Here is a 72,089-nt window from a genome sequence, read left to right as displayed (position 1 = left end):
CGCCGTGATTCTGAAATAAAACGAGAAATTGCGGCATTGCAGGAGAAACTAAAAGAGGCGGAAGAAGAAAAAAATAGGCTGGAAGAGAAATTAAAGTGGTTGGAGCAGAGAATACTAGGCGGTGGGGACTAAACAATGACATGTATGTGTTAAGTGTAGTATCCCCGCAGGAGAACCCACCTCCTAGCTAGAGGGAGAAACGGAGGTGGTACACCCGGAGCTAATGGTGGTAGAGGTAGCTGCAACTGCATAAACCGCTCCCAGGCCCAAACCTAACATACAAATTGGACGTAAAATTTAAGATATATTTTTACTGGGTATGTTATAATGAATAGAGTATTCGAATATGTTTTCACCTGTAGCAGCGGCAAAAATCCAGCAACGTCACGTTGGGTGCCCATGGTCGCCCGGCACATCTGCTTGTATAAGTAGGCGAGAACAGCAGCACCCCAGCTGTACTGGGGTAAATCATCTAACAGCTCAAGATGATGAAGAAATCTCAAGCTGACTAGGTTCCCCGAAGTGTTCGGGAACAAGACCCCTCCAAACATAAGGAGCAGCAGCAATCTCGTGTACCGGTGAATATGCAGCTCCGGTGTATCGCCTGTGATGGAAGGGTGCAATACCTCCAAATGGTCTCGGATAGTCGTCAGTTGCAGACGACTGGCCCCAGCCAGTGCAGTCTCCTCCTGTGGCCGGAAACCAGTGAGCTGCTGCAGCATGTCCAGGTACTGCCCACCTGTCAGCTCTCTCATGGCATGCGGCAGAGCAACGGGGTGTCCATCAACGGACAGTCCATATATAACCTCCATGTCCTCCAATGTGATGGTAGCCTCGCCAATGGGCAAGTGGAATGTGTGCGTCTCCGGTCGCCACTGCTCTATCAGCGCCGTGTTCAAAGACCAATCGAGCTGCAGCTGCCCAATCTCCAAAATCATATAGAAGCTCGTATCTTGCATGCATCTGACTACACGGGGATGGAGAATTTTGCCCTTCAGAAAGTCCCACATGTCGTCCACTCTCCTGACGCGGAGAGTCTGGGCCAGTAACTCTCCCTTCCATATCCGGGATGCATATGCGGAACCTCCATGTCGTCTACCGTAAATTAAACAACATTAATTATATGTTAGTTTTATAATTTTATATGTTTGTTTGTAAATTAAATAATTAAGTTTTATAATTATACAAGATTTAATTATTAGCTATTCACATATGGGTTCCAGGCTCGATATTTGAGGCCCGGTAGCACCAAGATATCCTGAATTCTTGTATGTGTTAGTTTTATTATTTTACATGTTAGTTTTATAATTTTATGTTTGTTTGTAAATTAAATAATTAATTTTATAATTATACAAGATTTAATTATTAAGTATTCACATATGGGTTCCGGGCTCGATATTTGAGGTCCAATAGCACCAAGATATCATAAATTCTTGTATGTGTTTGTTTTATTATTTTACCTGTTAGTTTTATAATTTTATATGTTTGTTTGTAAATTAAATAATTAATTTTTATAATTATACAAGATTTAGTTATTAAGTTTTCACATATGGGTTCCAGGCTCGATATTTGAAGCCCAGTAACACCAAGATATCCTGAATTCTTGTATGTGTTAGTTTTATTATTTCACATGTTAGTTTTATAATTTTATATGTTTGTTTGTAAATTAAATAATTAATTTTTATAATTATACAATATTTAATTATTAAGTATTCACATATTGGTTGCATGCTCGATATTTGAGGCCCAGTAGCACCAAGATATCCGAAAAATATTGTTGTTTTCTCATGTTATTTTCTTACGATCGTTGACTAGAATTGGACAGAGTTTGTGTTTGATCTATCAGCTATTTTGACGTAGTTTTTGGTATAAGAGATACTTAAATGATTAATTTCAATAACTACAGGGATACTACGCTAAAAGGCACTACATTTTACTACGCTAAAAGGGCACTATATTACTAGTCTTTAAGCAAATAAATAATCTAAACCAGGTAAAAACAACAAATACATTTAATCACAAAACATTCACGAAAATACATATACAACAGTAAAAAGTAACTTATTAACATTTTTTTAAACAAATAATATTCAATTTTATACGAGTTTCGACAAAAACTAAATTTGAATACCTCAATTTATCTTTTTTTCGACAAAAACTAAATTTAAATACCTCGATTTATCTTTTTTGGAAAGTTGAAGATTTGAATCCGAAACAAGCAACCCACAACGAGAGAAGGCTTAGCTAGGATGTGGGAACAATAATCTTTACTTTTTGTGGGACAGGTGAAGTCCACTCGAATTTTTTTGGATCGTTAATGGGGGGACCAATGGTTTTGGGAGGGGGGGGGAGGGAAATTGTTATTTATAGCGCCTTACGCCTTAATAAACTGCATTATACTTACCAACCTAATCAACTTCATATATAGCATCCTTTTAAAGGGCGCTATATATACTTTGGTCACAATATTTTTTTTCACTCATTTCTATCATTTGTCTAAAAAGACCACATTTAGGTTCCGGACTCCTCGAATATGCTATCAAATGTTGTGGCCTTTTTTGGGGGGTGGGTGGGTGTGTGTGTGGGGGGGAGGGGGGGGTGTTGTTCATACCGGTCGACAGACAATCTGCATTGTGTAACAAAACAAAAGGTGAACATATGCTTCCATCTCCTTAAAACGTGAATATCGTTACAAACAAAATTGGAAACTAGGTCCTCAGAAAATGAAAGCTAATACACTAACAAAAGACTAGCAAGCTGACAATTCTCTTTTACACTCTTTGCAGAGCTAACAAATATCATCATCATCATCAGCTCATCAAAACTAAAACCTCTTACTACCTACGAACTAACTTGGAAACCCCGCGCTTGGGGAAATTTGGGTAAAAGGGTGTCGAGGAAAGAAAAACCAGAGGTATGTGAATGCCTCCCAACAAGCTCCTTAAAAAATCTTGAAAAGCAGACCACCATGAGTGGCAAAGAATGGAGCAAACACGAGAGATTCAACTGCCATCAGCTTGATCAGAATGTTAAGCGATGGGCCTGAAGTGTCCTTCAGAGGGTCGCCAATGGTGTCACCAATAACAGCAGCCTTGTGTGGGTCTGAACCCTTTGGACCAAGGGTCCTTGCATGCTCCGACGCACCAGCCTGACGGAAAATTAAAATGAACAAACTGTGTGCAATGGAACACCAAAAAGTTACACCAGAGATGTTTCTTTCATTACCTCAATATACTTCTTGGCATTGTCCCATGCACCACCTGTGTTCGATGCAGATATTGCTATCTGTAAAATGAGAGATGAAGGGCAGAATTTAGACACAATTCTACCAAAAGAATATATATATTTTAGTAAGTCATTACAACTTGAACAAAAGACTTTTTAACTCCAAAATGTTAAAATAAAGAATCAACCCATACCTGTACACCCGAAACCAAAGCACCAGCAAGAACACCGGAGAGAGTCTCCACTCCGAAGAAAATCCCAACTATGAGGGGTGTAAGCATGACTAGAGCACCTGGGGGGATCATTTCCTTGATAGATGCATCAGTTGAAATCTTAACACAAGTCGCATAATCAGGCTTGGCAGTGCCCTCCATGAGACCAGGAATAGTGTTAAATTGTCTGCGAACTTCTTCAACCATCTTCAAAGCTGCACTACCCACACTCTTCATGGTCATGGCAGAGAACCAGTAGGGAAGCATGGCGCCAACAATCAAACCAATGAAAACCTGGGGAGTCAAGACATCAACTGTAGTAATTGCAGCCCGACTCACAAAAGCACCAAACAGTGCCAAGGACACGAGTGCAGCGGATCCAATAGCAAATCCCTAGAAAGAAATGAGTCTCAATGTTAGCAAAAAGGAGATGAAACATGTCTGAACGAAGTTCCATTGCGAAAATAAGAAAGAAGATTCCAATCAAGATTAGAACTAAAAGATAATAGAAGACAAGCACACATTGATAATACTCCAATTACCATAAATATTTATGTCATATATCTCCTTAACCATGCACTAGAAAGGCTCACAAGAATGTAAGCAAAACAAATTTGGAAAGCAACAAACCTTTCCAATAGCAGCAGTGGTGTTTCCAGCGGCATCAAGGGCATCTGTCCTTTCACGGATCCGATGGCTCATACCAGCCATCTCAGCTATGCCTCCAGCATTGTCACTGATAGGTCCATATGCATCAATGGCCAATCCAGTTGCAATGGTGCTCAACATCCCAAGCGCAGCAACTGCAATACCATACATGGCAGCGAAACTAAAACTGACAAAGATAGCTATTGCAATGGCAAAAATTGGAATGATGACAGATTTGTATCCAAGCGCGAGGCCGAAAATAACATTGGTGGCAGCTCCAGTCCTGCAGGAGTCAGCTACATCTTGGACAGGGCTGCAACATAAACAACAGGGGAAAAGAATGTCAAAGGGATCAGAGATTATATCAACCACCAATAACACAACATCACAGGATGAAATTGAACTATGATATCCACCTGTAAGCATTGCTAGTGTAGTACTCAGTGACAAACCCAATGATAAGTCCAGCCCAAAGACCAACAGCCACACATAAAAATAGTTCCCTGCATTACCAACCAAATAATAATTTAGTACCAATTTTATACAGACACAGGAGGACAATACTGCTTGAAATTGAATCCAAACAAATGAAGTTCAACGTATAAAGATGAAAAAATGGCAATTGTTAGGCATATTCAATTAACAATTTATATTACCATGTCTCAGCTTGCTACTAAACGTCACATCTGGAAACACTCATCTAATAAAATAGCTAAAATTCAACAGAACAATCTGACACGTACCAATTCTTCACAACCTTCTGAGCTCCAAAATTAAAGATGGTAAAGGAAGATGGAAGGCAAGTCCATGTAACAATTGCAATTCCAACAGTCATAAGAGCAGTTGAGATAATAAGCTGGTTCTTCAGTGCTGGTTCAATTTCCTTGACAGCCTTAATTTCAAAGAAGTCAGTAGCAAAAAGGGTAGTGATCAAACAAATGAGGATACCCATAGAACTAATGAGCAGGGGATACAACATTGCAGTGAATTCATGATTAATTCCAAAAGACGAGATGGAAGCCACAACTAAAGCGGCACATGATGCTTCAGCATATGAGCCAAAAAGATCAGACCCCATTCCAGCAATGTCCCCAACATTATCGCCAACATTGTCGGCAATCACCTGCAAAGACATTAAGAATAGATTATTGATATACTCATTACAAGAGGTCATATATTACACCTAAAGCAAAACATGTAGCTTACAGCAGGATTTCTGGGATCATCTTCTGGAATGTTCCTCTCAACCTTACCAACAAGATCAGCACCAACATCAGCAGCCTTGGTATAAATACCACCACCAACTCTGCCAAAAAGAGCCATGGAGGAGCCACCTAGACCATATCCAGTAATTGCCTCAAAAAGGCCCTCCCAATCATCACCATAGTATAGCTTGAAGAGATTAATCGCAATGTAAAGTACCAAGAGACCATTGGCTGCAAGGAGAAAACCCATCACAGCACCAGATCTGAATGCTACTATGAAAGCCTTTCCAACACCTTTTCTTGCTTCCAGGGTTGTCCTTGCGTTTGCATAAGTTGCTATTTTCATCCCAAGGAAACCAGAAACAACAGAAGTGACAGCACCTAGCAAGAATGATACAGTGCTAAAGATGGCAGTTGCAAGGGCTGGCTTGCAAAGTTTCTCCTTGTTGTAGGTGCATGGTTGGCTCTTAGTGCTGAAGCCCTCAACAGAGCCGAGGAAAAGGAATATCAGAATTGCAAAAGCAATCATGAAGATACCCACATACTGATATTCAGTGAACAGGAAGGATGTCGCCCCTGCCATGGTCAGCAATCACATCAGATATTTGGTATTGGTAAATACAAAAAGAAAAAAAAAACTGGATTAGAAACGCACACCCTATAGGAATAATATAATTAATTTATAACAGAATTTCTGTGACTAAAGTATTGAGTAAAACGGGATGGGCAAATGTTGAAAATAGTACCCCGTGAAAAAGGAAATGCAGAAAAATAAACAGAATAATTGCTAGACTACTTAATATATAGCTCTAGCACCAAAAAAAGAGTTCCACCAACATGCATCTCCTTAGAAGAAAAGTGATCTAAACAACGCAAGAAAGACTTAAGCTGGCTTTTAACAATCCAAGACTTCGTCACTTGGCCTTCTTTTAACTTTATAAAGCAGCTGGCGACACACTCACTCAGGCCAGCAAATCATTAAAGGAAAAGGCAGCAACCATTCAATATTGCATCACAATTTTCGCCTATAGAAGGGATACACAGATTGAGCCAACAACGAAGCAAATAGGGTAACAGCCAAAAAATAATAAAAAGAAGCATAAGTTCAAAACAACAGCACCAACACTGCACTAAATTAAACAACAATAGCATGTGTAGAATGTAGCAATATTACATCAATAATTGAACAAATTTTGATAAGGACATAAAATTGAACAAGCATCAGCAGGAAACCACATAGCACAGTTAGATTAGCATAAAAAAGGAAGCGGGGAGATATATTACTACACCTACAGTGCCCTTCACTTAATTTACAGACCAAATATGAGTATTTCCTTGTGCAATAATACTCATGTGAACTAAAAACAAGAACAGACAGCCTAGTGGAAAGGCCCTTCACCTCGAAACCAAGAGGTTGAAGTTCAAGTCACCAATGAGCTCAAAACTGCAACCTCAAGAGGGTAATATCTATCACGACAAACCCTACACCAATATGTGACCTTCTCAACAATTGCATATAATGTCTAACTATCACATAACCAGTCAAAAGATTACTCTTTTTAGCTTTTCCAGAAACAAATATTCATGACACATTAAAAAAACGATATTGAACTCAACTAAAGATAAGCATATGAGCTTGAATCATTATATAAACAAACGATGCGGTAAAAAGGGTTTCTTCTTCTTTAGGAGAAATCTACTGCTTCTAGCTCAGAAAATAAAGATGGCTCTCTTCACTTAACTACCAGAGGTAAAATCCTGGAGGCATAATAAAAAGGGTTGTCTTTAACCAGCGAAAACTCAAATTCACTTGAGAAAGATTAAAAAAAAGTAAAACTTTGGACTTTCTTCACCATTTCCTCCACGGTTACCAGCAAATAAGACTCTTTCCGTTTTAGTCTGTCCAAAAAGGATAAATAAAGGAAACAATTTAAATTTAAACTTCTCAGTTTATCCTTACCGAGATATTTATAGCTACACAAATGTCTATGATTTGTTTTAACCCACAAGTTTCAACCATCTTTTTTTTTTACTACATACCAGCTCAAACAACATCACATAATTGGGACGATGGGAGTATTATACACCAAAATGAGAAGAAAGAGCACCGATAGACAAGTAAACATCAATCAGATCTGGAAAGAATCTAAAGAGATCTGAAATGAAAGTGTTTTTTTAGCTCACCTTCAGAGATAGCATTCTGTATCTCGGCGCACTTAACGACGACGTTTTGGTCATTAATGCCTTCCTCTTCTTCAATCAAGTAATCTCCGTACCCATTCTTACCGTTGTTGCTCGGAGAAGATGATTCCGGCGTCAACTTCACGTTCGAAACAATGTACCATTGAACTAACGAGAACACGATTCCAATGACGGCGCATACCGGAATCACAATCTCCGCCCCTAGATCTGGTAACAACGCCGCCCCCATACTTCACCGTAACCCTAAGAAAACTAGCCGGAAAGTACAGAAGCTGAAGGTGAAGAATGAATAGATAGAGAGTAGAGAGTGGCAGTGGGAGGGTCATATATATTGTGAAATACAGAAGATCCGAGGATTTGAGTGATATGTTAACATGTGTGTAGTGTTATCGTAGTTAAAATGGACCTTCGTGTTTGACCGTTGGATGATTTGATTGTTGAGATGAGGGATGATATAATTGATGGAAAGGCGGTGATAGTTGGAGGAGGGGGCAATGGGACCCACGAAGAAGGAATTCAAACACGAGAAAAAGGAAAGTAAAAGAGCGTACTTTCAACGCATCTGGGAATGACTTATCTTCACTTTCACCTTTTCTTGCACTTTTTCTTGGATAAGGAATCCTTTTTTAAATTTTTTTGGTAAGTGTGGTAATAAAGGAAAATGGATTAAGGATGTTATTTTAAATATAATTAACTGTAAGGTATTATTATAATTTTAAGATAGTAAGTATATCTGCACTAATTATGGTAACTGTTATGCACAGAAGTGAAATAAAGTAAATTAGAGAGGGAAAGTAATAGTGGAATTAAAATATTTGATTATTTAAGTATAAAGTAGATTTAAACTCACGGACTGTAGGTTAAATCTCATAATTCGATTCCATACATGTTGGGAGCATCAAATCTTAACATGTGCAAACAGTGGACACACACACTTTCCCCCCATAACACAACATCGTATTTTAATTCTAAATCTTCTTTATGTATATAAAAAGCATCATCTCCGCTAAATAAGAAAAGCAAAAGCAGTTTAGCTGTTTGGGTAAAGAAAACTTCAAATTAAGAGAAACTGGTCACTAATTTGTACTTTTTTCTTCTCTCAAAAGAGCTACTGACGAAACAATAAAACTAACATGTGGTTGTGGAGTAAATAAATTAGAACGAAAAGAAATTATTGTCCAACTTGAAATAAATTTACCAGTGAAATCTTTTGGAAGGAAAGTCAAATTTGACTATATAGTATATTTAGACAAATTATTAATTTTTTCAATCATCTTACTGATATGTTTATTTAAATATATTTTTTTAAACAATTTTAAATTTGAAGATAAAAACTCATGACTACTATAAGTGTCGTATCCTAAATGTTATGTTAGTTTTTACCAGTTATTTTTTCAAAACGTATGTCATTTTAAGATTTGTCTAAGCGTTTTTTTTCTTTTTATCAGTAGGCTGAATTTTTAGAAACTTAAGTGTTAGCTGAACTTGAACTTTGTAGATTTAGAAGAATTCTACCCTGAAAACTACACTTAATTACCTTGAAAATGGATGTCCTTATTTTTAGATCGTCATTTTCCCTGTAAAAAATAACGATGCGTAGATCTTTTCAGGATCATTGTTTTAAATTTTGACCCTAAGAAACTTTGACAAAAAACGTCCATATGGAAGTTTGGAAAGCACTAAAATATTCTCATATAAAAAATTATAGCGGTTGCCATATTTTGTGACAAATTCAATAATCAGCATATGAAAAATTATGACAATTATTGTATTTTATAACAAATCCTAATAATCACCATATAAAAAATTACTAATGATTGATAGGAACACTTCCTAAATTTCTTACGAAAAGCTATTTTTCCAAGACTTTATTTATCAGGGTCAAAATTTAAAAGTTGGAACCAAATAATCCTATTTGTGCAAATTATCCATCCATGTACAAGTTTCTTCAAGACACTGAATACGACACTACCCAAATTCATATGTTTTCTGATTCCGTATGCTTTTCCAGCGTATACGTATTGTATGGTTGCTGCAAAACGCAAATTTTTATATTCCCTAAAGAGACAATTTGAAAATGGCATATTCCTTTGTGGTCCGAGAGGAAGTATGGTTGTTTCTCCCGGAGTCTTATTTGCTTGTTTGGCCGTGTTTTAAAATTCCTTATTTTGAAAAATATTCTTTTGATTGGTGAAGTAATTTATGCTTTGTTAATTAAATTAAAATTATTTTTGAACAACAATTAGTATTTGATCAAACTTTTAAAAAATATTTTTAAGTTTATTTTTCTCAAAAATACTTTTTTTAAAAAATGCTTTGCAAAAAAAAAAAGGTACTTTTTTTATTTCTCAAAAATTATTATTACTTCTATTCAAAAATACTTTTTTCATTCTAAAAGTTTCGACAAACACCTTAACTTAAGAAAAAAAATACTTTTGGCCCCCCAAAAAAAATACGGTCAAACAGGCTATTAATTTTGTTGGGATGAAATATTTATACTAAATAATATTAACTTATTATGGTTAAATGAATTAGTGAAAAAAAATATATGCACAAAGACATATTATACATTTATTTATTTCCGATATAAATATTTGGTACATGTAAATTTTTACCAATTCGTTGGTGGTGGAGTTGCATGGCGTGTGATAGAGTGGCATGGAGCAAAGCAAATCCAGCATGTGGTATTTATGGGTGAATTATATAGGAGAGGGTTGGTTTTTGGAACGGCTCGATTGAACTCTGACGTCTGCTTGTATTGAATGGCGTGCATGCCTCATATCGGATAATCCCATCTTTATTCTTTTTTCCTAAAATACTTCCCTTCCTCCTTTCTGAAAAGAGGAAAAAAAAAAAGGGACAAGAGATAGACTAATTTGTAAGAATTATGGAAAATATTGATTGTAATTATGTCAAATAAAGATGTTCAAACGAGAAAGCTATAAGCTTATTTACCGGATTGATAAATAAGTATAAGTTTATATGATCTTGAAAACATTCTGATATCATTAAAATATTAAATTTTAGTACGGTCTTAGTTGTAATTTATGTAAATTTATTTGATTAGACACGAATTTAAAAGAAAAATAAAGACTTTTAATGTTTTAATATGAGAGGGTAATGATTTTATAATGATTATAATATGAGAGGATAATGATTTTATAATTTTAATGTTTATGTTACTCCTTTTTTTATGAAGAAAACAAGAAAAATGGAGAAAAAGATGCACCTTTCGGTTTTGCCGTTTAAATATCCACACGTTAATATTGGAATTATTGGTTGTAACTTCATTTTGCATCATACCATTTAGGGATCGTTTGGTATGATGTATTGGATCAAATAATGTATGTATTAACTTTGTGTATTCATAATATTTCGTTTGGTACATTTTTTAAACATATGCATTAATTATGCAAATATTAGTTATACACCATATATGGTATTATCTTATGCATAACTAATAAATAAGAAATTATGGTATTAACAATTCAAAGGGTTATAATACATGCATTAACTTAGTTAAAAATAAAATTGTCCTTTAAAATTTGCTTGATTAAAATATGCTATTATATTAATGCAAGAAAGTGGGAAATAAAATTATATTCCTAGTAAATAAATAAATATGTAGCATATTTTCTTTTTTATAAATAAATATTTAGTTCTATACTACTACAATATAGGTAGAATGACCAAATAATTTTTTTAAAACCTTGTTCATATAAAAGCATTCCTCAACATATGTTTCTTTTTAAAAAAATAAAGTGATGGACTAGTTATGAGGATATTTTTGTAAATAAATAATTCTTTTAAAAATTGTTCAATGCTTTAATACATCAAACCAAATAATGGATAAGAAATATGTCAACATAACTAATGCTAGCATAATTAATGCAAGCACGACTAAATTCAACATTATTAATATACAATATTAAGCATTATTCTTATACACCCTAATATTTATAAATTATAATAATATCACAAACTGTCTTGCACTCTTTTATTTGTTTTCTTTTCTTATTCACTGACCCTTTCCAAACGAAACTTAAGGGAGAAATGACCATCAACATATTACTGCATCTTTTTTGGTTAAGTATGGCATTCAATTTCTGTTGGTATAAATTTCAATTTCCGTTGAAAATATTATGGGTGTAAAGTAATTCTAGGAAGAAAGAACGTTATTTCTAGAATTAGAACTCAAGACTCTAATTAACAAAACACCTTTTTTCAATTTCATCCTTCATGATTTTGGTGTTTTACTTCTGAAAGGTAGTAGAATCTAGTTCTCACACTCATAAATAATGAAACAGACAAAGGTACTGATATATGCCTCCACTGTTAAAAATTATTTAAAATTATCCCCCTTATATTATTAGATCAAAAGAATCCCTAATTCAAATACATATATATCCCTAACTTGAGGGACTGGACACTTGGCACGCATCCAAGGTCGTTAGTCATTTGGTCTTAAATTAGACCCGACTCACCTCATTATCCGGTAACCGATCCATTAAATTTGACCCGCTAAATACATATTACTCTTTTCATTCAAGAAATCAAAGTGAGCCATTTTGTTTTCTTCAAATTTCTTATAATGGTGTTTTCTAATTTCTTTAGCAAATCAATATTTCAGTGTTGTACTCACAATTATAGACTCAAATCAGTAATAATAAATGAATTTTATCAATATTTTCCGATTTTTTTTTAGATCTAGATTCAATCCCAAAGCTTCAACATGTCTTAAATGGTGAGTTTCGACTTTTACCATCAACATCTTCCAACAAACAACAATATAATTTAGATCTAAGCACAACAAACAATATAAAATCAGATTTCAATAATGTAAACCTCAAATCAGTCATTGAACCAAAGGACCCATTCGAAACTAGACTTGAAAATGAGCTACGAAACCCGTCAATGGAGGTGCAGCTTTCCAATTCTTCAAATCAAGACACTGAAGTACTATTTCAAAAAGGTTTAAGCTCTATTCCATTAGCTTCATTCGATTTCAACAATAAATGCATTAGATTTCTTTTCTAATAAATGCGAGATAGAGAAAGAGCAACAAATTGGAATGCTTATCTGAGATTGAGTTCAAGAACTTGATCTCTGTTAGGTACCGGCATAGGTCGGGTCGGGTCTAATTTAAGATCAAGTGAACCAATAGCTTTAAATGCGGGCCAGTTGTCCGGTGTATTTGTTTAAACGGAAAAGGGCCAAAAATGCCGTTGAATTATCTGAAATAGCTTAAAAATGCCCTTCGTTTATTTTTTGTATTAAAGATATCTCTGTCGTCTATACTTTGGATCACAAATGTCCTTAAATTGTTAGTCTTGTCATTGAAGGTTACATGGCAGTCTAACTGGGTTAGATTTGCTTACATGGCCATCCACCTAAGCAATCCAACATGGCAAAATTATTTTTTCGAAAAAATTATTTTTTCTGAAAATTCTTTTAAAATACAAAATCAACACTTATTCCGAAAAAAGTAAAAAAAAATCGGAAAAATAATTTTGTCATGTTGGATTGCTTAGGTGGATGGTTATGTAAGCAAATCTAACCCAGTTGGATTGTCATGTCACCTTCAATGACAAGACTAACAGTTTAAGCGTATTTGTGGTCCAAAATATAGACGACATGGATATTTTTTGTACAAAAAACAAATAGAGAGCATTTTTGAGTTATTTCAGATAGTTCAAGGGCATTTTTGGCCCTTTTCCGTTGTTTAAATAGTTTGACGGAAGGGGTTATTATGATATAATAGTATAACGGATTGTAATTTAAAACAATTTCTAATAGTAGAGAGAGATATCATGACCTTATCTGATAATGAAATGATTTAGATCACAACCTATGAATTTACTAGAATTCAGTAATTTTTGCATAGTGTATAAACCAAATTATTATTATAAATTAACCTAAATCGTTTTAGGAATTCATAAATTACAAATCATTTGTGAAAATGCTTTGTGTCCGGCTTTTGAATGGCACCCCACCATATTTATGAACTTCTTTGGTTTCAGTTCTTTTCAATTCCAACAGACCTAACACTCGAATAGCTAATATTCCTCAACCAATTTCTAACTACCTTAACTCTATCTCATTATCTTTAGTTTCCCTTTCCAGCCCAATGATTTATTTCAATGATTACTCGAACGACGTTACTATATGTCAATGGAAAATGAAGAAATTAAAGAATGTAATACGTACCCTATTTTGTTACTTTGCTTTGACCCGAAGGAGGATAATAGTGAGTTGTTCTAGTGGTAAGTATCCCCACTTTCAATCAAGAGGTTGTGAGTTTGAGTCATCCCAAGAGCAAGGTAGGAAGTTTTTGGAGGGAGAAATCGAGGGTCTATCGAAAATAGTCTCTCTACCGTAAGGTAGAAGTAAGATCTGCGTACACATTATCCTCCTCAGACCCTACTAGTAACATTATACTGGATTGTTATTGTTGCTGGTCCTTTGACTAGAAGGAGACGTGAAGAGTAATGAGCCAAACTTAAAGGTGAGGGAGAGGGTCCAATCACTTTTCGGCAACAGGCAAGGCAGACAACTCAAGGCTAGCTGGCTCTGTTCCTTGTGGACCCACCTTCGAACTTTATTTTTTTAAAAATTAAGGTCCGGAACTAAAATATTATAAATTTTGATTCAATAGACAAAAATAGGTGTAAAAAAGTGTTGAGAATCATATTATATATATCACATCTAAAATATGTATTATATATTAACGGTCAGTTACCCCGTTATATGGCCATCACACTTTTATAGTCGATTTGGCCAAGCTTCTTTTTGGTCATAGTATTTTTCTTTGTCAAAAATATTTATTTTCAAAGTTTTTGTTCAAACTTTTAGAAGGAGAAAAAGTAAGCACTTTTGAAAAATATAGTTGCAATGTGCAAGTACTTTTAAAAGTTTGATTAAGCATTAATTGCTCCTCATAAATATCTTTCAAATTAATTAACTAATCACAAATTAATTCTCATTAAAAGTATGAATGAAAAAATACTTTTCAAAATAAGCTAAGTTTGACCTTAGTCTTTCGATGATCACGTTGGGTAAGTTAAACAATCCTACATTTCTCTACTAACACGTTTCCAAATAATAAGTTCTATTTATTTGTCTTAAGAGAATAATTAAATACTCACAATTCAAAATACGATGTAAGAAATAAAATCGACAAAGAGGCTTAAAAGGTTCCAACTCCTCAAAATTGGCATCAAGCAATCTTCAATCGTTCTCTCTAAGCTTTAACTACCACAAACACTAAAAACTCTCATAATTTTTAGTTCTTCTCTTAATAATTGGCTACCTTTGTTTTAGCAAAGAGACTGTCCCGTGTCCCTTTGGTAGCCGTTGAAGTGTATAAAATTTATATTTTTTTTTTGTATATAACCTACAGAAATATATATATACACAAAAAAAACTATAAAAAAATATATATATTTTAGCTATTATTTTAAGAGTAACTATAACAGTATCATTTTCTCGTAGACTTTTTCACATTTTCAGAAAGGGAAAAAAATATTGTATACCCACCTATAGATTCTCTTTTTTCTATATGCCTAAGTTTGGAAATTACATAGAAAATCCTTAATTAATTACTTCGTATATCCCATTTATTGATATACAGAATCGTAACTAGCAATATTTTAGGTGATAATATCCCTTAAATGGAGCCATGACTACTGAAACGTTTATGTAGAGAATATTAAGATTCACCTCTCTCCTAATCAAAACCTATTCCGCTTCTCCACCATATTTCTTTTTTTTTAACGTACAAGTTTTATGCAATTCAATAAAACTTCATCACTTACAATAAAAGATATACCAATCATGATTCAACATGGCAGAGTATGGGATAGCGACAATTATGTGAATTATTCTATTAACGGAGCTGTTATCCATTTTTGTTGCAAAAACGATGAATTGGTGCAGGTAATTGCAAAGCATATAGGGATTCACAATGGTACAAATTTGATTGATATTAAGTACAAGGTTAAGGAAGGGTATACACCAATCGAAGTGGTTAACGACATGAGCGTTCGACTTTACCTTGAATTGAAAAGGAGGAACTGAGAGTTCACAGAGATTCCGCTATGCATAGCAGTGAAAGAGAAGAATACTGATTTGAGTTGCTCAGATGCAAAACCTAAAGTAACTTCGTATGATGATTATCTAGGATTAGATATATCCGAAATGGTATGCGACGAGACTATGTTGATGATCAGATATGGAAATTATCAGAATGATATTGGTGTACTTTCTAAAGGTATAATAAGCGACTCTTTACATCAAGAAATTGAAGGACAATTATACCAAGACAAAGAAACACTTTATGTTGCGATGAATCACTATGCAATACGCAAGAAATTCCAATTTATGGTTAAAAAGTCTTGTTCCAAGAAGTATGTGGAAGTCTTTTTGTTCTTCACTCACAAATGTAGTACTCTTCTGTTGGATATTTATTCCATGTTCAATGTGAATATTCGTCAATATATATGATATGAATATTATTGTGTTTTGTTTGAATATTGCTAGACGATAGAATATTGTTTTACATCGGAAGAATATTATTAGTCATTAAATAATATTTATGTTGAATATATAATTTGGATACAAATGAAATATTGCTGGTTTAGACATGAATAGTGTTGTACATTTTGTATGATATATTATGAATACTCATATATAATGGAATATTGCTAGTTATGAATACATCCAAATCATAAAGTGAATATTATGCTTGGAACAGAACTTTACTCCAAAGGTAAGAGTTAAACTCCCCTCTATCCACAATTTTAAGGGAATCATTGTCAACATATTTTTGTGGAAGCATTGAAAATAAAAATGTATTCAAAAAATACAAAATGGAAATCTCCACAGCGTCCTCATCAGTCATCCACTTATTCTCCTTAAAACAAACGCTAATAGACGCCTTATTCATCAATAGTTCTCCACTAAAGTATGTATCTATTAACTTGTTCTTATATTCAGCATTGTAAGGTTTTTTTTCATCGCCAGTGCATTTCAAACCTGAAATCAAGGCAAACTCCTGCAAACCAAACCTTAACTTGACACCGTTCACCACAATCCAAAACTCACCATGATTTGATTGATACACTTCCCTCAAGAGCATGACATGTATAAGTTGATTACGCACAAGCATTTTGGCAAACCAAGAAAATGCCCAAAACATGTTTTCTGAAACATGTCAAGGTGTCTTGGAGTGAGGTTCTCCTTCAATTCATCTACAATGTTAATAATTGTATTGTGGGTTAGCTTTGTTTTGTAAGATTCACTTGCCGGCAAGTAAAAAATCCAATACTACAGAATAAAAAAGTTATAAATGGTTCAAAAAATAGTCATAAGTATATCGGTATTCCGTTTGAATATTGTGTATTCCTTTATATGGTCAAGTATTCCAAATCAGCTGAATTGCACACACTAGAAGTATTTAAAAAAAAGACATATAATAATGCAAATAAATATAACAAAAGTATTAGACAATATTCTAATCAATTTCTAGCAGTATTCTATTATTCAAATAAAATTTAAAACTCATCAGTATTCCAACTAGATGAAAAAGGTATACAAATGTGAGAAATTTATAAAATACCTCCAAATCCCCATCTGAAAGTTTCTTTCCGCCATTGTTGTCACCAACCGTTCGTCTTTTCGGACCCGGAATCCTAGTTTTTACCAAGTCATATTTTTTTCTACTAACATTAATGCCATCGTCCTTTTTGGATGCTCGAACTTTAGAATTTTAAGATCGTATTTTCGCTAATCTAACATAATCATCCATTTTGGAAGCCCGTTCATAGATTGCATGTGGAGTTTTTTCTAATAATTTCACTTCTCCTGATTGAATTTCAATGGGAAAAGAAACATTATCGACTTTTTCGAGTATTTTTTCAGTGCTGTGGAAAGCCAATTTTCTTTTCATCCTTTCCTCCACTTTCTGATTGCTAATTGCTTGAGAGAAAAATCTTGAAAGAAGAGATTGTGTGATTAGTGAAAAACTCAGTAAGAAGGAATACAGTGCTTTGAGAGAAAAACCTTGAAAGAAGAGATTGTGTGGGTATACGGCCTTTCCCCCCCTTTTTTGGGTATAAGATGCTTAATAGAATATTGAGAAAGATACGGTGTTTTATCCCAATTAAATGTTGATTGAAGATATCCTAAAAGAATCTTGGGGAGAAAATCTAATCCCTTAAATGGTGGGATATATTTAATGGCATATAATGATATTAAAAATTTAAGAAGTAAATAAAGTTTTATAAAGTAGGTATAGAATATAAAATAAATATTTTAAAAGTATATGGAGTTAACTGGTGTTTTTAATGGGTAGATCACGTAGATTATCCTTTCAGAAATGAGGATGATGGGCCGGCCAACAAGATGCTGGGCTGTAGAAAGCTCCCAAAGGTCAATGACCCAATAGAATTTGACAGCCCAAACTGCTTTGCCTAGAAAATTGATAACCATAATAGAGATAATCAAACTTGGTGCATCTTATCACAGTTTCACTGCTGCAAACATAGAGTCATCATTTTCTTCTCAATGATCCGTTTTCGCAATGAGAAACATGTAAGTCTCCTTAGCTAGTATTTTACAGTTAAGTACTAAAATAATGTAAAACCATCATTGGATAATGCTACTTTAATTTTTCCTTCCTCAAGAAACCAATTTTGTCTTCTGCTCAATTAATTAGAGTTCCAAACAAACTTATGTGTCTAGTTAAAACTATGCTTTAAATTTGTTAAGTTCTAAATTATTAATTTGTACATATTCAATAAATTTTTAAGACAAATATAAGGTTTGAACTAAAACTACTGGGTTCGACCAAACCCGTAACCGAAGAGCTGACTCCGCCCCTATTCATAATAAGTGTGATTAATAATCTAAAAAATAAAATAAATTATTTATTAAAACAGGTTAAAAATACACCGATATATTGAATCCCATGCACTTAATTTATCCAATTTAACTAATTAAATCAACGCCACATAAACTTGATCAACAACTAGAATCTTCTAAAACACTTATTTTGGTCAAGTTGAAGTGTGTGTAGGGGGCGAAAACAGAATTCTGTGCAAGTACGAAAATGTTTGTTCTGAAAGAAAAAGTCATTCATAGTCGAGAACATGAATACTGGGTGATTCAATAACATTTTTGGTAATTAACCTATCTGTTTAGTTACTTATCACGTTATTAATTAAATTGTGTTTTCTTTTTCCACTATGCTGTTTTGGTTAGTTAATATTCCTCCCAACAGTGAAAAATCTACTGTGCTATAATTTTGTCGTCCACAAAAGATTCTCAAGATTGAGTGTTCCCTTGGCATCTCTCACGAACTCTAATTTCATATGGATGACAATTGATATCTTATAATTAAATCAACTTTTAACCATTACGATATTGCATTCTCATCAAAGTTATTATATTATACCCTCAAATTCGTTACGTTAGGTGCTATACTTTTTAATAGTTTTAGATCACGTTTTTCAACTAATAAATTACTTACGGGTCGTTTGGTAGGGTATATAAGTATAGTACTGAATAGAGTGTATTAATAATGTTGAGATTAATTATGTTAGGATTATTTGTTATCGATTGTTTCGTTTGGTGTATTGAAAATAATAACACATATTGCATAATCTTTTTAAAAAAAATATTTGTTTACAAAAATACCCATGTAAAAACATTGGAAAGGATTTTGAGAAGGTTTTGAAAAAGCAATTTTGTCTTTATACATATTTGCTAATGCCATGATTTGCTATGTATAATAGTATTGAATAGGGTACATAACTAATACAAATATTAGTTATACACAGGTTGAGAAACACTATTAAACAAGGAATTAGTAATCATAACTAATACAAATATTAGTTATACATAGATTGAGAAACACTGTCAAACAAGGAATTAGTAATACCAAGAGTTGTTACATGTATTATTCTTCCTAATAAGTCCTACTAAACAACCGTGTTGTAGTGTAGTTGTCTTGATATATACAAAGTTTAATCATCAGTTTTGTCATCAAGAAAAAGGAAGCACCCGCGAGCAAAGAAGGTCTCTAATGAGAAAGAAAGGCAAGCCCGCAAAGAAAGAGAAAGCAACAAAGGAAGAAATTATCAAAGTATAAAGCAAAGAAAATGCAGATACATCTCCATACCATAACCGATAATGTAATATGTACTGTTTAAAATTATCAAATCATTTTTATAAAAAATATAAATTGGTAATTTGCAAAAAAATAACCTGATACAACCACCAAAACATGTTAGTGATAATAATATTATTTGTGTATATAACTTAAATCATAATATAAGCACGGTTTTGACATTTAATACTCTACTCTACTACTTTTTGAAGTAAAGTTCTGGTACCATTACAGTAAAGAAACTAATAACCAAAAGGACAAAGCAAGCAAACTCAAACTGAAAGTAAGACTGCTATGTCCAGTTCTTTTACAATATGTCAAAGTTCTTTTCCTTCACGCAATCTATGGCAGAAGTGGAATTCAGAGAAAGATTCCGCGTTTACATGTCTACTATGCCGTCTAATTTAATTTATCTTATTTTTTGTTTATTCATAGAAATAGTTTAGTACTAATCATATTTTTTATAGTACTGAACATTTGATTAAAAGAGGAATCAGGATTTAAACTCAATGTGTTCAATATTTAAGGTTTTTAACATTAAACTCAATATATTTATAAAGTTATGGATTTATATATATTATTTGTTGCAATTTTAGTGGTTTTTTACATATAAAATTTGTGTTCCGCGTCGAAAGTGATAGGTTTAATTGAACTCGTGGGTACAATGCTACATCCGCCCTTGCATATGATTACACTTCAAATCAATGTAGTAGTATCGATGCCGAATCTTTGTGATCAAGAAATATCAAATTTAACATTTGCTACCTTCTAATAACTACTACTCCTATATGATAAAAGAAAAATAAAACAAGAAAAACTAAGAATTATTATTCCAGCACCAGTGGCAGTGACACCCTTTGTAGATTCGTCATCCGACTTGATTATTCGTAAAAAAGAATCCTGTAAATATTTGTTTTGAACAATAATATCTATGAATACAACAGATCGATCAAACTCATTTGCAAGGCAAATGGTGGTATCACTTGAGCAACAAATAGTAACACCACTTGTGCAAAATTCTACATTCGGTCCCGACTGATACTATTATGCTTCAGTGAGCTGAAGATCATATTGGAAACAACCTCTCTATCTCTATGAGATAAGGGTAAAGTTGATAAGTTATGTGTGCTGTTATGTTTTGATGATCTAACAAACTTAATGTTAAGAACCAGATGGGAACCTGCTTCACATCCTCAAAGTGCTCAAGATCAACAAGTCTCAAATTTGGGACATGTTCCAACACTCATAGTCAAAGAAACAACAGAGGGAACAAATAGACATCAGTTCCCTTGCTGACTGTACCAGTCAACTCTCCACAACTGTAAAGTGGCTGCAACTGTGCCTCAGCACACATGCAACAGTGCACGGGTCACTTTATGGGGAATGCCCTTGTATCAAACATGCTTACATCATTCGAGTGATGTCACTTATGTAATATTAACATGAAGCAAAGGCAAAACATCACACTTGCACATTCCAGAATTCATCAAGCTCCCTCTCAAGTGCGTTGCCAATCTGCAAGTGACATTCAAGGCGTCAAGAACAAAGAAGGACCTGTTTCCTGCATTTAGTCATTATATGCCCTTAGTTGTGTTGTATCTTTGTTAAAGTGATTTACTTGTAATTCCTACTTAGCTTAGTTAGAAGCATTGTGTAGGAAACCTTTTGTAAAACCATAAACTTTGTGTTTGTGTCTTGGCTAGAGTTAATCGAGTTGTAAGCTTTGTAATAGAGTTATTACAAAGGAGCTTGTAATAAAATTATTACAAGTTAGTGAGGGATTAAGAGGTTAATTCCTAGGTTACAATAGTTTGTAATCTGAAGTTTGCTCAGTAATGAAGTTAAAATCCTACGAGTGTAGGTCGTGATTTTTAATCCCGTGAGCTAGGAGTTTTTCCACGTAAAACTCTATTGTGTTAATTATTAACTGTTTTGTGTGTGTATTGTGGGAACTAATAGAGAACCTGGTTCTCTATATAGTTTGGTGGACCCTTAGTTTCTATAAAAATATTTGCATATATACTACTCTCTCGAGATCCCACTATATGGGATTACACTGAGTTTGTTGTTGTTGTTGTTGATGGTCCCGACTAGTACTATTTAATTTGGTAAAGAAAAATTCACCTGCTTGTGTTTTCAAAGTCTTCGTCATTTCCAGTTTCAATGCCTGTTGACCCATGCATGGCTCATCATTATTCATTCATATATCCAGCTCATTCCCATTTATTGACTCTTTCTCTGTTTCTTTTCCCCCACTACTACGTCCACTTCAAATTTCAAACTTTTTAACTCTGTAACAATTTATTTAACTGGCTACCACACCATATGGTACCCCTTGTGGGTAGGAAAATATTCTACTGATTTGCCTTTTCCATTCATTTCAAGTTTTCAACCCAAGCTTACTTCTTCTTTACACTACTACCATCTAATATTCTAATTGCACTTGAGTAATTCTTCTTTGACAAATTTTCGCTTCTGATTTATGAACATAAAGCTTATTATGTGAAACCAATCTCATTCATATGCTATTTTCTCATGCCAAATTTCTACTTATACAATACTTCTGTTAATTAATATCTATATATTGGCACGTTATAACTAAAAGAGGTTAACTGTCCATATATCATCACTATAACATAAAGTTCTCTATTAGGTTGACAACAAACATGGTCGATCCTCCAGAATAATCAACTTTTCACCGCATTAATTGCTTATTTCTTAATATCGGCAGCAATTATGTTTCAATCTCACATTAATTGGGTTGACTCTCTGTTCCATTTAGACGGACTTGATATATACTTTTTGAAAGTTAAAAATGTTAAACACATAAGCTAAACCGAGTAGCTACTGATATGACTCTTTCATAACGAACGCAGAAATAGTCTACTCGACAAAGAGATAACGTGTGGAGTGAAAATGGCAAATTATGGATTTGTCATAATTAAAAGCATATAATTCTGTTCCATTTAGACTGACTTGATATATATTATATACTTTATGAAAGTTAGAAATGTTAAAACACATTAGCTAAATCGAGTAGCTACTGATTTGACTCTTTTGCAACAAACACAAAAATAGTCCACTCGACAAAGACATAACGTGTGGAGTTAAAGTAGACCTATTAAATGGGTCGATCCAATCCGAACCCGAACCCATTGATTCTTGGCCCGTGGATTCTTAACCGGGCCAGGCCGGTTCACTTTCTTAAAAGGACCCGTCCGGATTTGACCCATTAATCAAAACCTCTAATTTAAGTAAAAAAAACTAATACATAATAAAAATTTCAAACTTGTATACATATATACAAACTTGAAATTACTACATGTTCTTGAAACCAATTACAATAAAAATGAAAGAAAAATCATACTTTATTAACATTAAAACTTGAGAAACTTATGGAATTCAACTATTTTTATAACTAATAGTCTGATACATAAGAAAAATGATATTCTAATATACTCTAATTCTATACTTTTAAAACTCTAATATACTCTATATTTTTTAAAAATAATTCTTACAAAGCTGGTCCGAGCGGGTTGACCCGTGGGTCAGCTACTGGTTCATGTCTGGTCCGGTTTAGTGGGTTAAAATATTATAGCCCGGCCCAGGCCCCTTAAATTAATGGATTGGCCAGGTTAGGATTTCGTGGGTCATGGGCCGGTTAAAGGGTCAATTTTAATGGGTTATATGGTCCGGTTCGTAGGTCGACCCGGCCCATTGACAGGTCTAAGTTAAATTATATATATATACGCGCTTTGCCCAAAGCCTTAAAGTCTTCCTGGAATAGTACCTGACCATTTTAACCCTGTTACACTAACATACGTGTTCAACTTCTAAATATTTACGGTATAAATGTCTTTTACATTATCAAATGATCACTAAAAGATTATTATATGTAATTTTCTATGATAATGAAACTAGTAACATATAAAATAAGGTAGCCAATTTGCTATAACATATTAAATTATATTGAGATATTAATATTTTTTATTCTATCAGTTCATATATATATATATATTCACCCTTTGTCCGAGTTATTTTTTAATTTGTCAAAAAAAAAATGACACATTTTTTTGAAAACTATTTAATTTTGGATCCTCAAAATAATATTTTTATTTTGAATATATTTGGTTTATAGTTTAATTTTTTTTTTAAATTGCTAAACTCTGTGCGGTCAAACACGAGAAAGGAAAAACATATGTAGTAACTAGTTAACAATAAAGCACAATCCTATGGGAGTTCAACTATAAAAGCACCAACATAAAGAACCTCAATTTCTCTCTTTCATTTTCCCTTCTAAAATCACCAACTTTCTTCTCTCTTCCTTCTTTTTCATCCATTTCTCTTTCTCCTGCTTTATAGATCTTTAATTATTCACTTCCTCTTTCTCATAAATCATGGCATCTTCTTGCCATATACCACCACATGATCAAAACAACAACCAGTTACACAATGTGAATAACATCTCATCTTGTTCTTCTCCATCTAATAATATTAGTAGTAATTTAGACTCCAATTTTACCACTTTTGTCCAAGCTGACCCCTCCAACTTCCGTTCTGTAGTCCAAAAACTCACCGGTGCAGCATCAGCTTCCCGTCATCCCGTCGTCGGAAAATCCAACTCTGGCGAGAAAGGTCCTCGGCGTTCGACTTTCAAGTTACACGAAAGAAGGCATAGTGAAAGAAAGCTTGAAAATATTCTCACTGGTAAAATTTTGTCACCTCCTTTTAATAGGCAAATGGTACTTATGGCTTCTCCAGTGTCACCTCTGGAAATGCTGACACATGGAAGTCCGAAATCACCAATGGAGGAATTAGAAGAAAGAGCTATTGCTGAGAAAGGATTTTATTTACATCCAAGTCCACTTAGTACCCCTAGAGGCATTGAGCCACCTGAACTCTTGCCTTTGTTTCCACTTCAGTCTCCTACAGCTAAACATCATTCTTCTTCTTAATTACGTAATTAAATTGATGCCTGTCTTAGCTTGACTCTTGTTTCAACATTAGATATAGCCAAATTAATATTTAATCTTGTTGTTTATTTTGATGTTGTAGTGCTTGTTATGTCTCCAAAAATATTTAAAGATATGCTTAGATGATACCGTACGCTTGTACTTTTTTTCCTTCCTCTTTTTTGTTTTTCCATTAGTCTTGCACTCTTTTTTAACGAGGTAGTTAATGTGTGCCTAAAGTTTTATCCTTGCGCCTAAAAAGTAGTAATTTTTCCCTTGTCATAATATTTCTTATTTAAATTTTAGGGTTAAGGTGTGGGTATTGACATTGGCAGAGGCGGATCTATATGGCTAGGGTGTATTCAATTGCCTCTATCGTCTTCGACATATACCTTCTGTTAGTATTCTGCATTCAAAAAATAAATTTTGTGATCTGTAAACAAACTAGAAATGAAAATGCAGAAGAAACATAAATATAAATCCAGCTAGGTTAATTCGTTCTATCCTTGGAAAATAGTAATATAGTAAATTTTGAATTTTGAAATTAACTATATTTTTAAAGATTTCAAAATTCTGAACTTATTAAGTTTAAATCTTGAATCTAGACTCCGAAGATCGGGAAGTGGATGTTTGGAGGTTGGTATCCATTCATTTCTTCTAACGTGCTAGCTATTCTTTATTGTATTATTGGCTAAACATTTGAAGAAAGTTCACTGGAGCAATGATTAGTTCTTTAATTTGCTTGTAACGTTTGTAGAACTTTAGGATTAGGAAAAACATTAATGAAACTAGTACTACACTTATTGAATGTTTCATCAAGCTGCAATTATAGTATTTAGGTAATTGGAGTTGTCGATCTTTCAATTCTCTTAATGTGCTAGCTATTCTTTTATAGTATGTATTATTGGCTAGATATTGAGCTGCAAATATATCGAAAACGACATCTTTATCTTCTTAAGGTAATGGTATGGTCGGCATATACACTTTCTTTCTCAGACTTCACCTGTAGGATTAAATTAGGATTATTGTTATTATTATTATTATTATTTTATATGTATTATTATTGTTGTTGTTATTGTTATTATTATTGTTATTGTTGTATTAGACTGGTACATTTGAAGAAAGTTCACTAACCAATGATTAGTTTTGTTTGTTGTAATAATATTTGTGGAGCTTTAGGGTTAGTAAAACAAGAAACTTTTCAAACTAGTGCTACGTACCGTAATTGACTGTTTGACCAAACTACATATTTTGGTATATAATTAGAGCCAGTTTTGCTCATAATTCAAATTAACCAAATAGAAAAAAATAAAAAAGACTCAAGCCGAAGTAATGTAAGTTTAGATCTCTTAGAGGAATATCAGGACAATTGGAAGTTAATTCCTGTATAAGCTTTCTTGTCCTTTTTAACGTATAGTTTTCTTTCTTTGAACAAGTCTTTGCACCTCTTTAAGCAATTTCAATTATGGTTCGTTCAAACTTACTTAGTATATCTTTGCTTAAGAAGTCAAGTCAAACTAAGGTATAAATCAAGATCATTGTTTGAACTGTTAAAACATGATTTAATGTTGCATTTGGATAGTATTTGTTGGGGAACGGTTAATTAGTCATTGAAAACGAATGCTTTTGGACAATTAGTCCTCATATCACACTAGCATCTCCATTTTTTTCCTTCCTTTTTATAGGAGAGGTAATAAAATAAACAAATTGAACGACCGTTGCAGGCCAGTCCTACGTATTTAGAAGTTGGAAATGAATGTATAACAATTTATGCAACACTAGAGCAAGGGCAAATTTAAGCCAATGTCTGTCAAATTAATTCTCGGGCCAACGGATATAATATGTCTATGGTGTATTCAATGAACTGCTCCATAAAACTTCATGAATTTATTGCAAAATCTCTTCCATAAATTTGGGTCAAAGTTTTCATTAGAATTTCAAATTCAAAATCGAGGAATGGATAGAGTGGTCCAAATCCAGTATGTTGCTTACCGATTCAAATTACGTACTTGTCAAAGTTGTTCAATAAATAGCCTCCCTATCTGCGAGAAATTTAAATTTGGTACACCATAGCATTAGATTAGTCAATAGTTCCTACAGTAGTACAAGTATAGAAATGATATTACTTTCAGCTATACTATACTATTGATCGATGTTTGTTAAACTAATACATTTTGTAGTCTTTAAGTCACTTAGGAAGAAGGAGAAGCAAAAAGATTGAAGATTTTTTATGAGATTTGAATTCTGATGAATGGAATGAATCTTACATCGGACCAGGATGAGATCCTGGTCTCCTTATAAGGCTTGCGCAATTCTTCTCCCTTCGAACTAGCTTTTGGGATGTGAGTTAGGCTCAAGGTTTAATTTGACAAACTCCACATATATCAAGTTGTAAGGAGAAATTGTAACTTTAATACCCCTAGGTTCCGATCCCTAACCTAAAAGGTTCTATTATCACAATTGCTCTCTGTAACCTAGTGATATCGGTGATGTCTCACATACAATAAAAAGTAAATTCAATTCTTATTATCGCTTTTTCCTTACTCGAGATCATCATATGATGCAGCTTCCGTTATACCAACGAAAGCTACATAAAAACGGTTAATATTCAAGAAAAGTCTAAAGATAAACATAATTCACAACATAACTTGCCTTGAATGGTCATTTTCTTTACTTAGCTAGTTTGTGAACATATGAGTATGAAGTGGAGAAATGTAGTAGTTTTTCAAAACGTGTCTTGCAAAATAGCGACGTTGCTGACTTTAGAAGGACGTTAAAAAGTAAGAATTTTTACCTCAGGGGAAGATTCTAAAAAGTCCAATTCACACATTACCATCTAAGTTAGATGACAAACTTAGTCTTACAAGAAAAGGACAATATGGTTCTTAAATTCCACATAGATTGTGACCGATATTTTTGTCATCCATTCAAAACCTTATCTGTGGCCTTTTGGTCCCTCACTTCTGCAACGCACATCTCACCATCTCCTCGACAAGGGTGGGGTAGGGGTTGAAAAAGAGAAGAAAATAACACTAGGAAAAAGAGTCAATTGAAAAGTGTATAGACTTGTTGAGAATTTGCATTGATTCTTGACAGTTCAAAATCAATCTTTACAACAATATCAAGTATATTGTATGATTTCAAGATCGTTATTCAATTTTCAGTTTATTGCTACAAAGAAAATGTATAATTAAGTAAGCTGGTAAATGTATAAAATTGTCATGCATGTATAACCAAGTGACAATTCACTTTACATATTCCACGTGCAGGACACTACTTATAATTTGACCTAGTTCCAAATTACTAATGATGAAAGACATCTAGTGTTAGGTTGGGTCTGAAAAATATGAGTTTTTATCTTGATAGTGTTACCCCATAGATTGTAATGTGAATTGCGAAGTGGCAGCCTGTTTATGTTTATAAATTTGGTCCTATAAACAATAAGTTGTAAGTTGTATGATCATGCGTAAAATTAACCTATTATTTGTGATTAGACGTTGGTGAAAAGAATATTTATCGAGTAAAAGAAAGGTCACAAGTCATGAGTTGAGAGTATGGTTGGAAGACCAACAAGCTTCTTGACAAGTTGCAGCAGAATAAAAGGAATTTTTTGGCACAAATATAGGTAGCTTTACGTGATGTCTACAACTTTGTCAAATCATATTGCTTTTCCGCGTCATTTTATGCAAGCATCATATCTCTTTGATTCTTTTTTCTTATACTAGTGTTAGCCCCTTTGATTAGAAGATAGTGACTGGCCCATGTTTAATTTTAAATAAGGGTCAGTGGAATTCTGATGCTTAATCCAGCCTGAGGAATAATTCTACACGATAAAGCGACTGTTTATCAATACTTTCACATTACCTATTTGGGAGTTCGTTAAAATAAACATCTGGTTTGTGTGCCATTTCTTAGGTATTCCTGAAAATGTGACTTAAGTTTAGAAGGATATATTTAGGTGGTCTAGGTTTGTTATCATTCATAATCATACCATGAAATCTGCCAATTAACTTTTCATTGTATTAAAAAAGGAGTTTAACTATGGATGGTGTAAAAAATATTACCTCTTGATGTTAGACTAAAAATTCATGTTTTTGCATGTAATTTGCCTTGTATTATACCTAAATCTTGTTAACTTTGGTGTAAATATTTGTGACTCGAGCTTAATAATGGTGTTTATATGTGTAGGAGTCAATTTGAAGTGATTTGAAAAGCTTGCATGCAAAGTGAAGTAAAAATACAAAAGAATTTGGAGGGAGTATGATTTTGGTGCCCAGGTTGGCGCCAGGCACCAACCAAAACGCCAATGGCAGAATAGCACAGAAGTGAAAAATTTTGGTGTCCAGGTTGGCGCCAGGCGCCAAGCGAGACGGCTAAGGGCGTATTTCGTCCTAATTCGGCTAGGACTTAGTAGTTTCGACCCTACACGCCCCTAACATGTATAAAAGGGGTTCTAAATCTATTTCTCAAGAAGGAGACATTATTGGAGAGGAGATTCAACCCAAGGAGCCAAGAACACGCTAGGAGCAACACATACAATTCTTCTACGAGTTTTTCACTTCCGTCTTCCTATTTCCATTAATGGTTATGAATTCTAGTATTGTACTTTTGCATACTATTAAGAATAGCTAATTTGTTATCTAGGGTTTGGATGGAACCTTTTGTAGGATGAATTCTTGTTATGTTTTTATATAATTGAGCCGTTAGATTTCGCTACTTTTTCAACTACGTGTTTGTTGCTGTTGATTGAATGACCATCAATTGATTGTGCCTATTTAGTGTATACTGCTAGAGAGAGAGTACACATTTAGGTAGTTGTTGAACAACATCACTCCTAACGTATGTGAGAGATCAATACGAAGGGTTTGAATGCGGGATTAGAGATAACGAAACCTTGGTGCGATCATAGTGAGCGGTGAATTAGTGCCAGCTAGCGTAGTTCGAGAGAATACGTTTAGTAAATTGTAGTAGAATAAGGGGTGGCGCCATTGCCGGGGAACTAACAGTGTAGCTGTAGTTGTACATATTGCTAGGTTTCAATTTTAAACTTTTATTTTGTTTTTTTTAGTATTTGATTTTTTATTTTATTTTAGTTTTACTTATTGATTTGAGAAACATAACATCTTGGAATTATAGGAGTTTTGATATTGGTAATTCTACTTTTGATCTTCCTTATGCATATTGTGGAGGAAACCACTCATGCCAAAATTATCAATATATTCCCGAGAGTGAGTTATGTGCACTAATTCAATCTCATGTATGGAATGTGTGTGATATGTGTGGTGGTCAAGATGATCACTTTTATGGTTGTGCTTATATTTCTTATCATCCCCCACCCCTTATTATGATGGTTCTACTTTTACTTGTGAAGTTACTAGGAACAAAGAACTTAGGGATGCTGACCTAAAGGAGATCAAGGATATGTTAATGTGCCTTGTGGAACAAAATAATAATATACAATTACAGATACAAAGGCAAGAGGCAACTATTCACAACTTGAAGGCTCAAGTGAGTCAAGTGATCGAAGCTTTGAATGTTCGGCAAGTCAATATGGTAGATAGTAGCCAAAAACAATATGACTTAAAGTCAGCAGTCGACACTCTGATAAATGAGGTCAGAGTAGAACACCAACAACCTAGCCAACTAGAATTTGAGGATGCCGATGTTGAAGGCGAGATACTAAAGTTAACCGAGGACATTGAGGATAAGTATTCAGTTGACTCTACTGTCACTGGTGCAGAGGATGTTGAACATCTTGAAGTTCATGTATTTGAGCACGTTGGACCTCATTCCAAACACTTCTCTACCTTGTGTTCTGATGGTGAAATAGGAATGGATCCTTACGAACATACAAAGGAGTCAACGGAAGAGGTAGATGAGCCTTATATTCTGAAATTTTCGAAGCCGTCTAGGCAAGATGACACTCCTCAGCTCGAAGCCAAAAAGTGCATAAAGAATCATTTAGGTTTTGGCTTACAAGAATTTGTACCACCCCAAGAGCATGATCATAGAGCAGAATCAAAACTTGGGTTCAATTCATAAGTTCGAGGTGGAGGCAAAAAATGATTCGCATCGTGCCGCAACGATAAATTAGGCGTTTGTTTGGAGGCAACCTAACTTTACTGCTTTTTTATTTTTTAATTTGCTTACTTTTTTTTAATTTTGTTATTTTTGTAGTATAGTTTTTATATTTTGTAGGAGCATAGAAAGGAAAGTCATTGGAAGGAAGCAAAAGCAAACCAGATAATTGGAACTAAGTGTGAGGTACCCCTATGAAGGACCATGCTTGGGAGAAGTTTGAGTATCCCATGAGTTGCTAATACTTCGGCCTTTGGCCTACCAGAGAGTTTCTTTTACCCTCTTGTTATTTATGATGTGCATTAGGGACAATGCACAATTTTAAGTGTGGGGTGAGGAGATTATCTAGGTGATTTTCTATGATATTTTAGTTGTGTTAGCTTAACTAAAAATATTTTTGGAATTTTTCTAATGATGGATCTCTTGGACATCTTTCTTGAGGGATTAAGGTCCAATAAAAAATAATTCAAAAATATTTTTTTATTTAGTCGTAGGTATATAATAATCCCCCTTAGTTTTTCTTTTGGCATCAGTTCTTTTTCAGGGGATGTAACTTGAACCGAGTAATTTTTATTTTTAAAAAATTGAGGAAAGAAAACTTGAGCGTCCTATAGGCCTTTTGATCTGTTTGATGCTAGCATAATTAGGCCTTAGCATGCAAATTACCTTCCTAACATGTTTTGATGAATATTGATGCCGTGAAATATTGAATAGCCTGTCTGTGACGCTTTCTCTCAGTTACTTGACTGATTGTTCATGCAGTGCTTTAATGCTTAATATTTCTTGACTTTGTGATTACTTGCTTAAACTTGAGAGTTGGAATGAAACCGTCTCGACTGGGGTCATGTGCATTGTGTGATATGAGGTTTTGATCACATTTTGTGCTATCTTGTGTTTGTCTAGAACTTGCCCTGTGTGTTAGTCGAAGCGAAATAAGTATATTTTGTGAGTCTAGGAGATGATGTAGGCGTTTCTTTGATTGTCCATTGAGCTATTATGCTGCCATATATAAAATTATCTGTAGATAGCCCATTTGAGCCTATAAGCCTTTTCTTTGGCACCCACATTACAAGCCGATTCCTATTTTGTTCTTAATTAAATCTTTTCGAACCTTTGCCTCTGAAAGTGTAGCAACTCCTTTGGGAGGGTGCTACTTATGAAACAAATCTAATTTACTAATAACAACATTAAGAAGATATTAATTAAAAAAATATTCAGAATAATTTAGTAGCGAAAATAGGCCCTTGCGATGAGGTCCAAAGTGCAATAGTTTTATTTTTGAAAATACTCTTTATAATTTGTTTTTTAAAAAATGAAATACAATGTCCAAATATCAACATAAGGTGATATAACCCTTTTTTTTGAATAATCAACACGTTAAAGCAACTTCCTAACAAAATTATACTTTCATTCAACATCACTGCAAGTTTGTATTGTACATAAATTTTAAACTATCGGGTATAAAAAGAAAAATTAGTTTTCTCCTTTGTACATATTTATAAGACAAAGTGTAAATTCAACATATTACAAGACTTGAGTTATTAACACACCCTAAAACAGTAAAATAAGTTACCAAATTCAAGTTACAAGATTTTGGTCTTAAGATCCAACAAGCCTCCAAATAACATACATAAGCGTGATATATATATCATGTACATGTCCCAAAACTATACAAAACCATGGTGCATATGCAAATGTGATCTCCATAAGTGCTCCCAAAATGACTACTTCATAAGGCCGTCATCAAATTTTATCCCGTACATTACCTACGATAGAAAATAACTATCGCTAAGCATAAAGCTTAGTGGCGTATAAACTTTAGGCTTGGAGCCATTAACTTCTCCAATTCCCATTTTCAGTCATAAGTAGCTCAAATAAAATATAATTTAAAATAAGTGAATAAATATATCAAAAGTATCAAATATCAACCCTTGAAGTGTTTTCAAATATCAATAACAATGTTCAAGATTCAAGAGTTGAGAAAGCATATACTATCAATCCAAGAGAGTTTGTCAAATATCTATTTTTCGCCCAATGTTTACGCCATGCCATCACACTAAGAAAAATCAGATATCAAGATGGACCGAAGCCCCAAATCAAGTAAGGTCAAAACCCAATAGGCAAGAGAATCAAGAACCATGTTAAAAATGGCTTCCTAGTTCGTACTTAACACGGACAAGTTTCATAAATTAAGACGAACTACAAATCCAAAGTCAAGATGGCAAAAGATCTAAATCAAGAGTCATGCCAATATGAGTGATAAAGTGACTGCCGCAAGAAGGACAAAGTCCCAACAAGAATGTAAAATAATCAAACAATTCGTACGAGTGGACAATTTAGCAAATATCTTGCAATACTTGATACAACATGAATACAATGCTATTAATTGAGGACAAGAAAAATAAATATCAAGTTATATCAAAATATTCCAGCAAGTAAAAAGAGTACAAAGTTTATACACAAACCTTGGTGTTTTACCACAAAACAATTCAACCACAAATTGAGGACGTTCGAATCGTCTACGCCATAGACAAAACAAATCCGTCTATTTCCTCAAATAACTCCCCTTAGATTTTACAAGGATATATATACCTTAAATACATAATCAAATATCTATATAAGTTCAGTGATTTAACATGTCAAACTAAATATGATATTGGTGAAAATTACCCAAAATGTTTGAAACAGAAATTCTAGACAGTATCACTGTCTCATGTTGTGACTCAGATTTGAAGATGAAAGAGGACAAACTAGACTGTGTGGTCTTCTTTACATTTGTAGATATGTGTCTTAGAATTTCAAAACATCTTGAATCACCCCCATATAAATTTTGTACAAAAGGTTATGCTAATATTACTAACAGTAGTACAGGGAGGGTTTGTAAAACAGAAAATCTGGGTAGCACCTGCCATGTACTTCATCACCTAGTTTTGTGTAAATAAAAGACAAACAGAGTTTTTGTTCCTTCATAAGAGTTATAAATCTATGAAATATATTTTCATAAAGTATTTGATCACTTAAAACGGATCTCTATATAAAAAGATATGAAGAAAACACTAATAGTTGTCTAGTATAAAAACGAGTTTAGTAACTTACCACAAAAGAGAGGAGCAACTTGAGCTTCACCAAGAATAAATTTTGCTGGTTTGTTTTGGAAATTTATGATGGTTTTCATGGAGTTTTTTAGGTTATAATAAGGAGAGAGAGAGAGAGATGGGGTTTTCTTTGGCATTAAGGACTGAAAATGAGACGAGGTTATGAAAATAACATGTCACAAAAGTAATATAAAAACTTTGGATAAATATGAAAAATGTGGCTGCCCAACTTACTAAATATCTTTAGATAAATACAAAAGGGTGGCAGTCCAAAACCTTAATTATAATGTATTTAACAATAATTCATCAAAATAATATTAAGTGTTACACATAGCAACACCATGAAACTTCTTTGTCAATATTAACACAACCTAAAGTAAGAAATTTTCATGTATTGTCAATTTCACGTTTAGGAAGTGCGGAGTAAAAAATATCTCCTCATTATAAAGATGCTCAATCGAAAATGCAAATATTTGTAAAAATTTGGGGTGTTACAACTCTCTCCCGCTTAAATAAATTTCATCTCGAAATTTACCTTGTACTAGTCCCTAAATAAATGTGGATACTGAACTTGCATATCCTATTCTCTCTCCCAGGTAGCTTCTTCGCCAGAATGATTTTTCCAAAGAACTTTCACTAGGGGGATGCTCTTGTTTCTAAGCTCCTTTAACTCACGCGGTAAGATTTAGATTGGTTCTTCTCCATATGTCAAATCAGGATTAACCTCAATAGATTCAATAGGAAGAACATGAGATGGATCTGAGCAGTATCTTCTAAGCATAGAAACATGGAAGATGTTGTGGATCTTGTCTAACTCTGGTGGAAGAGCTAGTTTATAAGCAACTGGGCCAACTCTCTCAAGCACTTCATAAGGTCCAATAAATCATGGACTAGGTTTACCTTTTTGGCCAAATCTCATAATCTTCTTCCATGGAGAAACCTTTAAAAATACCTTATCACCCGCTTTATACTCAATTTCATGCCTCTTAAGATTAGCATAAGACTTTTGTCTGTCTGAGGCAATTTTTAAGCGATCCTTGATGATTTTTACCTTATCTTTAGTTAGTTGAACAATCTCAGGACCCACCAATTTTCTTTCACCAACTTCGTTCCAACAAAGAGGCGTTCTGCATTTTCTCCTATATAAAGCTTCATAAGGAGGCATGTCTATACTTGATTAGTAGCTATTATTGTAAGCAAATTCTATCAGGGCTAAGTGTTTGTCCCAACTACCCTCAAACTCAATAATGCAGGCTCGAAGCATATCCTCCAAGATTTGTATTACCCTCTCAGACTGGCCGTCTGGTTGTGGATGGAAAACGGTACTAAAATTCAACCTGGAACCCAAAGCTTCTTGCAAGCTAGACCAAAATCTGGATGTAAACCTTGGATCTCTATCAGACACAATAGAAACAGGGATTCCATGCAGCCTCACAATCTCATTAATATATAATTCTGCCAAATATTCCAGTGAGTAGTCCATTCTGATTGCCAAGAAATGAGCACTCTTATTTAGTCTATCAACAATGACCCAACTTGCATCATGATTCCTTTGAGTGCGTGGAAGTCCAGAAACAAAGTCTGTCATTATCCTTTTCCATTTTTACTCAGGTATTGACAAGGGTTGCAGTAGACCGGCTGGGACTTGATGTTCAAATTTTATTTGTTGACATACCAAGAACTTAGAAATGAACTTTGCAATGTCTTTATTCATACCATTCCACCAGTAGTGGTCCTTAATGGTCCGGTACATTTTAGTACCTCCAGGATGCATTGCATAAGGTGAACTATGTGCTTCAATCAAGATATGCTTCCTCAATTCATCATCATTAGAAACACACAACCTATTTTTATAAAATAAGGTACCATCTTTCTTCAATGTAAAATCTGATTCTCTTCCATTTTGGACTTCTTCAATCCATTTCACAAGATTCTCATCTAACTTCTGTGCTTCTTGGACCTGCTCAAGTAAGACTAGCTTGACTTGAAAATTAGCAATGATAGAACCATTAGAATTAAATGAAAGACAAGCATTCATGGCTCTTAATTCAAGAAGCAAAGGCAAAGGACTTAGAGTTAAACTTGCAAGGGAATTGCGACTCAACGCATCTGCAACCACATTTGCTTTACCAGGATGATAATCAATCGTGAAATCATAATCTTTGATAAGTTCAAGCCATATACGCTGTATCAAGTTTAACTCTTTTTGTGTACCCAAATACTTTAAACTTTTATGATCAATAAATATGTGACACTTTTCCCCATACAAGTAATGCCTCCAATTTTTTAAGGCAAAAACAATGGCAGCAAGTTCAAGATCGTGAGTGGGATAATTCAACTCATGCGATTTCAACTTTCGAGAGGCATAAGCAATTACTTTCCCTTCTTGCATCAAAACACAACCCAATCCACGGTGAGATGCATCAGTGTATACCACATAATATTTCCCTTCAGATGGCAAAGAAAGTATGGACCTTATATCACCAAGGATTTGAGCTTTTCAAAGCTCTCTTGACACTTGTCATCCCACACAAATTTGGCGTCTTTCCCCAAAAGTTTGGTCAAAGGAGAAGCTATAATAGAGAAGCCCTTCACGAACCTCTTATAGTATCCTGCAAAACCCAAGAAACTTCTGATCTCAGTTGGAGTTTTAGGAGATTTCCAATCAACAATAGCTTGAATCTTACTAGGATTAACCTTCACACCTTCAGCTGATACAATATGCCCCAAAAATGCCACTTCACTCAGCCAAACTTCACATTTGGAAAGCTTCGCGTAGAGTTACCTCTCTTTCAAAATTTGCATGATAATTTGGAGATGCTTATCATGATCTTCTCTATTCTTGGAATAGACTAAAATGTCATCAATAAACACCACCACAAATTGATCAAGATAAGGCTTGAATACACGGTTCATTAGATCCATAAATGCAGCAGGAGCATTTGTCAAACCAAATGGCATTACCAAAAATTCATAATGGCCATACCTGGTCCTAAAAGCAGTTTTAGGAACATCTTTATCCCTCACGCACAACTGATAATATCCAGACCTCAAGTCAATTTTTGAGAACAAGCATGCACCCTTCAGTTGGTCAAACAAGCCATCGATTCTAGGAAGTGGGTATTTGTTCTTGATTGTTGCCTTGTTCAGCTGTTGGTAATCAATGCAAAGCCTAAGACTGTCATCTTTCTTTTTCACAAATAAAACAAGAGCTCCCCAAGGCGAAATACTGGACGGATAAAACCTTTCTAAAGAAGTTCTTGCAATTGAGCCTTCAACTCTTTTAATTTAGCTGGAGCCATTCTATAAGGAGTGATAGAAATAGGAGTAGTTCCAGGGACAAGCTCTATAGGAAATTCAATCTCCCTTTCTGGAGGCAACCCAGGAAGATCATCAGGAAATACATCAGGAAAGTCGCACACGGTGGGTATGTCCTTAAGACTTGGACTCCCCAATCGTGTATCGACTATATGAGCAAGATAGGCATCGCAACCTTGACAAATCATCTTCCTTGCCAAGACCGCAGAAATAATATTAGATGTCAATAATTTTTCTCATTGAACTACTGTGTGTGAATATGCAGGATTTTCAAAAGTCACTTGCTTCAACCTACAATCAACCAATGCATGGTACCTATAGAGCCAATCCATACCAACAATAACATCATAGTCTTGGAAGGGCATTTCAAGCAAGTCTGCAGGTAAGACCAGATTTTGAATCATGAATGGACAATCTCGGTAAATCCTGTTAACAACATCCTGATGATCTAATGGACTCGTGACCAGCATATCAAAGTCAAGTCTCACAGATTTACTAGTATCAGGAAATGCAAGTGATGAGCAAACATAAGAGTGCGAAATCCAGGATCAAATAATGTAACAACAGATATGCCAAATAAGTGAAATTTACCAACAACCACGTCCGGGCCATCTTGGTCATTCCTCTGTCTCATAGCATAGACTCGTGTAGTAGATCTCGACCCACTAACCTGATTAGCTCCACCCGAACCCGCTGCTTGCATATTTCTAGGTCTTGTACAACTATTAGCTTGATAATAAGTAGTGACAAGCTTTTGAACTGAGCCCTCTGTATGTGTATAAGAAAGAGGATTAGGATTAGGACAATCCTGCACTTTATGATCTAGACTTCCACAATTAAAACAAGCACCAAAAGCTCTTTTGCAGGTACCATAGTGATTCTTCCCGCACTGTGCACAAATAGGTGTATAAGTTTTGCCTTGGACATAATTTGGAGTACTAGCAGTAGAGAAATTTGGCTTATTCTGCTTATGATATGATGATCTATGTGCACTTTCAGTCTTGAAATAGTCAAACTTTCCCTTCTTGGATGGACCGCCATAATCTAAATTACCCTTGCTAAACATGTTTTCTCTCCTAGTAGCTTCTTCCTTGTCAATTCTTTCCCAAGTAAGAGAAACTGAAATTATCTTGGAAAAATCCTCAAGTTGCAAGATTGCCGCAGACTTTCGAATGTAACCATTCAAACCTTCTTCAAATCTTCTGCACTCTTCTCTTTCACCATCAATAATACCTCTAGCATAGCGAGAAAGCCTGAGAAATTTTTGTTGATACTCTGCAATAGACATACTCCCTTTTCTTAAATTCAGAAACTCTTTTTTCTTAGCATCACAATAGACAAGGGGACATATTTCGCACGAAATGCTTTCACAAAGTAATCCCAAGTCAGCACCGAAGGTTTTTCTTTTGCATTTGGCACACTTACCCACCAATCATAGGCATATTTTTGTAAAAGAGAGATAACATACTTAAATTTGGCAGCATTAGTACACTCTTGTTATTCAAAGACCCTCTCCACGCGCTCGAGCCATTGTTCATCTACCGTGGGATCGGTGGTGCCTTCAAATTCAACTCCACCCATTTTCCTCATCTTCTCAAAATTTATTTCACTAGGTTCTGACATTGTCCCAGCCAAGTGACGAAAAAACTCAGCCATCTGCTAAAATGGAGGAGTCATAATAGGAGTACTATGACCCATTGCTCTTGGATTATTGCCCAGTTTATTTTCACTAACATGATGATGATTTAGGTTAGGCAAGGGTACCTCATCTCCTTCTTGGAGGTGAGGTGGAGCATTATAATAGGCATGACTTTCATCAATGGATTCAATAGCTCTATTCGAAGAAGAGGCCATATTAAAATTCCTATAAAAGATAAGATCACATTGTATTAGGGACATGTACATGATGCATATGCACAAGGAATACATCAAATTACACTAAAAAGTATGCAAAAATTTATAATCTCCAAGTCAATTTCAAGAAAGAAAATAACAAAAATATTAAGTACGATCACAACAAAAATCCTAGAATCACAAACTTAGGCTCTGATACCAAAACCTGTAGCAATCCTTTTGGGAGGGTGCTACTTACGAAACAAATCTTATTTACTACTTACAACATTAAAAATATATTAGTTAAAAAAATATTCAGAATAGTTTAGTAGCGAAAATAGGCCCATTCGATGAGGTCCAAAGTGCAATATTTTTATTTTTGAAAATACTCTTTATAATTTTTTTAAAAAAATGAAATACAATGTCAAAATATCAATATAAGGTGATATAACCCTTCTTTTTTTGAATAATCAACACATTAAAGCAACTTCCTAACAAAATTATACTTTCATTCAACATCACTGCAAGTTTGTATTGTACATAAATTTCAAACTATCGGGTATAAAAAGGAAAACTAGTTTTCTCCTTTGTACATATTTATAAGACAAAGTGTAAATTCATCATATTACAAGACTTGAGTTATTAACACACCCAAAAATAGCAAAATAAGTTACCAAATTCAAGTTACAAGATTTTGGTCTTAAGATCCAACAAGCCTCCAAATAACATACATAACTGTGACATATATATCATGTACATGTCCCAAAACTATACAAAACCATGGTGCATATGCAAATGTGATCTCCATAAGTGCTCCCAAAAAGACTATTTCATAAGGTCGTCTTCAAATTTCATCCCGTACATTACCTACGATAGAAAACAACTATCGCTAAGCATAAAGCTTAGTGGCGTATAAACTTTAGGCTTGGAGCCATTAACTTCTCCAATTCTCATTTTCAGTCATAAGTATCTCAAATGAAATATAATTTAAAACAAGTGAATAAATATATCAAAAGTATCAAATATCAACCCTTAATATCAATAACAATGTTCAAGATTCAAGAGTTGAGAAAGCATATACTATCAATCCAAGAGAATTTGTCAAATATCTATTTTTCGTCCAATATGTACGTCATGCCATCACACTAAGCAAAATCAAATATCAAGATGGACCGAAGCCCCAAATCAAGTAGGGTTAAAACCCAATAGCCAAGAGAATCAAGAACCATATTAAAAATGGCTTCCTAGTTCGTACTTAACACGGACAAGTTTCATAATTTAAGCCGAACTACAAATCCAAAGCCAAGATGGAAAAAGATCCAAACCAAAAGGCATGCCAAGATGAGTGATAAAGTCACTGCCACAAAAAGGACAAAGTCCCAACAAGAATGCAAAATAATTAAACGATCCGTACGAGTGGGCGATTTAGCAAATATCTTGCAATACTTGATATAACACGAATACAATGCTATTAATTGAAGACAACAAAAATAAAATATCAGGTTATTTCAAAATATTCCAGCAAGTAAAAAGAGTACAAAGTTTATACACAAACCTTGGTGTTTTACCACAAAACAGTTCAACCACAACTTGAGGATGTTCGAATTGTCTACGCCATAGACAAACCAAATCTGTCTACTTCCTCAAATACTTCCCCTTAGATTTTACAAGGGTATATATACCTTAAATACATAATCAAATATCTATATAAGTTCAGTGATATAACATGTCAAACTAAACATGATATTGGTGAAAATTACCCAAAATATTTGAAACAGAAATTCTGGATAGTATCACTATCTCGTGTTGTGACTCAGATTTGAAGATAAAAAAGGACAAACTAGACTGTGTGGTCTTCTTTAAAATTGTAGATATGTATCTTAGCATTTCATAACATCTTGAATCACCCCCATATAAATTTTATACAAAAAGTTATGCTAACATTACTAACAGTAGTACAGGAAGGGTTTGTAAAACAGAAAATCTGGACAGCACCTGCCCTGTACTTCATCACCTATTTTTGGGTTAATAAAAGACAAAACAGGTTTTTGTTCTTTCATAAGAGTTATATATCTGTAAAACATATTTCCAGAAAGTATTTGATCACTTAAAACGGATCTCTATATAAAAAGATATGAAGAAAACACTAATAGCTGTCTAGTGTAAAAACGAGTTTAGTAACTTACCACAAAAGAGAGGAGCAACTTGAGCTTCACCAAGAACGAATTTTTCTGGTTGGTTTAGTGAAAATTTATGATGGTTTTCATGGAGTTTTTCAGGTGATAATAAGGAGAGAGAGAGAGAGAGAGAGAGAGAGAGAGAGAGAGAGAGAGAGAGAGAGATGGGGTTTTCTTTGGCATTAAGGACTGAAAATAAGACGAGGTTATAAAAAAGTATGTCACAAAAGTAATATAAAATTTTTGGATGAATATGAAAATGTGGCTGGCCAACCTACTAAATATATTTATATAAATACAAAAGGGTGGCAGCCCAAAACTATAATTATAATGTATTTAACAACAATTTATCAAAATAATATTAAGTGTTACACATAGCAATACCATAGAACTTCTTTGTCAATATTAACACAACCTAAAGTAATGAATTTTTATGTATTGTCAATTTTACGTTTAGGAAGTGCGAAGTAAAAAATATCTCCTCATTATAAAGATGCTCAATCGAAAATGTAAATTTTAGTAAAAATTTGGGGTGTTACAGAAAGCACTTAAGTCGCTAGAAGAGTAAGGTGAGAGTTGGGGTAGCTTTTGAGTGGAATCATAGAAAACCAAAAAGGTGCATGTATGTTTTGGAAGATCATTATTCGAGCAACCTAAATTTATGGAGAGTGTTGAAGGAAAAAAAAAGAGAAAAAAAAAGATCAAAGAAAATACAAAAAAGAGAAAAATAAGTATATAGATGTGCTTAAAGAAGAAGTGCCAAGTTGTATATGGTTTCGTGGCATTTCTTGAATTGGTCATAAAGAGTGTGTACTTGATAGTTAAGTGTAGTGTACTAAAGTGCTTAGGAAGGTTAGTCACTATACCCAAAATATATCCTACCCGTCCCTTAGCCTACGTTATAACCAGTAAAGACCTAATTGATCTTAGACTGTGAGAGCTTAGAATTGTGGAGATATACACTACGGGTAAGCCTATGGCACAACCACGGAGTGCACATGAATTTATTTGTGAGAGTGAGTGGTTCTTTTTTCATATATGTGATATCCTTAAATTATATTTAAATGCCTGTGTGAATGTGTGGACGAAATACCCTCTTATTCTTTGGTGATGCACATGATTTCATGACGGATATGTGATATTATTAAACATCTCTTGTTGGGTGAGTGCACGAGTTAAGAGTGCTTATTGGCGACGAGTCGGTCTTTGAGGTTGGGTGGTTATGGGCTGGTTGTTTGAGTGTTTTAAATTGGTCACTAATATTTAGGCATGTGAAAGTTGGGAAAGTTATGAATGTGTATGCAAGGGCTTAATTGTTGGTATCAACCATGGTCATAGTATAACGACCCGGCCGGTCGTTTTGAGAATTTAAGTCTCGTTCGATGACATAAGACCCTGAGCAGCTTCGTATTATGTGTATTGACTTACGTACGTGGTTCGACGACACTTAGTCCCTAAAAAGGAAGCTTAAGCCTTAGGATTTTGATCATAGTCAGAATTGTGTGAAGACGACCCTGGAATGGAGTTTTGTCGGTCCTGCTAGCTCCGTTGGGTGATTTTAGACTTAGGGGCGTGTTCGAATTGTATTTTGGAGGTTTGTAGCTCATTTAGGCTTGAAATGGCAAAAGTCAATTTTTTGGAGATTTTGACCGGTAGTGGACTTTTTGATATCGGAGTTAGAATCCTATTTAGAAAGTTGGAGTAGGTCCGTAATGTTGAATATTACTTGTGTGCAAAATTTGGGATCAATCGGATGCGGTTTGATAGGTTTCGACATCGGTTGTAGAAATTTTTAAGTTTCAAGTTCATTAAATTTGAATCGGAGGGTGTTTCATGTTTTTAGCATTGTTTGATGTGATTTGAGGGCTCGACTAAGTTTTTATGGTGTTTTAGGACTTGTTGGTATATTTGGTTGAGGTCTCGGGGGCCTCGGGTGAGTTTCGAATGCTTAACGGGTCGAAATTTGGACTTGTGTAGTTGCTGAAGCTTTCAAGCTTCTGGTGTAATAGCACCTGCGGTGGGGTGGCCGCAAGTGCGGACTCGCACGTGTGGAAGGGAGCTCGCAGATGCGGCCCTGGTCTGGGTAACCAGTGGTCGCAGGTGCGACCAAAGGGGTGCAGAAGCGGAGCCGCTCCTGCAGAGAAGAGATCGCAGAAGCGGAAGGCGAGCTGAGTGAGGATTCCGCAAAAGCGGACAAGAATCTGTAGGCGCACACTCGCAGGTGCGGCCTTATGCTCACATAAGCGGACCAGAGGAATTAAGTCATTTCCGCACCTGCGATGGAATTTCCGCAGGTACGGCGTCGCAGGTGCGACTGGAAGCCCGCAGAAGTGGAAATCGTTGGGCAGAAAAGGGCTAAGTGCGAGGGTTGATTTCATTCTCCAATTTTGGACCCAGAGAGCTCGGATTGAGGCGAAATTTCGAGGGATTTTCAGAGGAAGCTTGTGGGTAACGATTCTTAACTTTTTTATGGTTATATCTCATTAATCTATAGTTGAATTCATCATTTAATTAAGGAATTTGGTTGAGAAATTGGGAAAAGGGTTGGTACGAGTGAACTCGTGGTTGATTGGGTGTTCGTATTTTATGACTCTTACCTGATTCCGAAACGTGGGCCCGGGTCGACTTTTTGGGCCGAATTTTCGATTCTTTTCTAGTGTCATAAATTTATTATTTAAATTAGTTTCTCGTAATTTTATTTATGATACGTAATTGTGTTTGGTTAGATTTGGGTCATTCAAAGTCGGATAATCAAGGGAAAAGGGCATTCTTACTTATTGATTGAGCTTGGTTCGAGGCAAGTATCTTGCCTAACTTCATGTGGGGGAACTACCCCTTAGGATTTGAGTCTTCTATGCTAATTTTAGTCCGTGTACGTGAGGTGACGAGTACGTGCTCGGACTTATTTGTGGAAAGTTGGCCTTTTAGGGTTCTTAGGTCCTTGTATTCACTGATTATGCAGTTGTTATGTTATGAATACATCTCTTAATTACTAGTTTCACCTCTACCTGCTTTAATTAGAATTAATTGCTTCATTATCCGCCCTTGATGCTTATTTGAGTCATCTACGCCTTAACTGAAATTGTTATCTCTTTTATTGCCATGTTATCTTTCCCCTAACTGATTATCTTTATTTGAAGTTATAATTATCTTTTTTGAAATTGTTCATCCTTAATTGAGGCTATGATTATCTTTCTGCTGCTTATCTCTAATTGAATTTGTTGTATCTCTTTCTTAATTACCAACCTTAAAAGAATGTTAGATATCCTATATGTTCCTTATTTGGAATTATTCACCTTGTGTTAGCTTCCTCGTTGTCGAACTGTACATCGTGGACCGTCGTTACATAATATTTCCTTTCTTGTTGAGATGTTCTTATTATGACTAGCATTCTCTATTGTGGCCAGTCCTCGTGAATTAATTCCTCCGTTCCTTTGAGTTCTAGAATTTCTGAGTTGATTTATTTGTCGTATCCTTGTATTAGTGTTATTGTTGTTGTTGTACTTATTGTTCTTGTATATTTACTTTGGGACTACGAGGCGGTACCTCGGGAGATCCCCCTGTCTTGCATATTAACTTTGGGACTACGTGGCGGTACCTCGGGAGATCCCCCTGTCTTGCATATTTACTTTGGGACTACGAGGTGGTACCTCGGGAGATCCCCTGTTGAGCATTTACTTTTGGGACTATGAGACAGTATCTCGGGAGTGCCCTTTGTTGACATCTCTTTGTTATGGGGTTGCACGAGGTTTCTGTCGTGCCATTGTTACTATTGATATTTGCACATGCGACGTGACAAGGCGGAAAATATATATGTGGATTGCGCATGTGGAGAAACAAGGTGGAAACATTATTATGCACGTGTGGCGAAGACAAGGCGGACATTTGCTTTACTATTGCACACGTGACGAGACAAGGTGGGCTATGTTAGGGATTGATTTGTGATGATTCGTGATGGCCTAGGGGCATTCTTATTGTTGATATTTGTGTAGTGGTACACTTATCTGTATGAGCTTTATCTTGAAAAAGTTGTGAGAAAATATTCTACGTGTTGTCCGTTCTTTTCCTTATGCTCACTAGCCGGTATGAACTATATTAGGACACTTGCACAAGCATACACATAGTTAAGCACTCTTATCGGATAAAAGATTTTCTTGATATTGTTGAGTATAGATGCACACCCTTGTTTACTTGCCTTCTATGTGAGAATGGCTCTATTTGGCACGTGAGTCGTCAATGCGGTTATGAAGTGTAATGAGGGCACAAGATGTCAAGTGTTAAGGTTCAGTTATTGAGACCCGTGAATTGTGATTAGCCCGAGGTTCGATACCTCGTGGAGTTTATTGACTAAAATCTGATGCGAAAGCGGTCGTTGTTGCTGAGTTATTAATTGTCCTTTTGTATCTGTGATTTCGGATTTAGGTTATGTTTACGTTCACCCTTCTGTGTCATTATTATGGTATTTCGCTGATACTTGTTGTTGTCCTTTCTTATTGCAATTACCGTATTAATTTCCACTTCGCATAGTCTTTATGTAGATATCATACTCTGTTGTTTCTATACTTATACTTGTTCAAGTTATTTAGTCCAATAGGTATCTTGACTGTACTTCGTCACTACTCTACTGAGGTTAGTCTTGATACTTGTTGGGTACCACCGTGGTGTACTCATACTACACTTCTGCATATTTTTGTGCAGATCCAGGTATTTTGAAATCAGTTGATCATTAGCTAGTTGTGCAGACTGTTGCTGTGGAGCCTCAAGGTAAACCTACTGCTGCGTTCGCCGGCTTTAGAGTCACCTTCCTATTTTGTATTCACACTGTTTTACCTATTTCCAAACAGTTGTATTTAGAAATTTGTAGCAATCTCTGTAGAGCTTATGACTTGTACTACCGGTTTTGGGAATTGTAAACTTTTATTAAAAAAATCTATTTCAAGTTATTAGATGTTATTTATTATGGTTGTTATTCAGTAAATGTTACGCTTACCTAGTCCCTAAGACTAGGTGCCATCAGGATACCCAACGGAAGGGAAATTGGGACGTGACACATATGTGTAGTGTTTTGAATTGCCAGATGTTCCTCCATTGTATAATGTCTTGCGTGCATCGTTTGGTTTGCAAAGTTTTAGGTTGCTCGAGGACGAGCAAGAGTTTAAGTGTGGGGTGGTGATGTTAGGCTACAAATTCATGTTTTTGCATGTAATTTGCCTTGCATTATACCTCAATCTTGTTAACTTTGGTGTAAGTATTTATGACTCGAGCTTAATAATGGTGTTTATATGTGTAGGAGTCAATTTAAAGTGATTTGGCAAGCTTGCATGCAAAGTGAAGTAAAAATACAAGAATTTGGAGGGAGTATGATTTTGGTGCCCAGGTTAGCACCAGGCACCAATCAAAACGCTAATGGAAGAAAAGCACAGAAGTGGAAAAATTTCGGTGTCCAGGTTGGCACGAGGCGCCAAGCGAGACGCCTTAGGGAGGATTTCGTCCTAATTCGGCTAGGACTTGGTAGTTTCGTCCCTACACGCTCCCAACATGTATAAAAGGGGTTCTAAACCTATATCTTAAGAGGGAGACATTATTGGGGAGGAGATTCGACTTAAAGAGGCAAGAACACGCTAGGAGCAAGGCGGAGAATTCTTCTACGAGTTTTTCACTTCCGTCTTCCTATTTTCATTATTGGTTATGAAATCTAGTATTGTACTTTTGCATACTATTATGAATAGTTAATTTGTTATCTAGTGTTTTGATGGAACCTTTTGTAGGATGAATTCTTGTTATGTTTTTATATAATTTAGCAGTTAGATTTCGCTACTTGTTCAACTACGTGTTTGTTGTTGTTGATTTAATGGCCATCAATTGAATGTGCCTATTTAGTGTGTACTGCTCGAGAAAGAGTACGCATTTAGGTAGTTGTTGAACAACATCACTCATAACTTATGTGTTTAAAGGTAGGATTAGAGATAACGAAACCTTGGTGCGATCGTAGTGAGCGGTGAATTAGTATCAGCTAGCGTAGTTCGAGAGAATACGTCTAGTAAATTGTAGTAGTTGCTCGAGAAAGATACAACACCCAAAGTACTTACGATCGGTAGAGAATACTTAGGCGAAATTATAGAAGACGTAGCGAGAAGGATTCCAACAATTGGGAAAAATCATAACTCTTTACCTCCTTATTCTTGTCTCCAACCCTGAGTATCTCTAGTTGTTTATTTACTTTTTTTAATTTGTTAGTTAATTAGTTAGACATAAGAATATTGATATTTACAGCTTATAAATTGTTCAAACTTGTTTTATGAGTGATAGTAAACAGTTGTAGCTAAACCTTAGTTCTCTGTGGGATTCGACTCCGGATTCTTAGACCGGATATTATATTTTCAACGACCGCTTAGTCCTTTTTATAAGGCATAGTTGAGCGTGATCACCTCTACACCTGAGACTATTTGGAGAGTCGAGAAACACTATAGTAAAAGCCTACTGAGAGAAAAGATTGACATCTATAGTAAAACAAAGCAGCTTGAGCACTAAGCTTCCGCTATGCGCGGGGTTCGGGAAAGAGTCGGACCACAATGGTCTATTGTATGTAGCCTTACCCTGTATTTCTACAAGAGACTATTTTCACGACTAGAACCCGTGACCTCCTAGTCACATAGGTGCAACTTTACCGTTACACCAAGGCTCCCCTTCATTGACATCTATAGTGTTATACTCAAACAATCTGTACTCTTGACACATCCCATCCACCTATCCGCGAACACCTGAGATATCTTCCTCAAACGGGAGGAGGGGTATGACCATTCTCTAATCTAAGAAAATGGATATTGAGATAAAATGGATATTGAGATACCTACTGACAACATAAATACAGCAAGAAAATCAAGAAGCAGCAAACTCATAAGAAATTCCTTCTATTGACATGATCTGCTTCCTATAATTCCAAAATTCCAAAATCTATGGCCAATAATACAAAGGGCAAGAGGAAGCTCCGGGGTTAAGATGCTTTTCCAGTAAAAATGTGCTTTGATGAAAATTGTGCTTTGATGTAATCATATATTACTTGTCTCCACCACCAAACATACCCATCATGTCCTTAGCGGAGGAACCCATTCCACCCATTCCGCCCATTTGCTTCATCAAGTTTTGCAAACCACCCATGCCACCTATTTGCTTCAACATCTGAGGGGGCAGGACTTTGCTCATGTGTTGCGCATTCATGTTTCGAGACAAGGCACTCATCTCTCCCTTCTTTGGAATCTTAAGCCCCTTCATCTTACTCCATATCTTCGCCAGTCGTTTGTATTCCTCCATCATTTCCATGACCTCATGCACTTGGCGACCGGAGCCCCTAGCTATCCGCATAATTCGGGATTCTGTCATAAGCTTTGGGTTGGAACTATCCAATTCTGCAATCGAATTAGAATTTTAAATCAAAACATCGAACTAAACTCTAAAACCAACTAATGCGTAAAGCTCTTAGAATTAGATCACTTGCCTTCATTAGTCATTGAATCCATCATTGTCATGTATCGTTTAATTTTTGCCTGGCTTTCCTTTTCACGGCCTTTTGGCATCAACTCTGCACTGAATCCTGGAAGCATTGAGAAGACCTATACCACAAAGAAACATAAAAAACGTGTAAGATGATATCAAGTCAACTGAGAGAGAGAGAGAGGACGGGGTTGGGGGAGCAAAAGAGGTAGGGTTGACAAAATCCCTTTCAGTTGTATTCAAGGAACTAGAAAATGATCTTGAGCTTGCAGTAAGTTATTCTGTAAATATTTGTGGTTTATCAGAAAGAAAAGAAGGAAAAAAAATAGTAAACGGACTCAAGAAAATTTATACTGCAGGAACTATAAACTTAAGATAACAGCAAAAGCGCCTGCTGATGGACTATAGTTACTTATTTCCAAATGAATTGGATAGTGATGAAGCTTTTCCAACCAAAATGATGAGGAAGTTGATGGTTGACACCCAAAACGATGGAAAAAGAGAATGTTTTTTCAGAAAAATCAGAAAGTTTAAAGCAAGCAAGTAACAAACCTGGCCAATGGGACCCATTTTAAGTATGTTTTGAAATTGCTCATACATTATCCTCAAGGTAAAGTGTCCTTCCGATAACTTCTGAAGAAGCTCAGGCTGTTGATCCATCGGGACAACTTCATGTATCTTGTCCATGAACCCAGACCAGTCACCCATGCCTGGTAGAGATCGACACAATAGGACAACAGATATCAGCAATATAAAGTACCACAAATAAGCAGGAGCTGGTTCAGGAAGAAAATCAAATTACAGTGGAGATGAAAATGCGTCCAAGCAAAGGTGAGGAATTGACAAAAGAGATGCAAACCTAAAAGACGGCTGACAAATGGCTTAACATCGAAAATTTCAAACTCGTCCATGTGTTCACCAGTTCCAATAAATATGACGGGACTTTTTGTTGCAGCAACTCTGCATACAAGAGAGAGAGATAAATATATCTTGTTCACTCCCAAAATCAGGTTATAAATTTCATTGCATTAAAATAACTGATGAAACTCATCTAATTTAGGAATTGAAAATATGAAAAAGAAGTGCTTGTAAGCAAAAGAACGGACATATCAGGACAGGGCAGTAGAATTCATAGTTTAATCAACACTTCAGGAAATATGTGTATATCCTAGACAAGAAACAGCAGAAGTTATGGCTTAGTGTTGTACCAATTAGAAACCTTCAAATTTCAAGCCCTGAACAGCATCTCATTTTGTTTCCATATAAATTGAACTTGTCAGATAAAGAATAATAATTTTCTAAGGAACATGTTCAATAGCTTAGAGTACTTAACTGAAAGAGGTTATAAGAATATGTGTTACCCAACCAAAAAATTACATTAACAGAAAGCTAGCCTGTTTGGCCAATTGTCTGGGAAGCCAAAAGCGGAGATTTGAGGTGTACCAAAAACAAAAAGTGCTTTTGAGCAGCAGCATAAGCAGTTTTCTGCTGTTTGGGGAAAACGACAAATTTCCGCTTCTTCCAAGAAGCAAAAGCAGAAACTGATTCTTTCAAGACAAAAATATCCTTATTGAAAATTTATATTTACCAAACTGTCTCACATTAATTTAAACCATACATCCCTCAAATATAATTACAACCCTCTTCTCCTCTTCCTTTTATTTTGTTTAACTATTACTTGTAGTCGTACCCGCGCAATGCACGGTCAATATTAAAAAAATATTAATTAAACTAAATTGTCATCGGGCTTGTTTGAACATATTAGAACGTATTGCTTTAATGAATTTCAATTGTCATCTTATTTGTCAATATGATATACCCAATAATAAAATTAAAGGGACTTATATAGTCATTGAATAACTTTTTTGTTCTATATTTTTCTTTATTCTATTATCCAATGTTTAGTATTTTTAATTTTTATTAGCATATTAATTTGTTTAATATTTTTGTCTGCTCGATTTCTTTTTGTAATATAAGAGAAGATATATATTTTATTAATCTTGAAATATTTTTTATTTTAAATTTTATAGATATTTATATTTTTTTAAAATTTTCGTTTTTTATTATAAAATATTTTATTTTATTATTTTATAGATATTTAAATTAAAAAACAATAACCAATAACTAATTATTAACTAAATAACTAATTATGAACTACTTTATGCCATGTGGCTTTTTTATACGCCGCCACTTGGCTTAAGGAGAGGGTTTTTTCCTCTCCTTATAATAATATATAGAAGATTATTTTATAGATACTAAATTCAAAAATAATAATCAATAACTAATTATTAACTATTTATGCCATGTGGCTTTTTTCTAGGCTGCCACTTGGCTTAAGCAGAAGGCTTTTTCCTCTCCTTTTAATAATATATTGATTGATATTGATTTTTTATTTTAAAATAATTTAAAAACTCCAACTTGAAACTACTCTCCAATTTGAATGGACACTTTTTTTAATTTTCGTTTTTTATTATAAAATATTTTATTTTATTATTTTATAGAAATTTAAATTCAAAAACAATAACCAATAACTAATTATTAACTACTTATGCCACGTGGCTTTTTTCTAGGCCGTCACTTGGCTTAAGGAGAGGGCTTTTTCCTCTTCTTTTAATAATATATAGAATATAGATAATGATTAAAAGCCTTAATATATATTATTAGTTTATTTTAAAATTTTAACTAAATAAAAAAAACTTATTTACTGCCTTTCATAACAGAATATTTAAAAACATTTCTCTATTCAAATAATACTAATTGTAAATGAACCTTAATACTCTTTGACACTCAAAAGCATTGTTTGGAAAGATTGGCCAAACACAACTTGGTTATCAAATACTAAAAAGAACCACTTCTCATATGAATTGGCCAAACACAATTTGCCTCTCTTTAAAAGTACTTTTTGGAAAAGTTATTTTGACAAAAGTGCTTCTTAAAATAAGTAGTTTTTAGAAGTTTGACCAAACAAGCTCTGCAACTGACATGGTTTAAAGTTGTCACCCTTGAAGTTGCCCAGACGTGCTCAAAGGCATGTTTTATTTAGTTATACAAGAGTGCTCATTACCAAAAGAAGGCATTATAAATTATAGTAACTGCTACAACCGTAGCAAGCAAACTTACGCACTAAGGGCACCACCTCCTTTTGCATGACCATCCATCTTAGTAACAATCACAGCTCCAACTGCGACACTTTGCTTAAATGCTTGAGCTTGATCAAACGCAGCTTGACCAATACTGCTATCCATAACAAATATCACAAGATCTGGTTTCTGGAAAACCAAATAGAAAGATTAGCATTTCGTATTAAAGCTAACCATATATTTGGAGCATTGTAAAACATACCGTTGCTTCAGAAACTTGTCGCATTTCTTCAAAAAGAGCAGCTTCTTGTTTGTGGCGCCCACTGGTATCAACAATTATTAGATCACAATTTTCCTTCTTAAATGTCTCAACACCTTCAGCTGCTATTCTCACAGGGTCTGACTCCGTATAGCTGTTGCAGAAACATTCATTAAATCAAAATACAAAATTGCCTATACTGTTGCTTAGAACAGCAAAAGCAGATCAGCAGAACCTAATTGACTAATTATTACTTCATAGTCAGCAAACATGCAACAATAGCAGACTACTCAATCCATTCAAAAACAGATGAAGAACTTCTTTTATTCTTCACAAGGGTGAAGCAACTAGGCAAAACCGAGGTCAAACAACTATCCACTTCCATTTGATTTGAACAAATAAAAATAAAAGAAGAGAAGAAGAAATCATTGGTTTCTCAGTGGTGAGAGCTCTTGAGCAAAGTAGCTTAAGGATTTTCCTCCCATAAGCAGGTAGAATAAGGACTTTTGCCAAATAGATAACAAAAGGTGAATCCAAATAGATATGCAATCCTCAGCCAGATTTAAAGAAACTATTTCATAAGCAGATAACTACACGTTATGTACTTTTGTTTCACTATTACCACTCATGATTAGATATTGCATAATGATTCTCAGTCAGCTGACAGCTATGACTTTAATCTCTTTGACGAGTCTTTTTTTATTTTAAGTAATCTTTTTGACACGGCAAAAAAGTCACTCGCACTTTGTGCTCCGATTCTCTGTCTAAATGCACTTAAAATCTCTGATCCCTAAGCCTATGACATTGTTTATCAGTTTAATTAACCAACCAATATGTAGAACACCTTCACAAAGAAGGATGGAGGAACATTCACGATGATTGTAGCCTCATCAAGCTTCTAAAATTGTAAAGAGAAGGTGACACTAAGAGATTGAGAAGAGGATATGCCTTCCATAAAAGGGTATCTTGGCTTTTGTTGCATTCTGCTTCAATTGATCGAAAGCACCAGCTCTGAATGTATCTGCACATACTAAAGCTGGTTTCCAACCTTTTTTCTGGTGGTAGTATGCATACTTTGTGCATGTTGTTGTCTTTCCAGACCCTGTGGTAAATTACAAAATAAATAAGGGTATCCCTCTTACAAAGTGAAAAAAATTGGAACGAGATTCAACATATGTCTTCACGCAAATTCCTATTGCCGTTAGAAAGCAAAGTCTTGGTCATGTGATAATCACCAAATTACTAAGGTATCATATAATATATAAATTTAAAGTGGAAATTTTTATCAACTCACCTTGCAAACCAACAAACATGACAACACTAGGTTTCCCCTTTTTTGGTGTAAAAGAAGGCTTCCCAGGATCCAATATCTTGCAGAGCTCATTAAAGACCGCCTATACAAGAGAAGAAAATTGTCTTGAGTCAATGGAAGAATGTGACGAGGAAAAAGTATAATTAAGCAAAGAGTAGTATAATTAGTAGCAAACATGCACATTTCTGAAGGCTCATTTGTTCCTGAGAGGTAAATAAGTACTAGAGTACATTTTATTCAAATTTAAAGCCAATCACTAAGATAGTGCAGGACATCAGACACACACTTATACAACATATGCAAATGTTCAAATGTTGACTTGAAAAATCAAATAAAAGTATACAAACAATCCAAAATAAGCAAATTTATAAGCAAAAAAAATTCAATCTTGGCGATTGAAAGCAAAAATAACCTGTTGAATAATCCTACGCTTGTTGTGCCCAGCAGCAAGATCATCGAGATTAACAATTTTCTTGATATTGGTAGTCATATCACGGACAAGCTTAAACTGAACATCAGCTTGAAGAAGGGCACGTGTAATTTCATTGAGGCATTCGTTGAGAACTTTCTCATCAATGATTGTGGCATTGCTCATTTGCTGGAGAGCACGTGATATGCTCCCCCCTAATTGTGCTAACACCATCTTGATTCAACAATTTGATGATCGGATTATCGAATTGAGGAATGGAACAGCGGGATTTGAATGGAGGTTGCTTTGTGAATGACGATTAGTTAGGGTTGGGGTGGGAATTTAGGGATGATTTTAGGGTTTTGAATTAGCGATTCGCCAGGAATGAAGGGTTTTCCGGTGGTGGTGGTGTGATCGATGGGGAGGATAATGGTAGGAGAAATACCGGGTGGTCTCACGTCTGTAATTGGGTTGGTGACTGAGAAATCAAACCCGACCCGTTCCCACTTGATTGTGCATTCCCCCACCCCCCCCCCCCGCGTGGACTCGTTTTATACTAGGGATAAGAGACCATTAATCGTAACTTAAATTTAAGATTAGTTTATCATACTAAGAATCTTATAGAAATGTTTCAAAAAAATCTCAAATTACCAACCTCTAACCATTAATCATAAATTTATCAAAACTAGCCAAATACAAATAAAAATTGAAAACCCAAAGAAATAAGGTTATTCATTTTAGCCTATGGACAATATACCCTGGCGCCTGGTGAAAGCTTGATAGGTGCTGCTTGGTATTTGCCAACGACAATTGGATTTACATACACTAATAGGAGAAGGAAGCATTCAACTTATCATGTTGTAATAGTTAGTTCATTAGATTTTAGCTTTTCTATCTTTTTTAATAGCTAGTAGCTTCATGCAACTTCTATTTTGGTTTGGACATCTTGTAAGCATTGGACCCATTTTTGAGATTTTATTTATATATTAGCCAAAAAAAAAATCTAAAGCTAAAAAAAAGAGAGAGGTTATTTCTCTCCAAGAATCACACACAAAGATCTCCTTCCATATTTTTAAGTGTAATTAACAACATTAGATGCAAGATGGAAATGAAATTTCATGAATGGGGTAGCAAATAAGGTGATGAAATACAAAAATATATATATACAAGATTCCAAAAATCTAAGTAAAAAAGAACTTTTTCAATGGTTATGGTTGAGATTCATTGAAAATATATAGATGAGTCTATAAACAAAATTTGAGGAAGATTGGAGGTGATTTGGACTGAATTGGTATCAAAATTCGTAGTTAAAATCGAGTTCAAAAAGTTCTTCTGCGACACATGTATCACGCATGTATCTCATACGCAGGTATACATGGATATACTTGTGATACACATTTGATACAAATATGTTACATATCTGATACACAGTGTGATACACATATCATTTTTTCATGTTCATCTTCTACTTCGAATTTTCAATTCAAACCACCTCAAAACTCTACCAAATCATTCCAAAATTGAAATTCAAGTTCCTTAAAATGTATCCAATTTATTGACTTTTTTTTGCTACAAATAGCTAATTGGCTAATATTAGTAATATTTTATGAATTGGCCAATTTTTACAATAAGCTACTTATAAATGGACATAGCTGGTATTTTCTCTATACTATATTTAGCTGGGATAAAACTGCAGTATAATTAGTTTCGAGATTAGTTATCCTGGGATTATAATGTTATTTTTATCCCTATCGGAGGGTGATATAACAATTTCGGAATAACTAATTCCGAGATAATTAATCTTGGGATAACTTATTTCCAACCAAATGACCCCTTAGAGTGGTACTAAGGGATGTTCAAGATAAACTGAAAAAATTGAACCAAACCAAATAATCAAATTAAATTGACGTTACATATTTTGACTTGGTTGTCAATTTTATAAAATCAATAATATTTGTTGGTTTGTTATAAAATAAAGACTGTAAAATAAAGACAAGTATAGAGAGAAACTGATATATTATTCAAACTTCAAACTTATGTACATAATGAACTGAAATCTCCTATATTTATAGAAGAAAGGTAGTTGTTGTGTAAGCTGCTACTGCAAGCTGCTTGTAAGCTGCTACTGCAAGCTGCTGTGTAAGTTGCTTGTAAGCTGCTATTGTACCAGATATAGATAATTTTCTATCGGGGATAATATTTATCCATAACGGAGTACCGAAAGGATAAACTTCTTCAGGAGGCTTATTTCCAATAGAATACTAAATAGATAAACATATTTTCGGCGGAGTCCCATATGGATAAGCTTCTTCAGGAAGCTTATTTACAAGGGAGTACTAAATGGACATCCATAATAAAATATATTTATAACACTCCTCTTTGGATGTTCATTAAAAGATAATGTGCCCCATTTAAAACCTTATTAGGAAAAACCCCGCGGAAAATAATTTTAGTGAAGGAAAAAGAGTACACATATCTAGTAATATACATTGCTAGCTGCCTCATTAAAAATCTTATAAGGAAAACCCTATGGGAAAAACCTTAGTAAGGGAAAAAGAGTACAGCGCGTATTTTACTCCCCCTGATGAAAACTTTATTTCAAATATTGAGTCTTTGCGTTCCAATCTTGTATACTATCTTCTCAAAAGTTAAAGTTGGTAAAGATTTAGTGAATAAATCTACTAGATTATCACTTGAACGGATTTGCTGCACAACGATATTATAATTTTTCTCGAGATCATGTGTGAAGAATAACTTTGGTAAAATGTGTTTTGTTCTATCTCATTTTATGAATCCTCCCTTTAATTGGGCTATGCATGCAATATTATCTTCGTATAATATTATAGGTTTCTTATCACATTCCAACCCACATTTTTCTCGAATAAAATGAATCACTGATCTCAACCATATGCTTTCCCTACTTGCTTCATGAATAGCTATTATCTCAGCATGATTTGAAAAAGCAGCAGCAATAAATTGCTTTGTAAAGCGTCATGATATGACAGTACCTCTACATGTAAAACACATACCCGATTTGAGAACGAACTTTATGGGGATCAGATAAATAACCTGCATCTGCACAACCAATATGATCTGCACCACCCTTGTTAGCATTAGCAAGATACATAAGTACACCAATTGCACTGAGATAGAGTATTTCAGGACCAAGGAGTTCCTCATCCTCTTCTAGAGGTCGGAACGGATCATTATTCACTTTATGTAATCGAACACCCATTTGGTGTACTTAATGGGTGTGCATTGTCCATGTAAAAGTGTTTTAAGACCTTTTCTGTATAAACAGATTGATGGATAAGGATCTCGTCTACTAAATATTCAATTTGTAGATTAAGACAAAGTTTTTCCCTTAGGAGCTCTTCTGGAGTTCCTATGAGATTTATGCCATTAATATAAACAATAAATATAACAAACTATGATGTTGTTTTCTTTGTAAAAATACATGGACAAATAACATCATTTATGTAACCTTCTTTCAGCAAATATTCACTGAGGTGATTATATCACATGCGCCCAAATTGATTTAAACCATACAAAGATCTTTGTAATTTGATCGAGTACATTTCTCGAGACTTTGAATTATATGCTTCAAGCATTTTAAATCCTTCAGGGATCTTCATATTGATTTAATCAAATGAGTCATATAGGTTATGACTTGCATTTAAATGGCATGACATCTTCAGGTGTCTGGACTACAGGCCCGATCCTCACAATCTTTTATAATATCGTGCACTATATTGGATTAAATATATCGTCGACGATTATTTTGTATCGGTTCCTAAGCGACATAATTTGTTGAGATCTCATCACTTTCTTTATTTTCAGGTACCTGAACTTCTTCTGGAGTTTCATGAAATGTTATGTCGTGGGCTCTTCTAGAGCTCATTTCCTCATCATTATGATCATTTTGATCATTTGCTCCTATCATTTTTCAAGGATTGTTATCTTTGGAACCGATTGGTTTACTACGCTTTATGCGTGCAGTAAACTTTATCCTTCAGGGATTTTTAATTTTAATAGGAGCATTTATAACTGAAATATGATATTTAATTTTGGATCAGCAAATGCTTCTAGAATTTGACTTGAATTATCTTCTAAGTGAGGATCATATTAAAGATAATTCGATTCATATAGCATATTTTTCAACTGTTTATTCCATCCCCAAATGTTAAAAAAACTAACACATATCCCCAATCTTCTTTGAAAAACCTATCTTTGTGCATTGTGGTAGAGAAATTAATCATATACCACACATCAAAAGTTATTAGATAGTAAAAATATTTGGTTTCTGATCTTAAACCAATTGTGAGGGGAGGACTTATCATATTTTGTTGGTCTGATGCATACAAGTATTGTTGTATGCAATTTAGAAAATCTTAGATCAACATATGAGGCTTTGTTCTTATAAGCAATAGTTTAGCCATTGATAGGAGGTATTCAATGCTAAACTAGCTTGGATATAAACCAGCATCATCAAGATGAACTATCTTGATTTCATAATCTGAAAATTATGTTCTTAATTGAGAAAGGCAATTTCAAATGCCAAACTGCAGGTTGACAATAAACACACATGTAACCATCTCATATATGCATTTATAAGTGGTTCACATGATAGGTGAATGAGCCCATATTCACCTTTATATATTCCAAAATTCAGGGATTTTAGTCCCAACTTTAGCTGGTATAATCAATTTATTATGAGAACAAGCAACACAAGAGAATTCTTGAAGAATCTTCTAGTTCTTCAGTGTATGCTTATCTGAATTCTCAAATAGCTCATTTAAAAATGGAAAATAAAAACTTCAAGTTTATCATGGCATGTGCTATCTCTAAGTAAACTTCTCATTTACTGTGGTTACTTTTGTATCAGTAAATTTCTGGTTTACAGTAGCAACTTTTGCCTCAGTAAAACTTCTGGTTTACCGTAACTGTTTTTGCATTAGTAAGCTTTTGGTTTACCATGATACATGATATAGTACAAATTAAAGAATAAGGCGGGTCACTTCTCACATACATATTATTTTATCCCCTATGATTGTGGAAACATGAAGATTTTCAATCTTTCAGTCATTTGTATTCTCAATATGATAACCATTTATTAGTAAACTTCAGATTTGCTACAATATATATTTTGACCATAATCATATAATATGAATAACATATTTGTATATAAGCTGTTCGAGAGCCTTCATTTATTATCCACAATCTAATATTTATCCGACACTACTGGTGTCATGTGTCTTCTAGACAAACAGTTAGATCTTCAGGAGCTTTTGATAAATTTTGTACTACCAAATATTGTTCAGACACTTCTGGTGTAATGAAAGAAAATCATAATCAAATGAACAATATAAATACAATTCTAAATTTATAAATGACGAAAATTAAGAATTTTAATATATTGTTTTACCACTACATAATATTTTCCTGTTTCAGGAGAAAATTTTAATTATTTACTACTTCAGGAGAAATTTGAAATATGAAATATTGAGAATATATTCTCTCAATCGTATTACCTCTTCTGGAGGTGAATCGTAATATATTTACATCAAGAGCGCATTCATATTTAATATTGTCACATTCACTTCAGGAAATGGATTAATATTATCAAAAGTTCTCTTCCTTCAGGAGATAGAACATAATTATCTGAACGTGCATAATCACATCAAATTGTGATGCTTCGAACCTCTTTTAAGATATTTGCTACTTCAGAAACAAATCGAGGTATGAATATAATTGATCACGCCCAACTATGCCTTATAAAAAGGACTAAGCGGTCATTGCAAATATAATCCGGTTTACAAGTCCGGAGTCGAATCCCACAAAGAACTAAGACTTAGCTATAACTGTTCAATATTGCTAAGAAATACAAGTCCAAATAATTTTCTAATTATAGAGATTATAACTTTTATTTCTAACTAATTAACTAACAACTATTATAAAGCAGCAAAATTATCAACTAACAAGGATGAAATTTGAAACAAGACTAAGGAGGTCTAGAGTTGTGATTTTCCCAATTGTCGGAATCCCTCCCGCTATGCCTTCTATAATTACGCCTAAGTATTCTCTACCGATCATGAGCGCTCTGAGTGTCGTAATTCTCTCCCGAGTAACTACCATAATTTACTAGACATATTCTCCCGAATTACGCTAGCTGGCATTAAGTACGACTCACTCGGATCGCACCAAGGTTTCGTTATCCCTAATCCCACCTTTAAACCCTCCGTATTGATCCCTCATATACGTTAGGAGTGATGTTGTTTAACAACTACCTAAATATGCACTCTCTCCCGAGTAATACACACTAAATATGCACAGTCGATTGAGATCTCTTCAACCAACCACAATAATAACGTAGTTGAACAAATAGAGAAAATACTACGACAAATCTATATTAACGTAACAGGAAAATCATCCTTCAAGAGGTTCCATCAAAACCCTAAATAACAAATTAGCTATTCATAATAGTATGCAAAACTTCAATACTAGAATTCATAACCAATAATGAAAATAAGAAGAAGAAAGTGAAAAATTCGTAGAAGAATTCTCCGCCTTGCTCCTAGTGTGTTCTTGCCTCCTTAGGTCAAAAATCGATCTAATGTCGGTCTTTCCTAATATCGGTCTCTTCTCAAAATTGGTGTTTAATGACTATTTATATATGTAGGGAAAAATTTTAGACGAAATAATTATGTCCAAAATCAAATAAAAGACAAAATAAATTTGAAATCCGGAACATGCGTCGCCATGCAAAACACACGACGCACCTCGCGTCAGGCTGCGCGTCGCGTTCTCAAACGCGAGAAAATTGCTTCGCCTCGCCAGACACTGCTGCTTCGTTTTCAATTTCTGCTGCCTTACATTTTCTTCAGCTTTCATCCTTGTTTCTTGTCTTTCTCTTTCACGTTTTTTGTCTCTTTCTTTTCCTTTCTTTTCAATTTGTTTATTTTGTCGTCTTTTGATTTCTTTTGTCTTCTATCGATTTCTTTTGTTCCCTAATTAAATAATTATAATTTTATTCTTGTAGTGTATAAAATACACATAAAATTTCAACTTTACTCCCAATTTCGTCTTCAACGTATCTACACATAAAATGGACAACAACAACAATCCAGTAAAATCCCACTAATGGGGTCTGGGGAGGGTAGTGTGTACGCAGACCTTACCCCTACCCCGAAGGAGTAGAGATGCTGTTTTCGAAAGACCCTCGGCTCAAAAAAACAAAAAGACAAAAGAGGCAAAAAGAGGCAAAAAGGGAGACAATATTAGTATCACAACAACAATCATAGGATAAATAGGAACACCATGAAATCCAGAAGAAAGATGCAAAGTAAAGGGAGACAATATTAGTAAATATTAGTATCACCACAATAGTCATAAGAAAAATAGGAACCTCATGAAATCTAGAAGAAAGATGTAAAGCAAAAGCGATAGCTAGTAAATAGGACCTGCATTGAAAAGAGAAATAGTAAGCCACAACATTCCCACTAGTTATCTTAGAGAAAAAAAAAAAACCTACATGGCTAGTCCCACCATGTTACGAAGTAAGGCACGACTCAACTACCTCCTAACCTATAACTCTTATACTCGACCTCCACATCTTCCTATCAAGTGTCATGTCCTCGGAAATCTGGAGCCTCGCCATATCCTGCCTGATCACCTCTCCCCAATACTTCTTAGGCCGCCCTCTACCTCTTCTTGTGCCCTCCATAACCAGCTGCTCACACCTCCGGAGCATCTGGGCTTCCTCTGAACATGTCCGAACCATCTAAGCCTCGTTTCCCGCATCTTGTCATCAATGGGAGCCACATGCACCTTCTCCCGAATATCATCATTCCTAATCTTATCTATCCTAGTGTGCCCGCACATCCACCGCAACATCCTCATTTCTGCTACTTTCATCTTCTGGATATGTGAGTTCTTAACGGGCCAACACTCAGCCCCATACATCATGGCCGGTCTAACCACCGCTTTATAAAACTTACCTTTGAGTATCGGTGGCACTCTCTTGTCACACAGGACTCCAGATGCTAACCTCCACTTCATCCATCCTACCCCAATACGGTGTGTGACATCCTCGTCGATCTCCCCTCCCCCCTGGATAACCGAACCAAGGTACTTGAAGCTGCCTCTACTCGGGATGACCTGCGAGTCAAGCCTCACATCCACGCCCACTTCCCCTGGCTCAGCGCTGAACTTACACTCCAGGTATTCCGTCTTCGTCCTGCTCAGCTTGAAACCCTTAGACTCAAGAGCATGTCTCCAAACCTCCAGCCTCTCGTTAACACCGGCTCGCGACTCATCAATTAGAACTATGTCATCGGCGAATAGCATGCACCATGGTACATCCCCTTGAATACGGTGTGTTAACGCGTCCATCACCAGGGCGAATAAGAACGGACTGAGCGCAGAACCTTGGTGTAGCCCCATTACAACAGGAAAATGCTCAGAGTCGCCTCCTACTGTCCTAACCCGAGTCTTAGCCCCATCATACATGTCCTTAATCGCCATAATGTAGGGAACCGACACACCTTTTACCTCCAGGCATCTCCAGAGAATTTCTCTAGGAACCTTGTCATACGCTTTCTCTAGGTCAATAAACACCATGTGCAGATCCTTCTTCTTCTCTCTGTATAGTTCCACCAACCTTCTAACAAGGTGTATAGCTTCTGTAGTCGAACGACCCGGCATGAATCCGAATTGGTTATCGGATACAGACACCGTCATCCTCACCCTCGCTTCAACTACCCTCTCCCACACTTTCATAGTATGACTCAGTAATTTGATACCCCTATAATTGTTACAACTCTGGATATCACCTTTGTTCTTATACAATGGAACCACCGTACTCCACCTCCACTCATCCGGCATCCTTTTCCCCTTAAAAATAATATTAAATAACCTAGTCAACCACTCCAAACCTGCTCTCCCTACACACTTCCAAAATTCCACCGGAATCTCATCTGGCCCGATCGCTCTGCCCCTACTCATCTTACGCATAGCTCCCACGACCTCCTCAACCTCGATACGCCTGCAGTACCCAAAGTCACGGTGACTCTCGGAATGCTCCAATTCGCCTAGCACAATATCCCGATCCCCTTCTTCATTCAGAAGTTTACGAAAGATAAAATGGACTCAATTAATCATAAATATAGTATAGTTTAACATTAAAGTCCCAAAATATAAGGTAAATAATGTACTAAAATATGGAATTATAGCCGAACATCAATATAGAGAATTTTCTCTAACTTATCTTCATTGTAACCATAGCAAGCCTAAATTATCACTTCTGGTGGTCATAGGCATATAACACTTCTGGTGGTTAATAAAATTTAGTTACAATGAGATATATGAAACATAGCCGCTTATGGTGGCCGTACTCTGCTGGAGTTCAAGTGAACCATGAAGTTAAGTCATAACGAGACTTAGGAAATATTACCACTGTTGGTAATTATATATTTCTCATAAACTCTACTGAAGTTTAGATGGATCTGACATTGTTATTCACTTTGTAATCTTTTATGGAGATGACAACATGATAAGTATATTAAAAAAATAGTTGTTATATGCTAATACGTATACAGAGCACGTAACATAGCAAGTTGATTCACTATCTATTGTCTTCTTAGCCTTCAAATTTGTATTTCAAATCACAATATACCTGCAAGTCCTGCATCACTAGTTGTTTAGAATTAGCACGTGATGGACATAGATAATAAGCATAATTTTTCAAGCTCAGGAAGGAAATCAAATTAAAATTATAAATTAATAAGCCTTATCTTTGAGAAATGACATCAGAAGGATTTCATCTCTTCATAGAGTTGAAAATTAACAAAACCAACGTGTTGTTCACCGCTCCAAGGATGTAATTTTCCTCAAAATGCCCTGAATAAACTCGGTTTGACCACGCACAAGGGCAGTATATTGCCTCACAGTCAGGTAGTGATGATGAAATTAGAGACTTGTGCTGATAACGTGTTATAAAATAAAAACTGTAAAGTAAAGACAAGTATAGAGAGAAACTGATATATTATTCAAACTTCAAACTTATGTACATAATGAACTGAAATCTCCTCTATTTATAGAAGAAAGGAAGCTGTTGTGTAAGCTGCTGTGTAAGTTGCTATTGTACCAAATATAGATAATCTTCTACCGAGGGTAATATTTATCCATAACGGAGTACCGAAAAGATAAATTTCTTCGGAAGACTTATTTCCAATAGAGTACTAAATAGATAAACATATTTACGTCCTATATAGATAAGTTTCTTCATGAACCTTATTTACAAGGGAGTACTAAATGGATATCCATAATAAAATATATTTATAACGGTTCGGTATTTTAAAAAAAATCAAACAGACCGATTACATATTCATGGTGATTTCTTGAGTTTTATATTTTTATATATTGAAGATATTTAGGAGTGACTTATTTATTGTTTTGATCATTATAACGTTAGATAAATTACAACTTTATCCTGCACCAAAGCTCCTTTTTTTTTGGGCCCTGAAGTCTAGATTGCTGCAAAATTTATGATTGCTATGACATTATGGTGAATCAGGAACATAGATATTTCACCTTCGTGTAATCCTCACCAACACCTAAAATGTGTCAGTTCAGACAAAATTGCTTACGTACACAGTTCCAGCTGAAATATAACTTATGGCAGGAAAAGTTTTACTTAGTTTAGGTGGAGAAAAAAGATTATTGTCAAGTTTAACATTTAATTGAGGACTAAGATTTATGCACGATATCACTGTTTACTACTGTTAATAAGCTAAGCTAGTCTTGCCCCCCCAAAAAATAAAAAATTAAGCTAAGCTAGTGAATGGCCATTACCTGCACCCATTGCTCTAATAAACACACGGTGTGAATAAAAAAATTCCCCAGAGATAACTATCAACGACATCTTAATTTATTTATATTGTTTCATCTCAAAATACCAATAGTTATAATTACAAAGATCAACGAAAATACGACTATTAGCAGCAACACCACTCATCTAACATAGACATGGAGTATCATGATGGATGGTGATCAACCATTCAGTGTAGAAAAATGTATGGCAAAGACCTTTTGTGTGTTAATAATCTATATATATCTGTGTCTATATCTATATCTATATCTATATTATTATAAAAGCAGGAATACAATATCGGTTTACCAAAATAACCTTATAATATTAAGCATAATAACTTATAATAAAAGGACATAAACGAAACTATAGATACTAGCCTTATAATTCTATTAGTTTTAGGACATAATACTATACGTTAGGAATCCTACATTATTACCTTTAGGAATCCTATTAGTATAATTAACTTCGTGTTGTCTAATTCATATAAAATTGACCAAGTAAATACCTTTAGTCATGTAATCCTATTACTTTTAGGATATACTTCTTAAAAACTCCTATTACTAATTTAATTTGAAAACGTATTATAATGTCCTATTACTAATTTATTTGAGAATGTATTATATTGTACAAATTCATTTAGAAAAATGAGAGCCTATATTATTATAAAATTATAAATATAATATTAATATATCGAAATAGCTCTAAAATTTTAAACGGAAGAACTCATAGGGAAAGGACATAACTACAATAACCTATTTTTGGACTACAATATCTTTAATGCTAATTTTTTAATATTTAAAATTTTAAAATTAATAAAAATTTGTCTATTAGATTCTCATTAAAAATATATAGGAAGGCTTAATAAAATCAATTTCATAAGAATCCTCCGTATTGACAATACATTACCATTATATAATGTCCAATACGAAGAAAAACTAAAAGTAATATTAAATGGATTGCATAAAGAGTTGAAATTGAGAAAAAATACTCCCACGGTAATATATTTTTATATTATATTTGAACTATTTTCCTACTCAAATAGTTTTTTAATCAATTTTTCGTGTAATATTGAAAAATACCTAATTATTAAACAACAACTAAGAAAATATTTAAGAATATAAATGTGTGAGAAAGAGAGAAAAAATGGTTGGTATGAGTCAATTAAATATTCAAAACAAGAGATGAATTAATATTAAGATCTGAATCAACATAGAATAAATTATTTTTTTATGTAAAAACTAAATAATTTAAAAAATAATTAAATCTTTTAATTAATTATTTAGAAAGAGAATCCAATTCAATTATTTTTTAAATTCATCATATGAGTAAAATTCTTATTCAAGTAAAACAAATCTTAGGCTATATAAATTAATTCCTTAAAAAGAACGTTAGAACACAAAGTAAAAATGTTAGTATATTATTAACAATAAAAATGTTATACAAGTGTATGAAGAAGCACAATCAAAGCTAATTCCTAAACAAGAACAAGCTTTCAAGACTATGAGTCCATTTGGATGGGCTTATTTTAAGTGACTTTTAAGCCAAAATAGCTTTTAAGCCATAAGTTAGGAATTCTAACTTTTGGCTTGTTTTTGTCATTTTAGATTAAAAACAAGTGTTTAAAAGCACTTTTTTACTCTATCCAAACACTACAAAATGGCTTAAAAGTTATTTTGACTTAAAAACACTTAAAATAAGCCAATCCAAACGGGCTCTATATTATAAAGAGTCTATTGTGGTATAACGAGATTATTCTTTGTAGATGCCTTCGGCGGAATCGAAATAATATTTCTACGTCATGCCTTACTTGCAAATATCATATCAAGAGGCATGAAACTGTTAGCAATAATAGCAAATGGTGTACCAACAACGATTTTATTGTGAGACCACTCACTTTAGATTTTATATACCTCTTCAAACAACTTAAATAACTATCACAAATATACCAAAGCACATCAATGGTGCTAAATTTATAAGAAAAGTAAAATTAATAATATGGGATGAAGCATCTATGTCTAAGTGTCAAACAATCGAAATAATTATCCGGAGTTCTAGAGATATATTGGATATCAATGAACCCTTTGGTGAACAATTAATGGTTTGGGAGTATCACGACCCGAAATTCCTACCTTCGGACCGTGATGGCACTTAACATTTCACTTGCTAGGCAAGCCAATGTTAGAATAATATTATCTATTTTTAAAACAATTTTTTATATTATTAATAATCAAGGAAACAAAGGCGGAAGCAAAGTTTGAAACATAGTGAAATAATCCATAAAAATAACGGTGTCTAAATACCATCCGAAAATTGGTGTCACAATTCACGAGCATTCTAGAATAATACAAATAAAGGTCTGAATAAAATAAAGATGTCTGGAAATAAAAAAACAGCTAAAGTAAAATAGACGGGAACTTTAGAACTGCAGACGCCATGCAGTTATACCTCAAGTCTCCTTCGAATAGCTGAAATCCGAGCAAGTCTATGGTACGCCGCTGGGACCAACTCCGAAATCTGCACAAGAAGTGCAGAGTGTAGTATCAGTACAACCGACCCCATGTACTGGTAAGTGCTGAGCCTAACCTCGACGAAGTAGTGATGAGGCTAAGGCGGTTCACTTACATTAACCTGTACGCAATATTAATAACAACAACAAATAATAGAAATAAATCAGGTAACTCATTTATAATAATTGAAGCCAACTCAGCAGTCATAATCCGTTATTAATTCACCCAATTCTGTTGCAGCATGCAATCTGCTCTCACAATATATTCACATTTATTTCTGTTGCAGCGTGCAACCCGCTCTCACAATATATTCCTTTTAATCAAGTCTGTCATATATTTATTTCAATCAAGTATATATATAGACTTTTAAATAAATCTGTTGTGGCGTGCAATCCGATCCCCCAATATTGACTTTTAGATAAGTCTATTGTGGCGTGAAATCCGATCCCCCAATATTGCCTTTTAACAAGTCCGTTGCGGCGTGCAACCCGATCCTCCAATATGAACTTTTTAATAAGTCTGTTGCGGCGTGCAACCCGATCCTCCAATATGGACTTTTTAATAAGTCTGTTGCGGCATGAAACCCGATCCTCCAATATATCCATTCCAATCAATTCTTATAGAAGAAATTTTCCCAATAAATGTAATAATTAATATAAAATTATAAGACATTGATACAATAATTATGATTTAATTATGAAACAAATAATGACAAATAGCAAATTATTATAGAAATCAGGGAGAAAATAGGCAGTTGAATATTTAATATGCTAAATGTCAAATAATAATTAAAACACATAATTCAAATAGCATGTAACAATTAATGCAGGAATTCAAGAATTAATATTTGACATAGAATAAGAGAGAAATAATTATTATAATAATTAATTTATGATTTAAAATAATTTATGATTTTTCAAGTAAGCAGGCAAACAATTAATTTGACGACGTATAGACACTCGTCACCTCGCCTATACGTCGTTCACATGCAATTCACATAACAAATAATTTAAGGGTTCTATTCCCTCAAGTCAAGGTTAACCCCGATACTTACCTCGCTTTGTAAATTCCAACCAATTACTCAACCACACCTTTTCCTTTTAAATTTGTCTATGAAAGTTTCAAATCTATTCACAAACAATTCAATATATTCAATACTAATCATTGGAATTAATTCCATATGAATTTACAAATTTTTCGAATAAAAATCTAAAATTCATTAAAATATTTGACAGTGGGACCCACGTCTCAAATCTCAGAAAAACTTGCAAAATCCAAACATCCGTTCCGATACGAGTTCAACCATACAAAAATTGTCCAATTCCGATATCGAATGGACCTTAAAATCTAAATTTCTTGTTTTTGGAAGATTTTAGAAAAATCTGATTTTTCTTCCATAAATTCACGGATTCATGATATAAACAAGTATGGAATCATGAAATATAATTAATATATGATAAGAAATACTTACCCCAATGTTTCCCGTAAAAATCGCCCAAATATTCGCCTTAACCGAGCTCAGATTGACCAAAATGAGTAAAAATATCGGATTCTTCGATATATATACACTGCCCAGGCATTTCCGCACTTGCGGTGCCTGGGCTCGCACATGCGAGCTCGCATCTGCGAAAAAAATCTAGCATCTGCGGAAAGGGGGCTGCCAGCATATGTCCGCATCTGCGTAATTGGTGCGCATCTGCGGACGCGCTTCTGCGAATGTGCGGATGCGTGCAGATTTTCGCACCTACGGCCTTTTGCCCAGCCACGTTTGGGCGCATCTTCGATCGAAGGCTCGCTTCTGCGAGCTCGCACCTGCGGTCAAAAATCCGCAGGTGCGATTTTAAGAGAAGGCAAAAATGCAGATTTTGCTTAAGTCCAATTTTTGATCCGATTTCAATTCGTATCGCGCTCGGGGTACCCGGGACCCCGTACGAATATACCAACAAGTCCAATAATATAATACGGACTTACTCGGGGTCTCGTATCACGTCAAACAAAGCTGAAATTACAATTCACACCCCGATTCAAACTTTGAGTTTTAAACTTTTCATTTGCAAATCTCGTGCCAAAACATAATAAATGAATCCGGAATGACTTCAAATTTGGCACACAAGTCATAAATGATATAACGGAGATGTTCAACTTTTCAGAATCGGATTCCGGCTTCAATATCAAAAAGTCAACCCCGTAGTCAAACTTGGAAATCTTTAGCCTTTAAATTACTAGTTTCTATTAAATAATCATAACTTGAGTAAGGGACCTCCAAATTAAATTTCGGGCATACGCCTGTGATGAACCAAAAGGTCATCTTATGATTTAGAACTCGAATCTGCACTCTTAATCTTTAAAAATCTCATTTTTACCCATCCTCAATTTGCGTGCGCAGTCCGGGCAAATTTTAGGAAAGCTTTTATGTTGAAAACTAATGAAAATAAGAATTTTTACCTTAAAAGTTAATTTTAGTTGACTTCGGTCAATATTTTTTGTAAACGGGCCTGGATCTGCGTTTAGATTGTCCCGGTGGGTCCATATCGAATTATGGGACCTGGACGTATGCCCGAATTCGAATTCGGAGGTCCCTAGCTCAAGTTATGAATTTTTGATGAAAATTAAAAGTTTAAAAATTAATTGTTTTTAAGAATTGATTGATGTTTGGCATTGTTAGTGTCGGGTCTGTATTCTGGTTCCGGAGCCCGGTACAGGTTCATTATGATATTTAAGATCTGTCTGTGAAATTTGGTGAGAAACGGAGTTGATTTGACGTGATTCGGACGTCTAGTTGAGAAAATAAAAATTTTAAAGTGTTCTTGAGAATTTCAGTCGATTTGGTGCTAAATTTGGAGTTCTAGGTGTTATTTTGGCGATTTGATCGAGTGAGAAAGTTCGTATGATGGTTTTAGACTTGTGTGCATGTTTGGTTTGGAGCCCTGAGGGCTCGGGTGAGTTTCGGATAGGCCACGTGATGTTTTGGACTTTGAAAATCTTGTTTTTCTGCAGAATTTGTGTTCTGGCATGTCCTTCGCGTTCGCGAAGGAACTCTCGGAAACGCGAAGAGTAAACTGAGCAGATGAGGATTTTGTCTTCGCGAACTCGAAGGCTTGGTCACGAACGCGAAGCGATAGGGGCGTTACCCTTCGTGAACGCGACAAGCCAATCGCGAACTCGCAGCGTTAGGCACTGGGGAGGGCAAGCAGCTTTTCTTCATCGCGAACGCGAACAATGACTCGCGAATGTGAAGACCAGTGAAGGGTAGCCTATGCTAACGCGATCACTATCTCGCGAACGCGAAGGCTTGGTAGCCCATACACTTCGCGAATGTGACAGTGCTCTCGCTAACGCGATGAACATTGTCGCCAGCACTTAACAGAACTCAAAAAGGGGATTTTAGCCAAAAACTCATTTTTCTCAAAAACCAAACGGTGAGAGGCAATTTTTGAATAGTCATTTCTTCCCCAAATTGTTGGTAAGTGATTCTAAACCATTTTCTTTCAATTACCCATTACATTTCTTGAATTTTCAACCTAAAATCTAGAGTTTTCATGGTAGAATTAGGGGTTAGGGTAGAAACTAGGGATTTCGGGAATTTGGGGATTTAGACCTCAATTTGAGGTTGGATTCCAAAACTAATTACATATTCGGGCTCGGGGGTGAATGGGTAAAAGGATTTTGGTCCAAACCTCCGGTTTTGACCAAGCAGGCCCGTGGTCAATTTTTCGACTTTTTGGAGGAAAATTTAGAAAATTTAATTTATGCAATATAACTGATTCCTTTAGTAATATTTGATACTATTGAGTAATTTTTTAATAGATACGAGTGATTGAGAATTAAGTGGCCTTCGGAGCGAGGTAAGTGTCTTGTCTAACTTTGGCTTGAGGGAATAGGTATTGTGTGAGTATTTGCTACGTGTTTTTTTGTTGAATACGACGTATAATTGAGGTGACGAGCATCTATACGTCGTGGTCGAGTCATAGCATGCGAGTGAAATTCCATTTCTTACAAATTTGTAGTCTTAAATCTTGTTATCCATGCTTATTGTTGTCATTGAAATGTTGGGAGACTTGTATCCGGTTCCACCAAGGTCGATAAAATTGTGAATATTGATTCGAGGTTGAGATGTTAAATTTTAAAAGTAATCATTTATGAAATATTGATTTCTTGTGAAACTTCTCTCTATCCGTTGTTATTGATCCTGTGAATTGTGAGAAAGAGTGTAAAGCACGAAGGGTGATGCACGAAAGGTGATGCCATGCATAATTTATTTATATTGTGAGAAAGCACGAAAGGTGATGCCGTGCATAATTTATTTATATTGTGAGAAAGAGTGTAAAGCACGAAGGGTGATGCCGTGCATAATTTAATTATATTGTGAGGAAGAGTGTAAAGCAAGAAGGGTGATGCAATGCATAATTTATTTATATTGTGAGGAAGAGAGTAAAACCACGAATGGTGATGTCGTGCAGTCTTATTTGTTATTTGGTGAGGTTGAATGTAAAAGCACGAAGGGTGATGCTGTGCAGTTTTCCTTGTTGTCTTAATCACTCAATTCGTTTAAGGATTTTCGGTTTAATTCTGTCTTTTTATTATTCTCACTCTTTATGTTGTATCCCCCCACTGTATGTTCCCCTCCCATTATTTCTGCGTTATTGCTTTACTTATTGTTGTTGCCACTAGCATGATTATACTGTTCAGGTTATATGTGGGTGTCTTGTCTTAGCCTCGTCACTACTTTGCCGAGGTTAGGTTCGACACTTACCAGTACATGGGGTCGGTTGTACTGATGCTGCACTCTGCACTTTCTGTGCAGATTTTTATACCGGCTCAGGTTGATCGAGATTTGCTACTGGTCCACTGCCCGAAGACTCAAGGTAGATCTGTCGGCGTTCACAAACCTTGAAGTCCCCGTCTATCCTTTATGTCTTACTGTTTTCTTTCATTCAGACTGTTGTATTTCTTTCAGACTATTACTTGTTGTAAATTCTAGAATGCTCGTGAATTATGACTCCAAATCTGGGTGGTAGTAGTTAATACAAATATATGATATTTCGCACTT

At 34.7% G+C, this 72,089-nt stretch overlaps 5 protein-coding genes and 1 long non-coding RNA gene across 6 annotated transcripts in view; 1 reads left to right on the top strand and 5 right to left on the bottom strand.

Annotated features, from left to right (window-relative positions):
- Nucleotides 1–1,010, bottom strand: part of LOC138903315 (serine/threonine-protein phosphatase 7 long form homolog) — a 1,091-nt gene extending 81 nt beyond the window's left edge. The window contains exons 1-3 of the mRNA XM_070191261.1: nucleotides 357–1,010; nucleotides 181–272; nucleotides 1–10 (exon numbers count right to left, since the gene is read on the bottom strand). The exon at nucleotides 1–10 is cut by the window's left edge and continues 81 nt beyond it. Coding sequence (XP_070047362.1) covers nucleotides 1–10; nucleotides 181–272; nucleotides 357–1,010 — 756 coding nt within the window. The remainder of the gene's footprint in view (nucleotides 11–180; nucleotides 273–356) is intronic.
- A 1,621-nt stretch (nucleotides 1,011–2,631) lies between these two features.
- LOC104118698 (pyrophosphate-energized vacuolar membrane proton pump-like) lies at nucleotides 2,632–7,802 on the bottom strand. Its single transcript, XM_009630002.4, has 8 exons — nucleotides 7,475–7,802; nucleotides 5,292–5,866; nucleotides 4,829–5,208; nucleotides 4,502–4,588; nucleotides 4,068–4,398; nucleotides 3,420–3,830; nucleotides 3,226–3,285; nucleotides 2,632–3,148 (listed from the first exon to the last, which is right to left on the bottom strand). Exons 1-8 carry the CDS (start codon nucleotides 7,719–7,721, stop codon nucleotides 2,942–2,944), a joined length of 2,298 nt encoding a protein of 765 aa, XP_009628297.1. The 5' UTR covers nucleotides 7,722–7,802; the 3' UTR covers nucleotides 2,632–2,941.
- Nucleotides 7,803–23,933: 16,131 nt separating this feature from the next.
- On the top strand, nucleotides 23,934–24,772 carry LOC104118699 (VQ motif-containing protein 11-like). Its single transcript, XM_009630003.4, has one exon. It carries the CDS (start codon nucleotides 24,056–24,058, stop codon nucleotides 24,611–24,613), a length of 558 nt encoding a protein of 185 aa, XP_009628298.1. The 5' UTR covers nucleotides 23,934–24,055; the 3' UTR covers nucleotides 24,614–24,772.
- Nucleotides 24,773–37,337: 12,565 nt separating this feature from the next.
- LOC138903314 (uncharacterized) lies at nucleotides 37,338–38,389 on the bottom strand. Its single transcript, XM_070191260.1, has 2 exons — nucleotides 37,693–38,389; nucleotides 37,338–37,477 (listed from the first exon to the last, which is right to left on the bottom strand). Exons 1-2 carry the CDS (start codon nucleotides 38,387–38,389, stop codon nucleotides 37,338–37,340), a joined length of 837 nt encoding a protein of 278 aa, XP_070047361.1.
- Nucleotides 38,390–39,422: 1,033 nt separating this feature from the next.
- Nucleotides 39,423–41,283, bottom strand: LOC138903721 (uncharacterized). The gene is made up of 2 exons (XR_011413082.1): nucleotides 41,121–41,283; nucleotides 39,423–39,801 (listed from the first exon to the last, which is right to left on the bottom strand). It is a non-coding gene; the product is annotated as an uncharacterized lncRNA (long non-coding RNA).
- Nucleotides 41,284–48,006: 6,723 nt separating this feature from the next.
- LOC104118700 (signal recognition particle subunit SRP54 2) lies at nucleotides 48,007–54,142 on the bottom strand. Its single transcript, XM_009630005.4, has 9 exons — nucleotides 53,666–54,142; nucleotides 53,236–53,335; nucleotides 52,890–53,043; nucleotides 51,945–52,095; nucleotides 51,723–51,871; nucleotides 49,462–49,562; nucleotides 49,155–49,312; nucleotides 48,607–48,721; nucleotides 48,007–48,517 (listed from the first exon to the last, which is right to left on the bottom strand). Exons 1-9 carry the CDS (start codon nucleotides 53,894–53,896, stop codon nucleotides 48,168–48,170), a joined length of 1,509 nt encoding a protein of 502 aa, XP_009628300.1. The 5' UTR covers nucleotides 53,897–54,142; the 3' UTR covers nucleotides 48,007–48,167.
- Nucleotides 54,143–72,089: the final 17,947 nt, after the last annotated feature.

Source organism: Nicotiana tomentosiformis, chromosome 12, assembly GCF_000390325.3.
Source record: "Nicotiana tomentosiformis chromosome 12, ASM39032v3, whole genome shotgun sequence".
NCBI lineage: Eukaryota > Viridiplantae > Streptophyta > Magnoliopsida > Solanales > Solanaceae > Nicotiana > Nicotiana tomentosiformis.
The sequence above is the reverse complement of the archived record's forward strand: the minus strand, read 5'-3'. Positions and strand labels throughout refer to the sequence as shown.

Coding starts and splice junctions, on each gene's coding strand:
- LOC104118700 (XM_009630005.4), bottom strand. CDS start 53,896: ATGGTGTTAGCACAATTAGGGGGGAGCATATCACGTGCTCTCCAGCAA. Junction 53,044..53,235: donor CATGTTTGTTGGTTTGCAAG/GTGAGTTGATAA, acceptor AATTTACCACAG/GGTCTGGAAAGACAACAACA. Junction 48,722..49,154: donor AAATGGGTCCCATTGGCCAG/GTTTGTTACTTG, acceptor TTTGTGGTATAG/GTCTTCTCAATGCTTCCAGG.
- LOC138903314 (XM_070191260.1), bottom strand. CDS start 38,389: ATGTCTATTGCAGAGTATCAACAAAAATTTCTCAGGCTTTCTCGCTAT. Junction 37,478..37,692: donor TGGCCCGGACGTGGTTGTTG/GTAAATTTCACT, acceptor TCTTACCTGCAG/ACTTGCTTGAAATGCCCTTC.
- LOC104118698 (XM_009630002.4), bottom strand. CDS start 7,721: ATGGGGGCGGCGTTGTTACCAGATCTAGGGGCGGAGATTGTGATTCCG. Junction 5,209..5,291: donor ATGATCCCAGAAATCCTGCT/GTAAGCTACATG, acceptor ATGTCTTTGCAG/GTGATTGCCGACAATGTTGG. Junction 3,831..4,067: donor CCACTGCTGCTATTGGAAAG/GTTTGTTGCTTT, acceptor ATTTCTTTCTAG/GGATTTGCTATTGGATCCGC.
- LOC104118699 (XM_009630003.4), top strand. CDS start 24,056: ATGGCATCTTCTTGCCATATACCACCACATGATCAAAACAACAACCAG.